General features: G+C 47.0%; 1 protein-coding gene across 1 annotated transcript; it reads right to left on the reverse strand.

The window, feature by feature from the left end:
• Positions 1-23,785: 23,785 nt before the first annotated feature.
• LOC128827946 (maestro heat-like repeat-containing protein family member 2B) lies at positions 23,786-59,732 on the reverse strand. Its single transcript, XM_054012157.1, has 31 exons — positions 59,685-59,732; positions 58,527-58,610; positions 57,753-57,897; positions 57,243-57,283; positions 56,778-56,919; positions 55,098-55,150; positions 53,409-53,516; positions 52,930-53,049; positions 52,552-52,674; positions 50,700-50,852; positions 49,868-49,894; positions 49,420-49,542; positions 48,928-49,007; positions 48,304-48,439; positions 48,040-48,135; positions 47,052-47,156; positions 42,509-42,632; positions 40,961-41,070; positions 40,136-40,288; positions 38,816-38,970; positions 36,869-37,031; positions 36,227-36,420; positions 31,423-31,560; positions 31,103-31,214; positions 29,264-29,410; positions 27,911-28,093; positions 26,855-27,010; positions 26,221-26,355; positions 25,881-25,983; positions 24,714-24,779; positions 23,786-23,883 (listed from the first exon to the last, which is right to left on the reverse strand). The coding sequence occupies exons 1-31, from the start codon at positions 59,730-59,732 to the stop codon at positions 23,786-23,788; spliced, it is 3,621 nt and encodes a 1,206-aa protein (XP_053868132.1).
• Between the last annotated feature and the right edge of the window lie 11,853 nt (positions 59,733-71,585).

Below are 71,585 nucleotides of genomic sequence, written 5' to 3' on the forward strand. Positions count from 1 at the left end.
TCAGAGCCTGGGCACCCCAAGAAAGCTGCACACATACCCCTGTAACCTGCTTTCCCTCCTCCAGGGGCCTCTTTATCTTAGCCAAACCTCAAAATATGTTCAAACCGTGTTCAAATATGTTAAGGTCTGTTACAAAGAGGACCCTGATCAACTGTTCTCCATGTGCACTGGAAGTAGAAATCAGCTTAATCTGCAGCAAGGGAGATTTAGGTTAGATATTAGGAAAAACTTTCTAACTATAAAGATAGATAAGCTCTGGAATAGGCCTCAAAGGGAGGTTGTGGAATCCCCATCATTGGAGGTTTTTAAGAACCCATTAGACAAAGAGCTGTCAGGGATGGTTTAAGTATAGTGCCAGACGGGATGATCTTTCTAGGACCCTTCCAGCCCTACATTTCTAGGATGCTCTGAACTGTGGAGTTTAACTGGTGAGCCCCACAGCGAACTGACCCTGCAGCGTTCACCCAGCTCCAGTTCAATGTGAATTATTAACAAGATGAGCTGGTCCCTGATACGGAGAAGTCACAAGACCAGTGAGTACAGCAGGACATACCCTACCAGAGATACACAATGACAGTCGTTCCCTTGTAGTGCAGTGGGGGAATCCAGGGAATCCAGTGGTTCCTCTCAGATAAAGTCTTGCAGTACACAAATAGGGACTTGGAAAAGCAGAGATGCCTTCCCTTGCCCACTATTCCAGGCACCTATCCTAAGTCTGTAAGTAAACAGACGCAGTTCACAGATAGCCTTCTGACCCAGAAATAGACTAGACAGGAGGGAAGATAACTCACCAGAACACTGTCCATTCCACTTACAACTCAGAATTCATCAGCAACACTGAATTCCCAGAAAAACGAAGATGAGAATATGATTAAGAACCAGACCCCAGATCACTAACTGCAGGGATTAGATCTAGCTTTGTGGGTGTCACAGACTCACAGATCGTGCCCACTCGTGGCCCTGTGCGGTCCGTGGGGGTTAGGGGGGGCACCCCTTTCAGTGAGACAGCTTCTCGGGGGTCCACTCTCTCTCGGGGTTAGGCTCCTCCACCTCCTGGAGCCGCACCTCTCTGAGCCTTAGCACGTCTGTCTCTCGCCGTGGGCCCCCTCAGGGAGTCCACTCGCTCTGGACCCCCTGGGGCCTCCCTCCCCCTGAAGGGGATGATGCAACCCTGTTCTCTAGACCAGAGTGACTCTCAGCCAGCGTAAAACAGGAGGGTTTATTGAGCATTGAACACAGCACAGGAAACACTCAGGGCCTCAGGCCTGACCTCCTCAGCCCAGTACATCCCAGTCTCCTTGCATCCAGGTGGGCTCTGCCTGCCCCTCCTCTCCAGCCCCGAGCTCCCCTGCTTCCCAGCTGCATCTGAGATCACCGGCCCCAAGCCCCCCTCTGTCCATTGTCTTCTCTCCAGGTAAACAGGGTCGTCTGGGCCTCCTTTCCTCTCTGCCCTCCTCTGGCTGGAACTGGCTGGTTGGGTCATGGGGTCCTCTCTTCACGGCCCATTGTCCTCCCACTGGCTAGAACCGGCTGTGATTTCTGAGCTGAGTCTCTGGGTCATCAGGTCAGCGGTCGCTGGGGTGTCCATCCTCCAGGCCATCGGCTGGGGTCCCAAGTTCCCTCTCCGGTCTTCTGTAACAACAAACTCCCTCTCCCCTCACCTCGTTAAACCAGTAACACCCAGGGGCACTGAGTCCCACTCCCTCTGCATGCAAACCATTGGAAAAACCACAAAAATATAAGAAAATCCCCCATTTCGTCACAGTGGGGATCCTGGAAGAGTGGTTAGAAACCCCAGAGAGGCACTGAACTGAGGTCTTCTTCCATCTCTGCAGAGAAAGGGTAAGGGAGGAAGCCCCCACATCATGGTTACAGTGGACATGCAGGAAGCCCAAATTTCTCTGAAAGAAGAAATCAGGCCTCTGAGCAATTGAAACAGATTCTTCAAACAGTTTAGTAGGAAATGTGTGCACAGTAAATCCAAAATCTGGAGCTGGGTTATTTACATATGACCTTGTTTGGGAGATACTTGGCGAGCACCTGAAAAAGAAATGTGAAGAGTCATGAGTATTTGTCCAGTGCCCCTTAATACACATAAACAGAGTGGAGAATACTAGGGAATACCAATCTGATAACATGGACCGGGAATAAGCTGCTGGATACGGTATAGAAAGCAAACACCAACACAGGAAACACTACAAGATTAGGGGAACCCATATTACTTAATATAGTCGCTCTTGAATGAGCGGAATGTGTCAATTCAGCAGGGGTCTCTATTGATTTCCTTCCAATATTCAACTGTTACAGGAACATTATCTCCCCATTGAGAGCTATAAGCAATAACATCCCAGACTCCCTCTGCCTTTCGCCCTCCTCTGCTAACTGCTGCCTGGTGAATCCCCACAGGCCCTGAACCCTGGGGACAGTAAACTGGAGAACGAGGTGGTGATGGAGACTAGAAGCCTGACCATTCAGTGACCTTTTTCTATGAGGTGGAGGATCATAGTAGCTAACTTTGGAGGATGAGTTCTATCTGCTGAGCGCCTTCTCTGAAGGGCAGAGCATCCTTATCTCCCAATAACATCAGTGGGAGTTTGAGAACACTCAGCAACTCATAGGATTGGGCAATACAAATATAAAGGCCTTGGGTGGCTAAAGTTAAGCACTAAAATCTGCAGTTAGATGCCTAAATACTCATTATAGCCACCTGCAGAGGTGCTGATTAAATCTCTATCAGCATTGTGGTGTTTAAAATAGATATTTGAAAAACAAGGGGAATGATGTTTATAGGTATATTTGTCCTTTGGTTGACATCAGACAACTTTATGCCAGGTGACTGGATTTTCCAAACCTGGATACCTAAACTTTGACTCCTAACAATCACATGTAGGTGCAGAAATAGGGGTGGGGTCAGTTGTAAAATCACCTTTTTGCTGCCCTATGTTGCAGTGGAGCAGGACAAAGTAGCCATAAAGCTGCCCTAAGAGGTAGCTAGGAATTCCCCAGCATGTGCAAATCCCTAACACAGAGAACTAGCATATATAGTGTACTGCCAGTGTAGCTGGCTGAATGTCACCATCTCCTAGCTTCCCACCCAAGTATATGGGGTGTGAGCTGGAAACAGAAGATGGCACACCCAGTGTGCGTTGCGCTACAGCAATCTCCAGTGCAGCAATGGCTGTTTCAAGACAGCATAATTTAGAACAACCCAGAGTCTAGCTCTCACTTACTCTCACTCATGCTCGTCACCCCAATCGGGGTATGGGCCGCCAACCACAGATCTCCAGAGTCCTCTGTCCTGGGCCATTTGCTCTAGCTGGTTCCAGGTATAGCCCGTTTTTATGCTATCAGCCTGAAGGTTGCGTCGCCAGGTGTTTCTTGGATGGCCTCTTTTCCGCTTGCCTTGGGGGTTCCACCGCAATGCCTGTCTAGTGATGTTGGTTGGCTGTTTGCGTAGTGTGTCTCCTATCCAGTCCCACCTTCTCCTTCTAATTTCTTCATCTGCTGGAAGTTGACAGGTGCTCTCCAAGAGGTAGATGTTGCTGATGGTGTCTGGCCAGCGGATCTGGAGAATCCTTCTAAGGCAACTATTTATGAAGGTCTGGATCTTCCTGGTGGCTGTTTTAGTTGTCCTCCAGGTTTAAGCTCCATACAATAAAACTGATTTCACGTTGGAGTTGAACAGTCTAATCTTTGTTGCCAAAAAGACAGCTCTCTGGAGCTTCAGATGTTCTTGAGCTGTAAGAAAGCTGTTCTTGCCTTACTGATCCTTGCTTTGATGTCTGCATCCGTGCCACCCTGTTGGTCGATGATGCTGCCTAGGTAGGTGGAGGACTGCACTTCTTCCAGAGGACTTCCATTCAGTGTGACTGGGTCATTACTGATGGAGTTAATCTTGAGGATCTTGGTCTTGTCCTTGTGGATGTTGAGGCCAACCTGTGATGACGTGGCTGCCACTACATTGGTCTTCTCTTGCATCTGCTGTTTGCTATGCGCAAGGAGTGCAAGGTCGTCAGCAAAGTCCAGGTCATCAAGCTGGGTCCACATCGTCCACTGGATTCCATTCCTGCGCTCATAAGTGGATGTCTTCATAATCCAATCAATGACAAGGAGAAAGAGAAATGGTGACAACAAGCATCCTTGTCTAACTCCAGTTCGCACCTGGAAGCTGTTTGTAAGCTGCCCTCCATGGATCACTCTACAGTGTATGCCGTCATATAAGTTCTTAATCAAGTTGACCACCTTTGCTGGGATGCCATAGTGCCGAAGGAGCTTCCAGAGAGTCTCTCGATCCACGCTATCGAATGCTTTCTCATAGTCAACAAAGTTGATGTACAATGAGGAGTTCCACTCCATAGACTGCTCAACTATGATGCGGAGTCTAGAGCTCAGGTGTATTTCCGGATCTGGGCCGGTACTTGGCTGTTACTACAGTAATGACCCCTGAGCAAACAGTATAATGTACATGCTTATCACTGAGCTTGTCCAGAGGCTACAAGTCCATCAGAATGGCTAGATGTCCTGATGTGTGATAAAAACGCTTTGAGTGATAAAAATCAACCCAGGCTACTTTACAGGGCCTCATCCTTCTTTCACTTACAGCATCTGAGCAGTAGTACAACGGCTAATACTGCCCAGTATTATAGTTGCCTCACTCTTCTTCCAATTTTGAGTGAGTAGTATAAGGGCCCTACTGTCAATCAAATATTAACCCCACACCTTGACCCAATAAGCCCTGCTCTCCGGTCACTGGAAGTCCCACCCCATGGGGGGGTATTACTTCTGGGGTCAAGGCGGACACATGACCGGAAGCAAGGTGTGTCATGTGACCCCTCTAAGAACTCCTCCCACTGTTCTCTACCAATCAGGAGGGGTTTCAGCCACTGGGGACCACCCCGAGAGGAGATTTGACAATTGGGGGGAATTCTGGGGTGGGGTGACCAGTCCAGAAGTGGTTCATGTGACCCTTCTAAGAACTCCTCCCAACACTCTCTACCAATCGCGATGGGTTTCGGCTGCAGAGGATTGCCCCAAAAGGAGATCTGACCAAAATAGGGCAGGTTCTGGGATGAGGTGAACCACCCAGAAGAGGGTCATGTGACCCATCTAAGAACTCCTTCCAATGCCCTCTGCCAATCAGAATGCAGCACCATCACCCCATAAGTCCCGGCGCTGGGCAGAGGAGGCCATCTCTTACCAAGAAGACATGTTTTAGAAATTATGGCAAGGCTGAGAGGAAACATGGGAGTCCTTTACCACCCCCGTGAGAACTTTGGACTTTGTTTTAGCTCTGAGGACCTTTGGACTTGTGTGGAGAAAGCGCTACAGCAGCGACAATTCCGAAGAGGATGAGTGAGCAGCCGAGGGGATTCCTTTGGCCCAGCCATTGATGAATATGCCAGAAGCCGAACCCGAAGCCCAACCGCTCATGAGACACCCCGATGAGCATGGTGGCCTCTCGTCATCCATCACCCTGAAGGAGGAAGGTGATCATGGCTTTGGGGAGTCACCGGTGGACAAGGTGAATGGAAAAGATGTCACACAGGTAAATGAATGATTAAGAAGTGACGGTCAATGATGGGGTGTAATGGGGTTAGGAACCTGGGGTTGTGTAAATCTAAAACCAAGCAGTGGGAACTTACACTTGTTTCTTGTCTGAAAATCTCTCGACAGCTCGACGATGCCTTTCTAGAGGTCTGGAGGCCCTGGTCAGCATTGCATCAAGCAGCGAAGATGAACCCTGAAGATGATGGCTATGAGGAGTTTAGGAGGCAGCTTGGGCTATAACTCACTGAGCCAGTGCCACGTCGTGAGCGTGAAAAAGTTATGCGGACTATTGTACGCGTTGCTGTTTATGCCATTCTTAATCACTGTCTTAGGGAAAAGCTTTTTGAAGCTTGTGAGGGCTGTGTCATAGATGCGCCAGCCCAACGGCACCATGACCGTGTGACTTGGACTTCAATGAATGTAAACTGCAAACTCCGGGGCCTGTGTGCTGAGCTGTGTTTGGAAAGCTTATTGAACACTATTATTGCCATAGGTTATGCTATGCAATGTCTGTGCCTAACCCAAGAACAGTTAGCGCAAGGGGTGACCTTGATAAATGCTGTGCAATTCAGTGGAGACCCTGGCCACATTTTAAAGAAATGCCCAAACTGGAAGATGCCTGCTTACAGCGTTATATTGACCGTCTGGTCCGCACTAAAAGTGACAGAGTCCTGCTTAAGAAAAAGACTATTTGTAAGAAATCTAAAAGGATTAAGTTAGAGAATGGTGAGGGGACAAACAGGCAATATAAAACTTGGTAGCTGTAAATTTAAAAAAATCTATTGAAAAGGGCTTTGTGACTATCTGTGTTTCTGTTAGAAGGTCTCTGGCCCTTAAGTGAGCTAAAAGTTTTGATGGAACATCTTGGTTTGTTTTCAAGGAGCGGTATGTCTTTTCAATTTAAAAAAAATGGTTTGTGAGAACCTAGCTCTTGTGTCTTTGTGTAAAAGAGACCCATTTACAGCAAAAAGCTGAAATGTATGTTGTGGGAAGGGAAAAAATCCTAAAAATGTGTTCCTGAAGTTCTTTTCCACAACTCACCACCAGATGTCAGGGCAGAGCTCATCCTGACTCTGCTTACACCAGTCAAACAAACAGAGATGGTTCAGACATGTGTTTGAGTACAATAGAGTTGACTCATCTTGTTGAACTGAATAGTTTTAATCACACCCCTACTGAATAGCGAAGGTAATTATGATTACATACCCATGTTGCCATAGGGATAAATTTGATTGGGGTGCACCCATAGTAAGGGAGGTGGGTAGGCAAGTTCTGATTAATATGAAATGAAATAAAACCTCAGGAATTCGCAGATGCTATTGGACAGTTAAAATGTCCCAGGAGTTGGCAGAACTCTATTGGACAGTTTAAATATGACCCCAGGAGTTGTTTGAATGCTATGGGTCACTCTTTCTAGCAATTCAATGCCATTAAATGTTTAAAATAATATATTTACCAAAAACAAAAAAACAACCCACACACAAGCATCTAACCCAAAACTGAAATGTTTCAAGGGTTCACAAACCTTCACCATGCTTTAGAACAAGCATTTGCTCTAAAGACAATCAAACATTTAAAAGCTCTGGGTGCTTATTATGGTTGTGATACAACCATTTTATTTCAAACCCCCACCCCAAACTTTAAGCATGAAAGAAACATGTTTAAAAAAACAAGCCCCAAAGACATGTCTTGATATCTGCAAAGGGTCCCCACTTGGGAATGGGGCAGTTACACTAAGGATTGGGGATTTACTGTTTAATACTGTAAGAAGGCCCTACAGAAAAATGTATTTTAACTAAACGGAAAAAAATGTAGCCAAAAGCAGCTCAGTTGTGCAGACAGCTTAATTCCCCCACCCTAGATCACAAAAGGGAATGTTAGGGAGGGGGCCTAAAGTCCTTAAATATCTATTATTCCAGAGTTGTAGCAATCAAATCAACCTGTTAGCTACTATTTTGAAGTCTGTTTGAAAGAAAGGGTTAGGATGGTATAAAAACCTCAGGTATTTTGGAGACTGTCTTTTTCAACAGAAACTCTCTTGAACAGCTGCTGGACAGCAAGAGGAGGTATGCTCCCTGTTTTTAACTCTGAAAATATATATTATATAATATCAGTCCTTGGCCATGTTGTCTTAGTAAATAATGATGCCTATGTTTATTGCAGTGTGATCTGTTTAGCATGGAACCAGTAACTTTAAATTGCATTTCATCACCAGGCCAAGGTAAAAACCATTTTAACTGTAGTTTTGCTTAATAACTTCAGGTATTACACAGGTTGTATAGGGATTTGGGGGTAATACTAACAAACATTTTTGCTTGTTCTTTAATCCAAAGGCCCAAACACACATGGGCGGGGGGAAACAGAACAAGTATGTGCCTGCAACACTTTATCCTGTAGTAGAAGGTAACTTTCTGCAATTGGCTTTTAAATGCATGTGGATTTATTGAACAGTATTTTGTTGCAAACTGTGTTTTAAACTGTGTGTGTGTGTGCATGCGTGTGCGTGTGTAAAACATAGGTGGGTTTTTTTAAGTATATGGCTGCAAACTGATGGTAATGGTGTGTTTCAAACTAAGAGGGTGGTTTTTTTTCCTGTGTAAAATGGTTTTAAACTGGATTTTAAAAGTTGATTTTAAAAGCAGTTTGGTTTTTATTTTGCAAAATGAGGTGTATTAGAAAAAAATGTGGGTTTGTTGTTTTTTGTTTTAAAGTGGTAGAAATAAACTCAAAACTCTTGTTTGTTGTACAGCCTGAAATGGATTGTTTTGTTTTAAAGCTATGACTTTTTAAATAGAAAAACACCCAAATAAATATTTTCACAAACCTGCAGCACGCGCTATAGGAGTTGTGAACGTGCACAAAAAAGTATGATGGTTCATTCAGAAAACTGATGGACGCAGTATCCTCGGGAGTTCTATAAGAACGGTATTCTAAAAACATTTGGGAAAAATATGACGCTTCGTTCAGAATACTGGTGAACGCTGTATCTTCAGGGGGCCTAAAAGGAAGGAGGGCTGGAAACCACATCAAAAATGCAAAAGCTTTGGCGGGAGACTTTTTGAAAAATACTTCAATTTTTCCAAAGGGTGGCTCTGAGCAGGCGTGACTAGTCATGGAAAGGGGCCTGGGTAAAAGGGGCACCCTCAAGGCTACACATCAGCTCGGGTGTAAACAAAAGGGGGGACAGCGCTGGGTGGACAAACAAATGGCTGCCAAAAAGTTCCAGGCCAGGATCGCTGTAAAAATTTTAAAAAGGGCTAAAGAAGTAATGAGGGGGAAAAAACAAAAAGAGATGCCCCCTACTGGAGGCTCTCAAACTGGCTTGTCAGAAAATGGGGAGGTGGAATCAGACTCTCACGCAGAGTCTGGTTTAGAATATTCCCCAGAGGGCTCTCTAGATGGGTCCCCATCTACTCCCGATGACCCTCACGGAGGCACCTCGGAGTCTGACTCTCAAATAGCATCTGATGTAGAAAGAAGCCACTGATGGTCCCATAGAGGAACCCCCAAGTAACCCTGAAAATGCAGAGGTGTATATGGAGAGAGTGAGATGTTGGCAACATGAATTACCTAGATTTGGGGGGGGGGAGGGTCGGTATATTGTGCAGAATTTCATTTTGTCAATCTTGAGCGAATAAATTCAGCTCAGCAGGTTGTTGAAGCCATACACAGGGGAATACACTTAGTGCTCGATGACGTTAATGGTAGGGTAGGCCCTGATGATTATGTTCAGCTATGTTTAGAGAGCCGTAATTTAACTAACCCTTTGTTTTTGGTCTGAAGAACTAGAGATGAGCTTTCTGCTGAGGGTTTCTTAAATCAGACCTCAAAGCTGCTACAGAGCAATAGAGAGTTGCATGTTGATGGGACATTGCGCCTCATTGTGACTGTTGTAAAAACCAGGCATTCATAGAGTATCCTCAGTAGTCAAATCATCCATAAAAAGAGACAATGTTCAGTAGACCTGACTTACACGGGTACCAATCTGTGTTTTGCAGGTGGGCTCTTGGCCTTCATGTCCGACCATAAACCTAGGGATGTGGAATTGTTAGCCAGGGGCGAGAAAGCTGCATGAGAAACTGGGGTGGTCAGATCAAAAAAAATTATGCTCAGTGACGCAGCAATGTTTGAGCAGCATTTAGGAGTCAACATACAGGTGGTGCAGTATGCGGCGAAAGGTGGATGGGGCTTTTTTAAAACGGGGGCCCAGTGTGCCCCAAGACTTATTTCATCCTGTTGCATGATGAGCATTACTATGGGTTTCTGGAAGCGAAAAAGTTGTTTGGAGCGAAAAATTATTGTGAGTTTTGCCACACGGTGTACAGTCACGACCACTCTTGCAGGTATCGTTGCCACCTCTGCCTGAGCGTAACATGCTCAGACAGCGTGGGCATGCAGCTGAGGTGTCCTAGCTGTAGACTATATTGTCAGTCAAAAGAGTGTTTGGACAGACACATCGACTGTGCATCAAAAAAACTAGTCAAATGCCTGTCTAAAACTTTGTGTGATAAGTGTCAGTCTTACGTGGACAAGCGGCACAGGTATAAAGGGAGGCGCTGTAAGTAGTGTCAGGCTTTGATCGCTGGTGATGTAGAAGTCACCTCTGTTTTATGGACAGCCTTAGAAAGCCTGAATCCTCAGAAAAGTATATTTTTTATGATTTTGAATAGATGGAGGAGACTGGGTTGCACACTCCCAATTACATTTTCACTATGTCCCTAAAGCCGGAAAAGTCCTGGGAATTTAAGGAAATGAGTGTCTTTCTATGGTTGTTAAGACCTTTATTGGCAAAGAGTTCCAGGACTACAGATTCCTAGCGCACAATTCCAAAGGTTACGATGCGTACTTCATCGTTAGACAGTTACTGAAGGAAAAGATGTGCCTAGAACTGATCACTCAGGGTAGTAAACTAATGTGTGTGGAAATTAAGGCCCTGGGCATTCGTTTTATAGACTCTCTTCAAACTTCTTGCCCATGAAGCTTAGCAAGCTCCCGCAGGCGATGGGGTTTGAAGGGTGCAAAGGGTATTTTCCACATTTTTTTAAACACTTGAGAAAATCAAAATTAAGTGGGGCCTATGCCCGGTGTGGAGCACTATGGTGTAGAAAGCATGATGCCCAGGGAAAAAGAGTTTCTCGACTGATATTGGGACCACAGGTATGAGATGTTTGACTTGTAGCAAGAGCTCGCGTACAACTGTCAGCAGGATGTCAAAATTTTGAGACAGGCTTGTATCCTATACAGAAAAGAGATTATGAAAATGACGGAGAAGGGAGATATAGTAGAGACAGAACCTGGTACATTCACTGAGATAAAACTGTGTCTAGATCCATTCCGGTACATAACACTGGCATGTGTCTGCATGGCTATGTACAGGTTTATGTTTCTGGAGCCTAACATGGTAGCTCTTCTCCCTCCAGATAACTATCACAGGCAGAAAAAGAGATATTAGACCCCAGCTATTCAGTGGCTGTCGTATACCTCTCACAAAGAAAATATACAAATACGGCATGCTTTACAGGGTGGGGAACTACAGGTAGGCCCCTACCTTTTAGACGGTTATGTCAATGTTGACAGGGTACACAGCCTTTGAGTTCAACAGTTGTTTTTTTCCCCACGGTTGTGTCACTGTCATTGTGAAAAAGCACAAAACCCTATGACGGGGACAACTTTTGGGTTTCTTTATTACAAGATGCAGCTCAAGACCGACTGTCTGAAATGACTTGGTTTCGTAGTGAGGACTCTTTAGGAGCACGAGTGGCAGATGATGAAAGAAACAGACAGGAAGCTTGCAGGTTTCTTAAACTGAGCCCAGTTGCCCCAGCCTCTCGTGCCTAGGGATGCTCTTTTTGGGGGGAGGACAAACGCTATCCGCCTATATTACAAACCTAACCCCAGGGAAGAAATCCACTATTATGATTTTACCAGCCTGTACCCGTTCGTAAGCAAAACCGAAGAATACCCTATTGGACACCCCAATATAGTTTATGACAAATTGGGACCCCTTGCAAATTATTTTGGAATTGCAAAAGTTAAAGTGTACCCCCCCATGAGGCTTCTTTTTCCCATTGTTACCTGTCAGAGTAGGTGACAAGCTTATGTTCCCGCTATGCTGAACCTGTGTGGAAACCAAGCAGTGGGAGATGTGCACCCCCCATACTGACAAGGAGAGGGCCATCCTGGGGACTTGGTGCACGGTGGAATTGAACGCGACCATAGCGAAGGGGTATGCAGTGGCTAAAATATATGAAAACTGGCATTTTAATGAAAAATCTGATGAACTCTTTTCAGAGTACATAAAATTACACCTCCACCAGAAACAAGAGCCTTCAGGGTATCCCAGCTGGTGCACAGACAAAGAAAAACAAAATAAGTACATTAACGATTTCTACCAGAAAGAAGGCGTGCATTTATGCCAACATGAGATCAGGTTTAACGCCGCTAAACGCCAAATCGCTAAACTGTTTTAAAATTCTCTGTGGGGTAAATTCAACCAAAGAACAAACCTACCCAACATCAGCATCGTGAGAGACCCTGACCAACTCTTTCAGTACCTGTTTCCCCCCCAACTATGAGGTTTCATCCTGCGAGTTTATCGACAATGAAACAGCGTGCCTGTCTTGGAAACACACACAAGACCGGTACTCTGTCTCTGGAAATACCAGTGTTTTCATAGCCTGTTTCACCACTGCTTACGCCCGTTTTAGGGGACCTCACAAGCAAGGTCCTGCCAGATCAACACCAAGTTTGTGTTGGCAGGCCCAAAAACATACAGGTATAAGCTGTCGGGAAGAAAGGCCTGCATGAAAGTCAAAGGTATTACCCTGAACATAGCAAACTGTGAAAAGACCAACTTTGATAGTTTGAAAGATCTAGTCCTGGACTATTCCACGAGCCTGCAAGAAAACACCTCAAAAAAGATAGAGGTGCAGCAGCCCTCTATCGTAAAGAACAAAAAATCAGTGGCAAATAGAGACAAAAACGCTTAAGAAAACACAAAGTCATTTACAACAAGAGGGTCCTAGGAGAAGGGTTTAAAACCTTGCCCTACGGCTTTTAAAATAGATATGAGGTGGAAACACCTCTTTTCTGCAATTCTCGTGGGGCCTAGCAACTGTGGGAAAAGTTACTTTATAAAAAATGTATTGGATAATGCCAAACAAACATTGTCTGTTATGCCTGAGAATATTGGATAACATGGCTATTAAAATCATTGCAAGATACGCATGTCTGGGCTTGTTGAAACATGTTTTGAGCAAGGCTAGGCATGTCCAAGAATTTAAATTTAGTTTTTACAAAATTCATCACCATCCAGTTGTTTTGCACTAAAGTCATTAGAATACAATTTTAAAATCCGGTCAAAAGAGAAACCCTTGCTACAATGATGTCAGAAAAACACGCAGTGATAGCCGCAGGCGACAGAGCAGGGGTCTTGTAATTGTCTATTGTGAAACACAATGTCTGTGGCATTTTTGTTTAAAAATTTCATAATGCTTTTAGGAAACAACACACTGTTTGGGGGGTTCCCGTATGAGTCAAAAAACTCTCCATGGTTACGCTCCGCCAGATACAAGGTGAGCCAGTGTTCACCAGGTTGGTTGTGTGGATGCGTGTTGACCACCAAACCTAAGGGTTTCTGAGACAGCTTGCCGCCAGGGAGCCAATCGCAAAGGAACACATCTAAGAAATTCTTTTTCGTGTAAGGGGCCGTTGATAAGACACGTGAGAGCTGCACGGTGTCCATGTTCATATATAGACAAACAGAACGTTTCTCCACTGATTTATCTCTATGACGTTGTCAAAAACCCCATACACGATCATATTGACGGTGATGGTTAAAGCCTTTCCAAAACATATTTCTGTTCTCAGGTTCCCGGTTTTAATCAGGGAATACTGATCGGCGCATTCCTGGTCGGGAGACAGGTCAAAGGCAAATAAGGTGTAACCCTGTGCAAACTCCTCACGGTCGATTAACAGAGAACGACCTTTCATGTGTTTACCAGCTGTCTGTACCAGATTCATGTATTCTCTCATGCAGCGTCCTGCCTCCAAGTCTGGTTGCAGAGGCTTGGTTGGTATCTGTTCACCATCTACATACAAGGCCACAAAATTAATATCATAATGTTTAAAATGAAAGGGATTTGTAGCGTAACTTCCGCTAAAGGCATCATTATCCACAAACCCTAGGACAAGCATTTTGGGTTACTGTCCCCAAAACAGGTTCTCCTGGTTACTGACCCCGCTGCTCGCAAGGTTGCTAAACACTTTCATTCCCACAGGGTCCACGGGATATTTAGCATTAGGGGTAAGCAGGGCCTCTGCATGCCCCAGACGAACGCTCGGGGCCACCCGTACTTTTTTCACAAAAAGGGATGCCGATACAATACGCAATTTAAAGCCTTCGCCTGCACTACCCATTAAACAGAAGGCGTCTTTACTGTGCGTCAGTTTAATTTTCACATCCACTCCGTTCAAGAAAAGTTTTTCTTGAAAAAACAGGTCACTGCGTAGCTGACCCAGCAGCTCTACCATCCTGCTCTGGGCTGTCAGCTTTGCAAGCCTCACAAACCCTAGATTCCCGCCATCCAACTCTGTTTCTTCGTGTTGTCCAGTAGCGTCTTTGTAAAACAGGCCAGCGGAAAATTGCGTGTCAAGGGTGGCATCGCTGTAATTGATCACTGATTCTATAAAGACCTTGTAAGGGTAACAGTTGTTGCTTTGGCTTACAAGGCAGTCTCCCAGCGTGACATCCAACTGACTGAAAACAGAGGCCACTGGGTAATTTTCCAGGCCCACTTTGGCATCCATGGCGAGTTCAGTTCCGTCTCCTTTTACAATCTTGCAACATAGATACAGCAGCGTGTAGTTTAAATCCATATAATCAATGCCATTTCCTGTTATAAAAACATCAATGGGGGCAGACTCCGTAACAGCCGATAGAGGTGGCACCTCGATGTAGATGCTTTTCTCAATGCTGGTCTGGGTAGGGGCTATTTGAAACAAGTCTAGTTCGGATTTGGTGCATTCTTCAGACCCGCAGTGAACAAAAGCCATGTTGATTAAAATATCTCTCTTTTACCAGGCGGAGAGTGTTTTCTCTTTCGCCCAGGCTTCCTCTTGGACTTTCGCTTATGGCTGGCCCTGCGCATCAAAGCCCTTCTTTTAAAGGGTATTGAGGGACCTATGCGTTGCAGGTATGATACATTTCTCTTTCTCTTCCTCCTTTTAATGTACATCAGCCCCGATCCTTCCTGTGAAGCTGTATTCGAGCCGGTTTGTGTAAAGTGTAAGCATCCTGGTCTGAAAGCCAAGCTGTCTTCTAGTTAAAGTTTTACTATGCTTTTTGGCCACTTGAAAAAGAGGATTCATCGCGCCAAGCTCCCAACTTCCCTGGGGGTGTAATATATTTTCTTTAACAGAGCATAGGTGGAGACATGACTGTTCCCAGTACCATCTTTTACTAACACAAGTATGGAGGGGGACACATTCATATGGACACATTTAAATAAGTTTTATTAATTGCCTGGTTTAACACAACCTTTTACAGCCGCCTGTAAAAATGGATGCCATGACCCCTACAATGAGGGAGTCTGATCTGGTTCATTCTTCTATTTTGTCCTTTTCTGGATTTTCCTCTTGAGATCTGTATCTCAGACAGGAGCAAAAACAGCTGATGCAGGATATATTTACTTCCACAGGGCTACCGATGTGTAAGTTCTCAAAGGCCTCTAGAAAGGCATCGTCGAGCTGTTGAGAGATTTTCAGACAAAAAACAGTATAAGCACCCCACTGCTTGTTTTTAGATTTATGCAATGCCAGGTCGATTCCTAACCCCATTAGACCCCCATGATCAACCGTTGCTTCTTAATCATTCATTTACCTGAGCGACGTCTTTCCCGTTCACCTTGTCCGCTGGTGACTCCCCCAAGCCATGATCCTCTTCCAACTTTAGCGGGGTGGACAATGAGAGGCCGTCACACTCATTGGAGTGCCTCACGAAGGTTTGGGTTTTGGGGTCGGGTTCCAAGGTATCTATTAATGGTGGAGTCAAAGGGCCCTCCTTGGAACTGTCACTGCTGTAGCACTTTCTCCATACAAGTCCAAAGGTCCTCGGGGCTAAAACAAAGTCTGAAGTTCTCATGGGGGCGGTAGAGGAGTCCATGTTTCCTCTCAGCCTTTCCACAATTTCTGTAACATGTCTTCTTGGTAAGAGATGGCCTCCTCTGCCCGATACTGGGAATTATGGGGTGATGGTTCTGCACTCTGATTGGCAGAGGGCGTTGGGAGGAGTCCTTAGAGGGGTCACATGACCCTCTTCTGGGTGGTTCACCCCATCCAAGAACCTGGCCTATTTTGGCCAAATCTCCTCTTGGGGCGGTCCTCTGCAGCCAAAACCCATCGCAATTGGTAAAGGGTGGTGGGAGGAGTTCTTAGAGGGGTCACACGAACCACTTCCGGATGGGTCACCCCACCCCAGAATTCCCCCCAGTTGGTCAAATCTCTTGGGGTGGTCCCCAGTGGCTGAAACCCCTCCTGATTGGTAGAGGGCGGTGGCAGGAGTTCTTAGAAGGGTCACACAAACCACCCTGCCCTGGAACTCCCCTTGATTGGTCAAATCTTCTCTCGGGGCTTTCCTATCAGGGCGAAACCCATCCTGATTGGTAGAGGACGGTGGGAGGAGTTCTTAGAGGACAGGTCACCCCGCCCTGGAATTCCTCCCAGTTGGTCAAATCTCTTGGGGTGGTCCCCAGTGGCTGAAACCCCTCCTGATTGGTAGAGGGCGGTGGCAGGAGTTCTTAGAAGGGTCACACAAACCACCCTGCCCTGGAACTCCCCTTGATTGGTCAAATCTTCTCTCGGGGCTTTCCTATCAGGGCGAAACCCATCCTGATTGGTAGAGGACGGTGGGAGCAGTTCTTAGAGGACAGGTCACCCCGCCCTGGAATTCCTCCCAGTTGGTCAAATCTCCTCTCGGGGTGGTCCCCAGCAGCTGAAACCCCTCCTGATTGGTAGAGGGTAGTGGGAGGAGTTCTTAGAGGGGCCACATGAACCATTTCCAGACAGGTCACCCCGCCCTGGAACTCCCCCCAGTTGGTCAAATCTCCTCTCTGGGTGGTCCCTAGTGGCTGAAACCCCTCCTGATTGGTAGAGGGCGGTGGCAAGAGTTCTTAGAGGGATCACACAAACCACTTCCAGACAGGTCACCCGGCCCCGGAACTCCCCTTGATTGGTCAAATCTTCTCTCGGGGCTTTCCTATCAGGGCGAAACCCATCCTGATTGGTAGAGGGTAGTGGGAGGAGTTCTTAGAGGGGCCACATGAACCATTTCCAGACAGGTCACCCGGCCCCGGAACTCCCCTTGATTGGTCAAATCTTCTCTCGGGGCTTTCCTATCAGGGCGAAACCCCTCCTGATTGGTAGAGGGTAGTGGGAGGAGTTCTTAGAGGGGCCACATGACACATCTTGCTTCTGGTTATGTGTCCGCCTTGACCCCAGAAGTAATACTCCATGGGTGTGGGACTTCTGGTGACGGGTGGGAAAGGGGTGGGTTAACGTTTGATTGACAGTAGGGCTCTGTAGTAGTTCCGGGGTGGGGCTCGTCCCTTCCTGGGGCGCCTGGAAGCCAGGCCGCCCCGCTACAAAGCGAATAACAGTTCGGGCCCCGACCTTTGGGTAGGGGCTGAGCACACAATTAACAGTTCAGAGCTCAGGCCCTGGGTCAGGGCGGGGCAGCAAACCAATAGTCAGTCAGTGGCCCAGGCCTTGTCGCAGGGGCTGGGTCAGTTTGGGTTAGCCCAGGCCCTAGGTCAGGGCGGGGCAGCAAACCAATAGTCAGTCAGTGGCCCAGGCCTTGTAGCAGGGGCTGGGTCAGTTTGGGTTAGCCCAGGCCCTAGGTCAGGGCGGGGCAGCAAACCAATAGTCAGTCGGTGGCCCAGGCCTTGTCGCAGGGGCTGGGTCAGTTTGGGTTAGCCCAGGCCCTAGGTCAGGGCGGGGCAGCAAACCAATAGTCAGTCAGTGGCCCAGGCCTTGTCGCAGGGGCTGGGTCAGTTTGGGTTAGCCCAGGCCCTAGGTCAGGGCGGGGCAGCAAACCAATAGTCTGGACAAGGAGGAGGAGAGACTGCCACCCGGCACGGGGTGGCAGGGGGGAACACAGGCCCACCCACTCCACTGTGTTCCAGCCCGGGGCCCTATCCGCAGCAGTCCGCCTGCCGCGCAGTCAGTGGGGATCCTGACCGCAACACACTGACATGGGTTCGGGGTCTGCTATCCCCGGGCCACTTCCCATCTCCTCCTCCATGGGTACCTGCTCCTCCTGAGTTCCGTCTGCTGGGTCGCAGATCATGGGCTCCTCCGGGCCCCGAGCACCAGGTAGGTCTGTCGCTCCCTCTGGGCCCTCGGCGGGGGGAAGCTCAGGCCGCTCCTCGGGGTACCGGGCTCTCGGCAGGCTCGGCCAGTCCTCCTCAGGATACCGGGCTCTCGGCAGGCTCGGCCAGTCCTCCTCGGGATCTCAGGCTCTCGGCAGGCTCAGGTCCGCAGGAGCTCGGGCACCAGCGTCTGTCCTCTCCCGCTGCCGGCCAGCTACTGAGCGCTGTGGCCTGGCCTTTATACTTCCTGTCCCGCCCCTTGACTTCCGGGGGGCGGGGACAGGCCACGGTGGTTCCGCCCACTCTGGCAGCTGTTCTGGCTCCTCGCTTCCTGGGGCGCCTGGAAGCCAGGCCGCCCCACTACACGGCCCCCCCCTCAAGGCTGGCTCCCGGGTACCGGGGCCAGACCCTTCCATACCTCCTAGGCGAGAAAGGAAGTCGGCGTTCGCGTGGTCTCTCCCAGCCCGATGGCGAACGGTGAAGGCATAAGGTTGTAGCGCTAAGTACCACCGCTGCAGCCGCATATTATGGTCCTTCATGCGGGCCAACCACTGGAGAGCAGAGTGGTCGGTGACCAAGATGAAAGGGGCTCCCAGGAGATAGTACCGCAGAGTGTCACAAGCCCACTGCGCGGCTAGGGCTTCCTTTTCCACCACGGCATAGTTCTTTTCTCGGGGGAAGAGCTTCCGACTGATGTAAAGGACTGGGTGCTCTTCGCCGCCAACCTCTTGGGAGAGGACTGCCCCGAGACCCACCTCTGAAGCGTCGGTTTGCAGGACGAAGGCCTGCTTGAAATCGGGGCTATATAAGACTGGCTCTTGACAGAGGCTTGTTTTGAGGGCTTGAAAGGCTTCGTCACACTCACGGGTCCAGACCACTTGCCGGGGTCTTTCCTTCGTTAAGAGTCCCATCAAGGGGGCTGCGATCGCCGCAAAGTGGGGAATGAAGTGTCGATAATACCCCGCTAGCCTCAGAAACTGGCGTACTTGCCGTTTCGTGGTGGGCGGGGGGCAGGTCGCAATGGCCTGCACCTTGTCCACCAGTGGTTTCACCTGTCCGTGCCAGATAGCATACCCCAGATACTTAGTTTCTTGTCGGCCGATGCAACACTTCTTCGGGTTGGCCGTCAACCCGGCGGCCCGCAAGGACCTCAGGACGGCTGCGACCTGTTCTAGATGGTTTTCCCACTGCGGGCTGTAAATGACTACGTCGTCCAAATAGGCCGCCGCGTAGTCTTGGTGGGGTTGTAGGAGGCGGTCCTTCAGGCGCTGAAACGTGGCCGGGGCTCCGTGGAGGCCGAAGGGCATTCTAATAAACTGGTATAGGTCCATAGGGGTGGCAAACGCAGTTTTCTCCCTGGAAGTAGGATCCAGGGGGATTTGCCAATACCCCTTGCTGAGGTCCAGGGTCGTGATGTAACGAGCTCCTCCTAACCGAGCCAACAGCTCGTCTATCTGGGGCATGGGGTAGGCATCGAACTTGGAGATGGCATTCACACGCCTAAAGTCGATGCAGAACCGTTGGGAGCCGTCGGGCTTCGGTACCAACACGATGGGGCTTCGCCACTCGCTGTGCGATGGTTCAATCACGCCCAGGTCCAGCATCGCCCGTACCTCCTCATCCACGGCGCCTCTCCGGTGATAAGGCAAGGGTCTGGTCGTGCCGCGAATCACCACCCCCGGCTCCGTTTGGATCCTATGGTACACCAGGGAGGTGGCTCCTGGTTGGGCAGTGAAGGTGTGACGGAATGCTCGTAGGAGGCACCGGGTTTGCTTGAGTTGTTCCTCCGTCAGGGTCTCCCCAAGTTGGGGTTCCTCAGGGTCCCGGGTATGGGCTACCTGGGGCCCTAGCTCGGGCTCTGGTTGATAGGGGTTAATCAAAAGCCCTTCCCGTTCCCGCCAGGGCTTGAGCAGGTTGATGTGGTACTGCTGTATCCGCTTCTTCCGGTCGGGCTGGTCGATCTCATATGTAACCGGGCCCACTTTCCGGACCACCTCATATGGTCCTTGCCAGCAAGCCAGAACCTTCGACTCACTGGAGGGGAGAAGGAGTAATACCCGGTCTCCGGGTAAGAAGTCCCGTGCTTGGGCGTCCCGGTTGTAGGCCTGGGCTTGTGTCTCCTGGGCGGCTTTCAAATTCTCTTGGGCCCGGTCTCCAGCCTGCTTAAGACGCTCCTGGAGCTGGATCACGTACTTTAAGAGGCCCTGAGCCGGTGAGGGGGTTTGCTCCCAAGTTTCCCTCACTAGGTCCAATAGGCCTCGCGGTCGACGGCCGTAGAGCAGTTCGAACGGCGAGAATTTCATCGACGACTGGGGGACCTCTCGGACCGCTAAGAGCAAGGGTGGGAGTAGCTGGTCCCATCGGCGAAAGTCCTCCGGGGGGAACTTACGGAGCATGTCTTTTAGGGTCCGGTTAAACCTCTCGATCAGCCCGTCCGTCTGGGGATGATAGACTGACGTTCGCAGTTGCTTGACCCCCAGAAGCTCACACACCTGGCGGAGCAACCGCGAAGTAAAGTTTGTCCCTTGATCCGTGAGGATCTCACGGGGTAGGCCGACACGGGCAAAAATCTTCACTAGTTCATCAGCGATGGTGCGGGCTGTAATGTTCCGGAGGGGAATTGCCTCGGGGAACCGGGTAGCATAGTCTAACATCACCAAGATGTATTGAAACCCTGTACTGCTTTTGGGAAGGGGCCCCACCAGGTCCATGGCCACGCGCTCGAAGGGGGTCTCAATCAGGGGCATCGGGACCAACGGGGCCTTGGGAGTCCGGGCCGGGGAGGCCAACTGGCAGCGCGGGCAGGAATTACAGTAATTCTTCACCTCCTGGTACACCCCTGGCCAGAAGAAGCGTCCCAAAATCCGGGCCAGGGTTTTCTCGTGACCGAGATGCCCAGCCGCGGGGACGTCGTGGGCCAACTTCATGACGGACTGTCGATGACGCCGGGGAACGAGGAGTTGGGTTCGGGTCTCCCCCGTGTGGGGGTCCCGCTCGACCCGATACGGGCGGTCTTGCCGCAACTCAAAGTGTGGCCACTGGGCCGCTCGACCGGGGTCGAGGACAGTCCCATTCGCCATGGCCAATTGTTCATATACTCGCTGAAGTGTGGGGTCGGCCTGTTGGTCCCGGCAGAAGTCCGTGGTGGGCGAGGAATCTGTTGCCGCCCCTGGGGGAGCATCCTCTGGTTCTCCGGCCGAGCTGGTTGGCTCGGGGGTTTCCCTCTCCTCTCCTTCACTCTCGGGGGCCTCCCCTTCTAAGGCGGGCATGGCCCGCGGGTCGTCTCCTGTGTGCCGGCGGAGGATTGCTGGAAACTCCGGCCAGTCTCGGCCCAGGATCACGGGGTATGCCAGTCGTGGGGCCAGTCCCACCACCATTGATCGGGTGACCCCCTCAATCGTCAGCTGGGCCCGGGTACTCCGGTAGGGCCGTACGTCCCCATGGATGCACTGCAGGCGAATTTCACCCAAACGGGCGTCAGCCGGGGGACCGAAGCGTTGGCGGACTAGCGTCTGTCCGCAGCCCGAGTCGAGGAGGGCCACCGTCGGGTATCCTTCAAGGACCACCGGCACGGTGATCTTAGCCGCCTGGGAAGGACGGGCCCGAGCCTCTCCTGCACAGACCTGGCCAAAGGTACACTCCAGCCCTGGGCAATCCCGCTGGAGATGGCCGTACTCCCCGCAGGAGAAACAGGGCCCCAGGGTGGCCCGCCCCGTCCAGGGCCGGACGCTAGCAGGGGGTCCCGGCGGACTTCGGTGGTCTTTTTGCCCTACGGGGGTCGGGATCCGAGCGGGTCGCCTGGGTGCCACTGGGGCCCAAGTCCAACCCTCGGCTTCCCGGGAGGAAATCCGTGAATCCGCTCGAGCGGGTGTCCCTTTCTTCTCGGGGGTAGGGCGCTCCGCCCCGGGTGGGGCCCCTCGGAGTCCCGGGCCTATCGGCGTGTCAGCCGCGAGGAAGTTCTCCATTAGTGACACGGCGGCGGCCAGGGTCGCTGGTCGGTGGCGGAGGACCCAGGCCCGCCCCCGTGGTGGAAGAACATGGGTGAACTGCTCTAGCAGCACCTGTTCCATTACCTCCTCCGATGTTCGGTGCTCGGGTTGTAACCACCGCTTGCAGGTTTCCCGGAGTTCCTGGGCCACCTGCCGAGGTCGGGCCCCCGTGGGGTAGGTCAGACTCCTAAACCGCTGGCGGAAAGTCTCGGGGCTCACATCCAGGGCATCGAGAATGGCAGCCTTTACTTGGCTGTAGTCTTGGGCGGCTTCCACCGACAGGCCTCGGTAGACCATCTGTGCCGTTCCAGTCAGGTATGGGGCTAATATGGAAGCCCATAGCTCCGGGGCCCAACCGGCGACGACGGCCACCTGCTCGAAGGTGACGAGAAAGGCTTCGGGGTCATCGCCGGGTACCATTTTCGTCAGCCGGATCGGGGGGCTGGGCCGCGTAGTCCCGGCCGCACCTCCAGGCTGTGCCTCTCTGGGTCGGGCCAGCGCCGTTGCGAGTTGCTGGAGACACTCCCGCTGGAACTCCTGCTGCTGGGTGACCAGGTCTTGCACGAGCTGGTTCCGTTGAGTTCCAAGCTGCTCCATGAGCTGCTGCTGCTGTTGCAGCTGTGTGGCCTGCTGCTCCCTTTGCTGTTGCAGCTGGGCCGCCTGCTGCCGCTCCTGGGTTTCTGTCACCAGGGCCAAGAGCTGGGACAGATCCATTTCTCGGGAGGGGGATCTTTCTCCCCCGGCCCCTCTCTCCCCGGAGTCGAGGGTTCGCGCCCACATCCTGGGCGGAACTCCTGCCTGGCTTGCCACGTGTAGTAGTTCCGGGGTGGGGCTCGTCCCTTCCTGGGGCGCCTGGAAGCCAGGCCGCCCCGCTACAAAGCGAATAACAGTTCGGGCCCCGACCTTTGGGTAGGGGCTGAGCACACAATCGACAGTTCAGAGCTCAGGCCCTTATGCAGGGGCTGAGCACACAGTTAACAGTTCAGAGCTCAGGCCCTAGGTCAGGGCGGGGCAGCAAACCAATAGTCAGTCAGTGGCCCAGGCCTTGTCGCAGGGGCTGGGTCAGTTTGGGTTAGCCCAGGCCCTAGGTCAGGGCGGGGCAGCAAACCAATAGTCAGTCAGTGGCCCAGGCCTTGTCGCAGGGGCTGGGTCAGTTTGGGTTAGCCCAGGCCCTAGGTCAGGGCGGGGCAGCCAACAGATAGTCTGGACAAGGAGGAGGAGAGACTGCCACCCGGCGCGGGGTGGCAGGGGGGAACACAGGCCCACCCACTCCACTGTGTTCCAGCCCGGGGCCCTATCCGCAGCAGTCCGCCTGCCGCGCAGTCAGTGGGGATCCTGACCGCAACAAACTGACATGGGTTCGGGGTCTGCTATCCCCGGGCCACTTCCCATCTCCTCCTCCATGGGTACCTGCTCCTCCTGAGTTCCGTCTGCTGGGTCGCAGATCATGGGCTCCTCCGGGCCCCGAGCACCAGGTAGGTCTGTCGCTCCCTCTGGGCCCTCGGCGGGGGGAAGCTCAGGCCGCTCCTCGGGGTACCGGGCTCTCGGCAGGCTCGGCCAGTCCTCCTCAGGATACCGGGCTCTCGGCAGGCTCGGCCAGTCCTCCTCGGGATACCGGGCTCTCAGCAGGCTCAGGTCCGCAGGAGCTCGGGCACCAGCGTCTGTCCTCTCCCGCTGCCGGCCAGCTACTGAGCGCTGTGGCCTGGCCTTTATACTTCCTGTCCTGCCCCTTGACTTCCGGGGGGCGGGGACAGGCCGTGGTGGTTCTGCCCACTCTGGCGGCTGTTCTGGCTCCTCGCTTCCTGGGGCGCCTGGAAGCCAGGCCGCCCCGCTACAGGCCCTTATACTACTGGAGTGCCTTCTTCTATTTTTCTCCGTGCCGCTTCATTCCCCAATCACTCGGCCAGAACAGATGTGACTTATGATCTCAGTTGCCACCAGCTGGACAGTGGGACTTGGGTCTTTCTGTAGGACCTGGAGAGCTGAAATTACAGAGGACAACACATTAGTGAACAGACTGTCAAATCACAGCTAAGTGTGATCACAGAACCTTGAACTACCTGAGCAGAATGATCACATGGAAACATAGGAGACTGGGCTCAGTCGTTCTAATGGGATGGAAAATACATGAGAGATGAATATACCCCACTTTTCATAGTCACCTCTGCCTGAAATAGCTGGAGACTTATTACCTCTGAATACCACACTACAGCAGCTCTCCAATACAAACAAAGCTTTAGGTTCCTCCACTGGGTCCCTTCCATGCTCTCAACTGGGGGGAGACCCTGACTCTACCAGAAAGTCATCCACTCTGCTGTAAATGGAAGAAGGCCCATTGTTTCAATAGCTTCCACTTTTAAGTTTATTTTCCATCTCTATTCAGGAGACACTGCCTGAGCTCAAATAAACCTGGAATTTAACAGAGGCCAGGTCCAAGCAGGTTTATGCATGATACAGGGCACCTACTGGAAGAAAAATTGCTGGTGGGAAATTTGAGGTAGCAGAAAGTGGCTACAACTTCTTCTCACCTGAGGAGTCCACAGAAAGCCAATAAAGCCCAAAGAGTGGATAGCACTGGCTGTGGAGGTGGCGTTGCCAGGACAACCAGGAGATGCACTGACTCATATCACACCTTCTGCAGCTTCCTCCTTCAGGGAAAATTAAAGCGGACTTTCTACTGGGCAAGAGTGAATTTGTCCTTTGCTGTGTGGCTGATGCACTTTGCACCAGTGGTATTGGTTACTGCTGCTTGTCAGCCAAATTCCTTTAGAACTCACTAATGAACAGGACTTCAGCTGTATTTATTACTTACACATCAGCAGATATTCCAGGTCCAGCCATTTCATACGCTGCCTGTCTGTGTGTTCCAGGATGATGCCTAAATACACAATGTAAAATAAATAACAACAATAATAATAAAACCTTCCCTTGTTGAGTGCAAAGTGATACTAGCAGCCCCTAGACAGGTCTTTGGCATCTCCTACTGTGGGCCTAAAGGTGAGCTGTGGGCAAGAGGATGCTAGAGCAGTTTAGAGTCCACACTGAAGAGAATGAGAGAGACATTTTTTAAAAAGAATGTTTCCAGAAAACCCATTTGTTTGAAACAGTCTGTGTTCCTCTTGCCACTGCTGTCAGTTATTGGAGACATACTAAGATAGTGTCTTGGTCTAGTGGTCTGAGCAAAGGACTGGGGCCAGGAATAAGTGAGTTCTAAGCAGGGATCTCACAAGGTGACTGATAGCTGAGACGTAGGCCACAATGCCTGCCTGTCTCACATGGGTGTGCTAGGGTGAAGAGGGCACAGGGCCAAAGAGGAGGAACCTAATGCTTCCTTGACAAGGTGGTGTGGCCAGGAACCTGAAACAGCAGGTGCTATGGGGAGGTGGGCTGCATGCCTCCCAATGATGAAGTAGCAGTGAGGAGCACTGAACCACTCTGTGGGTAGGTCTGCACTTTGATCTAGGGGTATCACTCCCAGTTCAATGGGACAGGCCCACACTGGCTCTGACAGCGATAGCATGCTAACATTAGAATGTAGCTAAGGCAGCACGAGCAGTGGGAGGAGCTAGCCACCTTGAGAATAGACTTTGGGGTTTGGATGCGCTCATTCTTGGGGTGGTTAAACCTCCTGCTGCTCCTGCCATCGCAACTACTCTCTATTTCTAGCACGCAGGACTAGTGCGGGTACGTCTCATCAAGCTGGGAATTATACACCCAGCTCGAAGTGTAACCATGCCCTACGTGACAATGTCCCTGCCTCTACTACTAAATGACTGCACCGTGCTTTCCCTGCAATGATCCCAAAGCACTTGATAGCAACTAATCCACCACACTGGAGAGGTGGGGATATTAACATCTCCATCTATGGATGGGAAGCTGAGGCACAGAGAGATTAATGGCAGCTCAGAGCTGCACAGTGGGATTGTTTCTGTCTCCCTCAATGGAAATACCAAAAGGGACACTGGGCATCATCTCTCACCAGCTAAGTTGGCTGCAACTGCCCGGATCTCTTCCCAGCTGCTATAGAAGTACGTGATGGTGATTTGGTACAATTTCTCCAGCAGCTCTGCATTCTCTTTGGCCTAGAGGGAATCAGGGATACATGAGCTCTCTCTGGCTAGAAGTGCCCTTTGACTGCCAGCACATGCTTTTATGAATCACAGGTAAATAAGATAGAGAACAGGTGGCTGGGTAGAAGTGGGAACAATGGGAATCTGTGGCAGATTTACATTTCCCATCACCCTCAGTCACACATCCCCTCCCCACCTCTACACCACCACTCCAGTCAATAATCTCAGGCAGTTCAACAGCTCACTCACAAGGTGTCTGCAAATGTCCACCTGGAGCTCTTCAGGCTTCAGCTCAGCTGTGCCACCAAGGTGCTCACTGATTGCACTTTGGAGTCTCTTGAGTCCCAAAAACGGTAAACAGAGGTGAAACGTAGCTCTGCATTCCTGAAAAAGAGCGTCACGCCATTGAATTGTTCCCTACCGAGTGCTATGTTCATTCAACGGGAACTCATCTGCGTGACTGCTCATCTATTCCAGGATCAAAAAAAGGGATTCATCTGGATATTGGCAGAAAACATGCAGGAATGACTAATAGACGGGAGAACTTCAACTGAAACCTGGAGGTAGCATCAATGTCTTTTGGGAACAGATATACCGATGAAAGCTGCTGCACCAGGCATAGCTGTGGTCTCTCTGTTCTGGGGAGGCAGGGGTCTGGGGTGCAGAGACAGACAGGAACAGAGACCTGTCGGGGTCAGACCCATGACCTCTCCTGGATTCTGGTGAGGCAGCCATGGACCAACCTGGCTGGAACTGACTCAGCAGGAGGGCAATGAACTGAGGGGAGAATTTGGGCCTCCACAGCAGGCAGGAATAGCAGAGCTCCCCTGGCATTGGGAGGAAGATTCCTTTTGCTTAGTAAATAAGTCACTGTCAGTCTTACCATTGAAATCTCAGGGTTTGGGTCTTGCAGGTGCAGCAGAAGTGTGACCCAGCTCTTTTTAACCTGGTCGGCGAAATAGGTCTTCCATTTTCTCTTTGTCAGCCGGGCCAGGATGCCAAATAGGACAAAGGCCATTGAGCGAAGAGCATCATCCTCCTACAGCCAAGAAAGCCCCGCAAGTTAGTAACTAAGAGACAATCACATCATGCACTTTGCACAGCCATCTCTTCTACGCTAAAGTAGAGTGATTTCAACTACAGCTAGTCGGAAAAACGGTAATTAACCAATTTTTTGTTCAAATTTGCTGATTCATTAAAATATTTTAGAGACAGTTCAGTTTTGATGAAATTCCTCCAGAAGCCAGGTAGGGGTCCTTAGAAACTTGCCTGGTGTCTTTCCAGTGCACCCATCCAGCTCTGTGGCAGCCGATCTAGCAGGCTGCTTGGGATCGTGGGCTTCCAGGCCCCCAGCTTCTGGGACCCTGGCTTTCAAATTTGCAACTCCCTGGCACTTCTAGCTCCCAGAGTTTCCTGGGTTCCCAGCACCGGGATAGTCTGAGAGCAGACTGCCCTGGGCCAAGGCTTCCAATAGAGCTAGGTTGAGAATAGTAATTCTGTTTCACAAAGAGTTTTGAACTTTGGGGAGAGGGGTTCCCACAAATAGGATCAAAATCCAAATTTGAACTCTCTAAATTCTGTACAAAACGGAATTATCATTCCAACCCTCTCACATAAAAATGGTATAGAACAGGCCCAACACTCTCTATTGTACTCTGTAACCCCCATTTCATGCTTATCTAGCTATCTAATCTAGTATTCAGACTTTCTTTGAGGTTCTCAGTGGCAATAAAGAAGAATAGAAGGGTGAGACTGTGGGAGCAGGGAGGTCATCCCCATCCTCCTAATGTTCTCCTCCTCCGTAAAACACCTCTCTTCCCTGGGGCCTAAAATCTCTTCACTCCGACATGAGCAATGCCCAGGGAGTCCACATCACGCATTGTAAATGGAGCCTAATCAAGATTGGTTGAACTGGGGTTGGAGAGATCTGTTCACATACATCGTCAAAGTAAGTCCGGATCTGTTGGGTGAGGTCTTTGAAGGAAGAACCTATGTCCTTCTCTTTCAGGTCCTTCAGGACTTTGGCCAGTGCTTTCATGCTCTCGCCAATGACTTCCGAACTGAAAATGTCATGTAAGGCCCCGATCAGTAGGTCCAGAAGAAACTTCTTGTGCTTTTTCACCTGTACAAACATATGACATTAAAGAACACTTATCACTGATCACACTTCTAATAAGTTTTCTTTAGCAGTTATGAAGCTGTGGGAATTTCATCAACCCCGTCTCCCCCCAGAGACCTATAGCTATATTTCAGACCAGGTGCTAGCTACAATGAGCCCAACTTGGTGCCATAATACATCTGTGTAATCCTATTATTAGATTCCTAGTTACTTAGATTCCAAGGCCAAAAGGGACCATTGTGATTATCCGGTCTGACCTCCTGCATAACATAGAACTTCCCCGAAATAGTCTCTGTTTGAAGTAGAATGTATCTTTTAGAAAAACATCCAATCTTGATTTTAAAATTGCTAGTGACAGAGAATCCACCACAACCTTTGGTAAATTATTCCAATGGTTAATTAAAATTACCATTAAAAATGTATGCCTTATTTCCAGTCTGAATTAGCCTAGTTTCATTTTTCCCCATTGAATCTTGTTATACCTTTGTTTGCTAATGTGAAGAACCCATTATCAAAATTTATTCCCCATGTGAGTAGTTATAGACTGTTCTCAAGTCACTCCTTAACCTGCTCTTTGTAAAGCTAAATAGATTGAGCTCCTTGAGTCTATCACTAAAGGGATATTTTCCAATCCTTTGATAATTCTTGAGACTCTTCTCTAAATCTTCTCTAATTTATCCTTCTTGCATTGTGGACACCTGATCTGGACACAGTATTCCAGCAGTGCTCACATGAGTGCCATATTCAGAGGGAAAATAACTTCTTTACTCTTCTTCAAGTTTCCTCTGTTTATACCTCCAAGGATCATTTCAGCCCTTTTGGCCACAACTTCGTATTGGGAGCTTATGTTCAACTGATTATCTGCCATGACTCAAGTTTTTTTCGGCATCATTGCTTCCTGCGATAGAGTCTCTCATCCTGTAAGTATGGCCTGCATTTTTTGTTCCCAGATGTATACATTTACATATGGTCATATTAAAGTGCACATTGTTGACTTATGCCCAGCTTACCAAAGGATCCGGCTTGCTCTATGTTTACTGCAAAGAGGTTACTAGGGTATGTGAGAGAGCAGAATTTGGCCTAGTGCATTTTGTGCAGCCTCTGTAAACTCTGAACAACTCTCGCTCTTGGTTTCTCTAGTTATGCTGCATTCTATTCAGTAATCTCTCTTACCTTCTCAGGCGCCCCATAGACTAAATTTCCCAGGCCTCTCACAGCCATCTGGCGGACAATGCTGTTCCTATCCTGGGACCTTTCTTCCAAGATGCTCAAGACAGACTTAAGGAACTTCTTCTCCCTGAGCATGGGGTCACTCATTAGCTGAAATAAAATCAACATGTCCATTAGCCCCAATATGATCATTAAGATTGGGAATATAATTTGAGCAGACATGGAATACACTAAAAACAACAAGGAGTCCTCCTACAGCCACAGTCTTGTGGATACAGACTAATATGGCTCCCCCTCTGATACTTGGCACATAAGACACTGTAACTTTATTATTCCACACAAATGAGAAATGTTTTAAAACCTGGAGCTTTCCTTTTGGGCACTATAATAGGGATCCACTCACCTCTTGAGAGCCTCTTAGTGGCTGGGTCTGGTACCACAGTCCTTTTCTCACCCCTGGCGCACCCTGCCAGCCGACCTTAGTGAGTCTTCTGTGGCTCAGGCCTCTGGCTGCGTCCCAAAGTCCAAATGAACCCCTTCTGGGGTAGTCAAGAACAATCCCATTGCCCTCACTAGGGTCTCCAGCCCCAACTCTTGGTCCTTGAAATTCTGCCCTTTGTTCAAGCTCTCCATAAGCACTGTCCCCTCCGTGGGGCTTATGCCACTGTAGATGGTGGGGGAACTAGGGCCTGCCCATAACTCTGGGTTCCAAACCATGGACCCTGGAAACAGTAGCTAGGCACTGCTTGATTTCAGTTCATTTTTGCTTCTTCCTACCGGCCACTTTTAGCTTCACTCTCACCTCTGGGTTAAAGTTCTTAGGGACCCTCTTCCTGCAAATCCAGCTTAAGCAAATGCTGCCAGAATCAAACTCTGGCTATCCCCTGAATTTCTGTGGCCAGAGAGCAGCCCCCTTTCTTGCCCCTCCAGGTCTTGCCAGGAACTGAACTGCTAAGGCCCTGCAGCTCCTTTTAGCTGAGCCTGATTGGCTGCTTTTGTGAGGCCTCTCTAGACAGACCCAGATTTGTGGCTGTTTTCCTGGGGCAGGGTGTAGTAGGACCACGGGGCCTCTTTTAAGGAGCCTCAAAGCCCAGGTACAGCCCATCACAGGCACAGATCAATTGTTTTTCTTAGAGCCAGATGAGCCCCTAAGATAGTTGCTTAGCATAAGTGGGAAATATGATGCAGATGTTAGAGGAAGGCTGTGGAAAGGGCGGATGGTCCAGCTGTTATCACACTAGCCCAGGACTTAGGAGACCCAGGTTCAATTTCCTGCTCCCTCAAAGACCTTGGGCAAGTCACTTAGCCCTTCTGTGCATCAGCTCCCTGCCTGTAAAATAGGAATCATCGTGCTTCCCTACCTCCCAGGAGTATCGTGGGGATACAGACATTAAAGAGTTTTGAGGTACTCAGATACTACAGTAATGAGAACCTAAGATAGATGTGAATGTATTTGTATGTTGCTTGTTTTATAGTATTAGGACACTAGGTTCATTCAGAAGATCTGCTGAGCTAAACCAAAATCAGGAGCTGTTGGTTAGTATCAGCACTAGGACTTGGCAGAAGAGGTCCAGGAATTCAAACTCTGTCTGTATCTCTCTCAGCCAGCACCAGTGGTTGTGTAGCTAGCATAGGCAATGACAGCAATAAAAATATCAGAGGGAGAATGACTCAGAAAGGTGTAATGAAATTCCCTGTGAGGTTTCCATATAAAGGAGGACCCATTCTACTATCTAAAATGACAATTACTCCTATGAACTGAACTGTACAACTCCCGAAAGAAAGGCAAACATGAGACAACAGTCTAATGGTGAAACCGCTCTTCAGAACCCTGTGTCTTACCTGGGCAAGGAAAGCTGTGCTGGTGACTCGGAGGTTTTCTGTTGGGGAATTCACCCAGGGGAGGAGGCTCTGTAAGATCTCAGGTGTTATTAGTTCAGCTCTTAGCAGAACACTGGAAGACAAAATAAACCGCTTATGGGGTAGATTGCACACTTCAAACACTCAGCGGCTCTGAGCATACAGCACTGATATCTAAGAATGGGAGTTGTGTGTTTCCACCCAGGGCACCCCCCACAAAGCTATAAACTGGAGGTTCCCTCTCAGCCACTCTATTTGCTACTGATTCCCAAGACTAAAATCATGCCTCCTAGATCTCTTACCTCACCAGCAGACACACTCCCTCATGGTGAGTCTTGGGGTTTTCAAGCAGACTCTGTGTTCTCTGCTCCCTGAGCGCTCTCCCCAGTCTCTCATTCCCAGCTCTGAAAAGCACAGCCTCTAATGCTTGGATAGAAAGCCTGGGGAAAGAGAGGCACAGAACTGCAGCAATCAGTAGGAAGGTGCAGCCTGAAGAGAGTCAGGAAGCCCCGGTTACTTGTCAGGTCTGCTGTTCATCGACAGTTCATCCATTGGCAATATCCTGGACACCAGTGTCCCTGGAAGGACTTGTTGCCGGGAGGTAAGTTTCAGTCTCATACATCTCATATGACTAGTTTTGCTAGGGACAAAATTTTGCAGTCATTTTTTCCTTTCTGCAAGGAGTCTGGGCACTAGTAGAGTACAATGATATGGAAAAGATACATGATCAGGACCCAAACACTGGGGACATAGAGTGTGGTGATCACTAATGGACATTTTGGGGTCATATCTCCTGATATGATGTGACAGAGTGCTGAAGGTTTGCACTTGAGTCAGCCCTCTGGTCACTATTAGTACTAATTTGGTTCCTCACAGAAGGCCTAATTGGACAGAGGTGTACCTGATTACGAGGTCAGATTGGGGCTAGTGAGTCAAGGAACCAATCATTCCATTAACAGGGAAACTGTATAAAAGGACATGGGCAGGAGCTCTTTGAGGGGAACAGACAGAGAAAGAAACTTGGGTGACCAGATGTCCCGATATTTGGGGCTTTATCTTCTGCGGGTAGCTGTTACCCCCCACCGCCTGTCCTGATTTTTCACACTTGCTGGCTGGTCACGCTAGGAGAAACAGAAAGACAAAAAGCTAGGAGAGCCTGACAAAGTGAGGTCTCTGAATGGAAACACTTTAGCCCCCACTTTTGGAGAAGAGTTTAGAAAGTTGAGATACAATATAAAGGTGCTATGTATTGGAAGGGGGATTAAATAGACTATATGTTGGTGCTTACAAGCAAGAAAGTCTCAACGCGGTCTGTGTTTGTGGAAGATGTGGGGGTGCAACACCCCTCTCTGTCACAGCTGGGGGCTCATCAGGGATTTCCCTGTTATCTATGCAAATGGAGAGCCTGTTGGAGAAGCCGGTGTAGAGGTTTTGGCACTCCGGGTGATGGAAGGAACACTGAAATGGATGGTGAAGCAGCAAAGAGAAGTGTAGAACAGGGGTTCTCAACCTTTCTGTTTCTGAGCCTCCCCCCACCCTCAACATGCTACAAATACTCCATGGCCCAGTTCCAGGCCTCTGCCCTGCCAGGCATCAGAGTTTGGGGCTCCTGGCTCTGGTTTTTAACCTCATGGGGTGCAGAGGCTTGGGGCTTTAGTGCAGGTGCTGGGCCTCAGGGCTCCAGCGTGGCTGGGCTCAGAGCTTCAGCTTTCTGCCCTAAGCCCCAGCTAGTCTAATGCCAGCCCTGCTTAGCGGACTCCCTAAAACCGGCCTGATTGAGAACTGCTGGTGTAGAAGACCCTACAGACCTTCCAACAATCCCACCATGCAGAAAAACAGCCTTTGCTTGCCTGGTAGGTTTAACAGCAAAAGAGCCTTCAGGAATTTATACAGGAGCAAGCCCAGGTCTGGCAACAACTCCTCCAAAGTCTGGCCAGTCCTGTGACAGGAAATGGAAACCAGGCACAGGAGATCAGACTCTGTAAAATGGGACCTGCGAACAACCCTGATTTGTTTTTGGTTACTCTTAAAGGAGCAGCAGTGAGACGTCATAGGGACAGAACAATGTGGGGCCTTCATCTGACACCCTATTTAACCGGGGAAGCACATATATGGGTCTTAGGGATTAGCAGGCAAGAGATTATGACATGATTAAGGCAGCCATGCTGGACTAGGTGGGGCCTGTCCACAGAAAAGTACTGCCAGAAATGGAGAGTTGAAAGATGGATTGAGGGATTATGCCTCTGTGCATTTGGACAGAAATTAAAAGATTGGGCCACTTATTGGTAAGGCCAGATACTCAAACTGTGGGGGAGATCATGGACTGCATGATTCTGGAAGTTTCTTCAGAGTCTGCCTGAGCATACCCGAGCATGGGTTCTGTGGCGCCAGCCAGTTAATCTGGACCCCACAGTTAAAGTTACAGAGGAATTTGCAGAGGCAGACATTCCCAGAGTGAGTCAGTGGTTTAAGGGACTAGATTTGAGAAGGACCAGAATGCCTCCAGCTGGGAAGGGCAGCAAGAAGAAGAGGGAGGCGCCTCAAGGAACTGTAGTGGGAGCTTGTCCTACAGTGTGCTACCGCCATAGACGTGAAGGACATCTAAAAAGAGACTGTCCTAAAATGGACTGTGGGTTTGCACAGTTTTGTGGCTGGGATAAGACTCCCAGGCAGGGAAGAAAAAAGAAGGTACCTACCATATCGGTATGGGTAGGGAGGAGCCACCAAAGGGACTAATGGACATAGCTTCATCCTGTTTGTTAATCGGGCAGGAGTTAGTGAAACCCCACTGGAGACTTCCCAGAGGTAGGATCAAAACTGAATATGTACATGGGGACAATAAATTCTGCCCAATGGCAGAGGTGACTCTGGAAATCAAGGGGAAGTTTAGGCAGAAACATGTAGGGGTAGTGGATGGATTGCCCCACTGCCTTCTACTGGGCATGGACTAGCATCCCTTTCTAACAGGGACACCAAGGCATGTATGGAGGCTCAGGAGGGTGGAAACAAAACCTGAAGGGCCAGGTAAAGAGGAAATATATGTAAAGGGGCTGGAGGAACCTAGACATGAAAGTACAAGCCACAGAGAAGGTGAGGATGCAGAAGTCCCCTGAGAGACAAGAGGGAGGAGAAAGAAAACAAAGGTCAAGAGTAAAGGTGACTTAAGATCATCCATTGGGGTCAAACAGTCATCAGAGCCCTTACCACCAGGATCTCAGGAGCGGGCATCCCGAGAACACTTTGGAGGGACTCAGCACAGTCTGTGTTCATGGAAGAGGCCGGGGCACAGCATACCACCCCTCACATATAGGTACCTAAAATGGGCCTGCACATGGGCCAACAGCATGAGCAGAACACTTGTGTCTGCAGCGCCAGCAATCACATAGCTAGGTACCCATCCATGTGAACAAATTCAAGTTTTGTGGACAAAGCTTAGGCACCCTGACTCACTGTGGCCACTACATAAGACCAGCCTTACTGGGTCAGTCCAATGGTCCATCTAGTCCAGTATACTGTCTTCCAACAGTGGTCAATGCCAGCTTCTTCAGAAGGAATGAACAGAACAGGGCAATCATGAAGTGATCCAATCCCTGTTGTCCAGTCTCAGTTTCTGGTGGTCAGAGGCCTAGGGACACCCAGAGCTTGGGGTTGTATCCCTGACCATCTTGCCTAATAGCCATTGATGGACCTGTCCTCCATGAACTTATCTAATTCTTTTTTAACCCAGTTATACTTTTGGCCTTCACAACATCCCTTGGCAATGAGTTCCACAGGTTGACTGTGTGTTGTGTGAAGTAGTACTTATGTTTATTTTATAGCCACCGCCCATCCGTGAACAGAGTTTGCATCCTGGTTTCCTGGGAAAATTCAGAGACATTATAAAACCCTGAAGTCTGTAATTTGAGCACCTTGTTGGCATAGAATAAAGAAACACAACAATAATAGAAACTAATAATGTTGTGAGATTGGTGGGAAATGTATATTAATGGGCTATCAGAGCTGAAGTCAACTGATGACTCAGGAATCTCTTAGTGTTAACTGGCGAGGGGCACAGAGTGGGTGCCGAGTGGTCTGGTATGTACATTCTAGTTCACTAAAAGATTGCCATATGAGTCTCAAATAAAAGCCCATGTCACCAATATCATTGTGAAACACATGTGCAGATGCGGTGTAAAGAGTCATGTATATGCATTGAAAATTACATTTTTATGATCTGTGTTTAGGGACTAGTCACCAGGAAAGGTGAAAAAAATGGTTTTCTTTCAGGGAAGAAATGTTTATCCATCTGTTTCTTTATCTCTAAATTAAGCATGTAGGGTTCACATTCAGTTCAGAAGGACTGTGAGAGCTTCAAAGAAAGAAAAGTAACAGGAAGTAGACAGGGGGTGGGGACCCAATTTTGGGGTACACATCAAAGGTGTGCTCTAGTATATTTGGGGGACAAAGAAGACACCCTGGCATCTTTCACTTAGGAAGTAGATGGACAGTGATAGGGACAGCGGGGTTGCTATCAGGCGTGATTGAGAACTTTGGGTGAGAAACATCTTTAGACAGGAGGTGAACCTGTTGGTTAAGTTTAGTCTCTAGGAGCATGTTATGATTTCATTTTACATGTAACCATTTTTTGCTCGCATTCTTACTCGCTATCACTGGAATCTCTGTTCTTTGATCATCTCTGTTCTTGTTTGCATTATAAATATATCTAAGTGCTGTGTGTTTTGCCCTATAGTATAAGTAATAAAGTATAGAGTTTAAAGTATAAGTAATAAACTGGTGTGTACTGTTCCATTGGGAACAGCAGGCCTGGTAATTCTGTGGGTGTTCAGTGGATAAAGGTCTGGACACTATATGGAACGGTCAGAAGACTCAGGTGTTGGTGTGTGCCTATCACTAACCTGTACAATGAGTCTGAGGAGGCCTGGATGGCAGTGTTTGTTTTGCCAGAGCCTGGTCGTTTCAGGGAAGTGACCCACAGCAGGCACAGACAAGACTTCCTCACTTTAAGGGCAGGCAATGGTAAGGTGCCTCGTAACTCTGGGAACTCCTGGGGAGTGTCACACAACTCTATTGGAATTCTCTTTGTTTCTCTCCCTTCCTTCTAATTACCGGCAAGGGTCGCCCTCAGTATGTTGTAGGTCTTTTTGGAATTCCCTCTGGCTGCTTATCCTTGGCAAAGGCGTCTCTTGTCCTAGGGTTCGGCTGACCTGCTGCAGGAGAACAGGAAACAACTCTGGGAGCAGCTCCTGCACAGCTTTGCTCGACTGCAGTGCTGACACCACCTCAGAGATGGCACATGTTGCCTGAAAGGAGAGAATGGTAAAAACTGAGATCTCTTCCCAACACCATCACACCCTCTCTCCCCTTCTGAGATCTGCTGTACGAAATTCTCACTTCCGCCAGTAACTTGAATGACTGCGAGCAACTCGCTTAACTCGTGGCTCAGTTTCCCACATCTGTACAAATGTGGATGACCTACCAAGGCATGTTGTGAGTCCTAAGGAATATTTGCAAAGCACTGTGAGAAACCTGGTTCAAAGACTTTCTAATTGCCAGATGTTATTAAGTAAATCAGCCACGTACTCTAAAACTGCCGTATTTGTTCCACAGACAGCAGAGCTGGACTCAGGGAAATAGTACATCAGAGGAGAAGTGCCCACACAGCAATATTATACCACACTTCTAGCTTTGCATCAGCAGGATTGTCACAGGGCAGAGGAAAGCCTGAAAGACATGTCTGTCTTTACTTACTGAGAGAGGTTCAGCGGCTGCCAAATCCCTGTCGATTTCAGTCTCTGAGGTGATGCGGCCTTCTTGTCTTGTTGGAGTCTTTATCTTGTCTATCAGGATCTTTAGGACTTGAGTGGCAAGCAAGGGGTCTCCCCCCAGAGATCTCCACAGCTCAGTGATGTCACTGCAATTTAACAGAAGTTACATGTGACCCCTGGACACTTCTGTGGCGCAGACTGAATACGTCATATTTAAGTAAAGACCAAATTTTCTCCTTGCCAATGATGAGAAAGTTAGGAGTACTGTCCTCCTTTAACGCTCCTCGTGTTTAAATATTGAGTTTCCAGTTACAGAACTAGGTTAAGTGACCTAGTCTTACTGCAGCCTCACCATTAACTTCAGAAGGACAGGACAGAGAGCGCCAACCTCAGTTCCTGCTTTCCCATTTTCCAGTAAATATGGAATCATGAACATGTGGCTACAAAGATCTAGGGTTTGGAAGGCAAATTGATGAAGGAAAAGCCATATTCCTACTAACTGGTGTGATATAGCACGGCCAGAGGACAGCAGGAGAGTGATAGATGGGAGATATGTAAGCCCCAGGATGATGAGAGCCTTAGTCCCTGTAGAGGGAAGATAGGGTGCTACAGATTAATTAGAGCACCTGAAACCAATTAAGCCAATTAGAGCACCTAAAGCCAGTCACCTGATAACCCGCCCCCCTCTGCTTCAATCTGATAGCTGGAGGAGTTGAAGCAGAGTTGTTTGGTGTTGGAACAGAGAGCAGTTTGGAGGAAGCAGTTTGGAGAAGTGCTGTGGCGGGCCAGAAGACCAAGACCCTAGCTAAAGGGAAACCCGGCTTGTGCAGAGCAGAGGGACTCTAGAGACACAAGTGGTTGGGAGAAACTTGACCCAAGCGGAGAGAGGGCAGGAAGCCCCACAAGCTGAAGGTCCGGAGAGGGAAGTAGCCCAGGGGAAGGAATCGCTAGTTCAAGTGGTTCACTGCTATCCCTAGAGCCCCTGGGCTGGGACCTGGAGTAGAGGGTGAGCCCAGGTCCCTCCCTCTCCACTCCCCTTTTCTGGGACACTAATGGGACAGTTGATACCCCAGTTCAGGGGTGAGAAGCGGTGCCCTGCACCCCCACAAGAGGAGAAAGTGCGGGACGCAACATAATAGTGCCGGCAATTTGCCACACTGGACATACAACTATGAGACCAAATATTCGTGGCCATCCTATGTCCCCTTCACAAAGGGTGTCCCTACCCTCTGTTTGCCAGAAGCTGGGACTGGGCAACAGGGGACGGATCAATTGACATTTACCTGTTCTGTTCATTCCCTCTGGGGCACCCGGCATTGGCCACTGTCGGAAGACAGAATACTGGGCTAGATGGACCTTTGGTCTGACCCAGTATGGCCGTTCTTATGGTCATAATTCCAGCACTGATAACGGATAACTCAGTTAGGGATCTTTAAATGAAATGATGGATCTGCTTCCAGTCCAGTTTTAAGTACCCAGGACAGCAACTCTATTCTAGCAGCCACACCCTCACTGATACCAAGCAGAAGTCTGATGATAATATTGGCTCTATTCTTTGTAATCAGCCAGGGATTTGGACTTGAAGCTGTCATGCCACCAGGAAACCAACAGCCACTGCTAATTTCCAGAGTGAGGTCAATTCAGGTGTCTAGAGAGGTAGATGTTTCCAACAATACACTCCAGTTATACCAGTAAAAATAGGTCTTTAGGATATCAAAGCAGCTATTAATTAATGGAAACAGAATGACACTTAGTTTCTCTCCACACCCCATCTTAACATGCTCTTGGACCTTCCTGCAGAAAGACCCAGGCTATTAACCTTTAGGAATTATCCCAAACTGTTTGCTGCTTAAATAAAGCCCTACATCTCCCAGTAAAGCTGTGGGATCCATGTTTCACCAAGATGAATGCAATAGGTAGCGGTATATACCTGTCCATCGGCAGAGGTTCGCCGAGGAGGCTGGAGATCACGGTCTCTAGGTCACGGTGAGCTAAAATGGACACCGCCTCCACCAGGAACTGCCTCAAGCTGCCCTCCTGGATAGTAGGCATGTGGCTATATATTATAACCAGGATATCTGGCACCTGGAAGGAACAAAACCAGAAAGAAATGTCCCTTTTTCTTTCTCTCCATTCATTCTACAGAATCAAAATCTTTATTTAGCTATTTAGCCAGTTGCTGCTTTTTTAGAAATTCTTCACTTCAAGAAACAAATGTTCAAATATGTCTGCATAAATTTAACCCACAAAAATTGCCCACACTTGGCTGTAAAAACTAACACTGACACACACATATACATACCAGGTAATGTAATGTGGTGGTGCCCAGCTATGCATTAAATAAACCAGTTCGCATGCACAAAAGAAGGCTTTGCTTGCCCACATTTTGCAGGTGTGATTTAAGCAGCCAAATCCGACCATTTGCCTTGAAGAATGCCTAGTTCATAAACAACCACAAGCACAAAATATGCAAGTGCTTTAAACACAGCGTGCAAATGCCTGGGACTATGAACAGGTGATGACCTCTCATATTCACTCCTGGCCCTTCACATCTTCAAAACACTGTGCAAACATGGCAGTTCTGCTGCGAGGGTTCCCTGTCCTGAGACCTTTCACCAGCCTTGTTAGAAGATTTGTGGAGTGCTCCTTTCATCTAGCCCTAACGCACTGGGCTCCAGAATAAGGCATATAAATAGTGGATCCCAAAGACACTATAGTTTTCTCCCTCCCTCCCCTCTTCTATTCTTAAAGGGTACGTCTACACAGCAAAAAAAAATCTCACAGCAGTGTAAAAGTGTAGCTGTTCCTGGTTGGGCTGGAGCCCAGGCTCTGAAACCTGGCAAGAGGGTGGGTCTCAGATCCCAGGCTCCAGACTGACTGGGAATGACCACAGTGCTATTTTTATCCAGGTAGCCCTTAGCCATAGGCCTCCTAATAACTGGATGCCTCCAAGTGCCAGTCATTCTGTCTTGTTGTATTTTCCCCAGAGTCTGTTTTTTCAAGCCTTTCTTGGCTGAATACTGTGGCAACAAGCTAGACAAATAAATAACCAACCATCTTCCTTTTCCCTTGGATTATCTCTGTCTACTGTGATTGATTCTGCCATTGCCTATCTTAGGGTAGGAACAGAGATGGAATCGACTCTATGTCCGAGGGGGAGAAACAGCAAGATTTTTGTTCATTACACATAAGGGCAAAGATCTAAAAGCCTAGAGTTTAGGCAGAAAACCTCTCCAGTTTCCCGTTTTACCTTGTCCAGCATGGCATCTCCACACTCCTTCAGGATGATTTTCATCCACAGTCCAGCTGCCCTGGCACAGGTGGGGTTGGCAGACAGCATACCACCCAATGTGGCCTTAATAAAGTCTGTGGCCTGTTCTGAGGGAAAGTACTCACTAACAACCTGGGAACAAATCAAAAACAGGAGAGACTGCAATGATGTCTGGCTTTTTAAAAATGGAGGCCTAATATCTCTATGGAAAGATATATGCATCAACAAATTGTTAATTAGCCTCATGTCTAGCGAGCCATTTGTGATTACAATTCTCTCTACAGTCTATATATGACATTTTTGTATTCTACACTAATGATATCAGGTTAGAGGCAAAGCCTCTGTTGCACAATTAGCACAACATTGTACTGGATATGCAGGAGGTTAGTTTCCAGTTTCTATTCTCTTATATACACTGCATCTTTTTACAACTTATAAAATGAAGTAAAGAGAGGCATGCCCACAAATATAGGCTAAGGCAAACCCACAAAGTGACAGAATGAAGACTGGGTGGTTTCTCAGCTTGATGTTCCACTAACACAGTGTTTTCTCGTGGATGGCTGGATAGGTACATGTGTGTGCAGCTGCGTGCGTATTTTCATGTGCATGCAACATTATGTGGAATCTGGTTTTTACATGACATTCATAGCACACATCTATGAAAAGCATCTTGCTGGTTACTAGCAATGAATGCCCCGCTCCCACAGCTCACTCCAAGTACGGAAAGGCATCATGAAAGCATAAATGTAAAATGAATGGTGCCCCGTCACTAGAACATCCGCACAAGCTTTTTGAGTCAGTTACCCTGGCCATTTTGGAAGATGCCTGAAACAGAGCCTCAGGGTCTGGAGCTGTTAGTGCTTCACGGAGACATCTCAGCTCCTCCGCCGCTGATCCCAGATTCGTGGACTGGCCTGGAGTGGAGAAAAGGAGAAAAAGTACTGTAACGATTAATGAAACTGAACCTCTATGGCATGGATAGTCATACAGAAGGATCCATGTGCTATGCTGTTATCAGCATAGTGTAAAATCTTGGCCCCATCAAAGTCAATGGCATAACTCCTGTTGACTGTAATGGAGTTGGGATTACACCCTAAATGTCTGAAAGTTAACAGTAGTGGTATGTTATTGTGAATGATACAGGATTGAACAAGCACTGTATTCAGCTTGGAGCAGCTTTCTGGGTGTGTCTGGTTTCAGTAGCCTCTCTGCTCTCAGTATTTAAATCTAATCTCATATTCAAGTACAAGTCATGCAGATAGATCTCAGGTTCCAATGTAGAGGTGAATCCCTCCACCAAACTCTCATTGTAAAAGACATGGGGCTGGAGAAAAACTTCGGCAGGAAACCCAGGCTCATCAGTCACTTCTAAACAATGCTGGGATTTCTATCTTGTACATGCAAAGATTGGAGTCCCTTCTTCTGTTTCTGAATCACCAACACTGTTTTTTAGGACTGATTAATAATAATTGGAAATAAGGTGACCAGATGTCCCGATTTTATAGGGATAGTCCCGATTTGGGGGGTCTTTTTCTTATATAGACTCCTATTTCCCCCCACCCCCTGTCCCGAGTTTTCACATTTGCTGTTTGGTCACCCTAATTGGAAATGGCCTTAAACAATAACCAAGCCCTATCCCTTTACATCTAACCATTAGGTGAAAAGAATATCCTACTCTTTCACAGAGGGGGAAAATGGCCTACACTTACTCCAGTAGCTTTGAATGCTCATGACAGAGGGCTGCTGGAAGAACATTTTGTTTAAAGAATTATTCCAGGAATCCCCTCCAATACAGCCAGTGGCAGGGTAAAGAGAATGAAAATGTTTAGTACCAAGGGCTTGTCTACATGGAGAGAGTCAAGAAAGCTAATCCAAATTTATTTTCAAAATGCATTAGTTAAACTTCATTAAACACCTGTGGGGACACACTTATTTAGAATTAAAGGGGCCTTATTTCAGGTTAGTTTCATTCATGTAATTCACTAAAATTAATAAGGGCCATTTTAATTCAGAATCAGAGCATCCACACATGTGTTTAATGCCACTTTAAATTTACACCTTTAGTTCATTTGGATTAACTTTCCTTATTGTCCCTGTGTAGACAAGCCCTAAGGAATTTAGCAGATATCTACCTGTATGCAGACCATTTATTATTTGTACAGTTCCCAAAAGTGTGCTAGGCTCTTTACACATCACAATCTTCTCTTCTAATGAGGTATTTACAAGATGCCCACCATTCTGTTATCTAAGTGCTAACAGACAGGACAGAAAGAACTAGACAGGCAGAAAAATGGACATTACAACAGTGAAAGAAGGTGAAGAGTTACTTATACCTGCTAATGGTCTCCTCACCTTGTATACAGAGAAGGCAGCTGATACAGTCAACCACCCACTGACGGGATGTGGCCAGTGAATCACAGCTGTATGGTGCTATTAGTCCAATCAGAGATCCAAACCGATTAAAAGTTTCCTGAGTCTAATTACAAAAGAATGAAGAATGAACGTTCTCCAGCTGTACTAGACTTCACTTGCCATCCTTACTGTTGCTACCAGTCAGCTCTGTGTTTTTGGGGAACCAGGGCACAGTATCTAGCCTGTGTGACTCATGAAGGACACCCCTCACCCCCGTCTCTGTTTGAACCAAAACCGATCAGAGAAAAGGCTTGCAGAGAACAATGAAGGGCATGGGGAGACACACCTAGACAAGGGTGACAAGATTAAGACATCTCCATTTTTGCATACAGAATGAAGAACAGAGACAACTCCCCTAGCCTCATCTGCATGAAAGATGGGACAGGGATTAGCATAAAGAATGAGGAAGGGGGAACCGCACTGAACTCTGGGACCAGAAAAGCAGGGACGCACTGCATCATGGGAATCCCTGCTCCAGATGCTAATGAACCTACGCCTGCACACACCCGACTCAGCAATTATCAGAGCAATTCTAGTAATAAATCTTTGATTGATATCCCATAATACCGAAGCAGCCTAGTTGCTTTGTGAGCTCCCTGGCAGAAAACAACACCCATAGCCAAGAGTGATCAGCTCCTATTGTCTAGTCCAGGGGTCGGCAACCTTTCAGAAGTGGTGTGCCGAGTCTTCATTTATTCACTCTCATTTAAGGTTTCACGTGCCAGTAATACATTTGAACGTTTTTAGAAGGTCTCTTTCTATAAGTCTATAATATATAACTAAACTATTGTTGTATGTAAAGTAAATAAGGTTTTTAAAATGTTTAAGAAGCTTCATTTAGAATTAAATTAAAATGTAGAGCCCCCTGGACCGGTGGCCAGGACCCGGGCAGTGTGAGTGCCATTGAAAATCAGCTCGCGTGCTGCCTTTGGCATGCGTGCCATAGGTTCCCTACCCCTGGCCTAGCCTAAAGAAAATCCTTGAGCCATCAGTTTACCCATAAACAAATCTAGTGTTCTCCCTTGAGCCATTGTATTTTCTCTACCAAACCCCCGATCTATGCCCAAATAAGGGTTCTGATGTATAGACCCAAACTCTGCATCAGTGCCATTGGGATTCTATCTCCTGACTGATCGTGCTGGGGGCTCTGCCTGTCTTCAGCACTCAGGACCCTGAGCTACCACCACCACCTGGGAACCCCGACCAGTTCAAGCCTCATGGAGTGGGGGAGATCCCTCTCTCTCTCTCTGTTTTCTTTTCTACCTCAAGTATTAACCTTTAAAATGTAACTGTTATGTTTGTTTAGCTCTCCTTGGGTAGTTATCACTATTATTCAATAAATAACTTTTATGGTTCAGCTGGTTGCTTCTCTCTCTCTCTCTCTGAATTTTACTCTTTTGTGTTTTTAGCTTCCACCATTTACTCGGCAGCAACACTTCTTGTACCTAAGCTAAAGATCCCTGTAGTGCCCAAAAATACTGTGGGGTTTGCTCATCAAGTGTGTTACTCCCAGTACAATTGTAATGTGAAAGTGTGATAGGGACGTGTTAAAGTTGGGGCACATAAGGGAGGGGCAGCTGAAAGTGCTGTTCAACCCAGCCTCTTGAGACCAGGGGCACATAAGGGTACCAGCTTGAAAGTGCTGCTTAACCCAGCCCACTGAATACAGGGACACATGAGGGGATCAGCCGGGGAGTGCTGATTGACTTCCTCTGGTAGCGTGTGTGTGTGCGCGCGCATCTTCATCTAGTTCTAGTTATTAGCCCTGGGGAACCTAGGTCCTGCAGGGTAGCTCCATTGGGAGGGGACTTGTAGAAGGAAGGAGTAGAACTCCATATGAACACACAAGTGACATAAGCCCCACATTAATAAAATTACAGAACCCTCCCACCCCCCCCCCCCAGAAGAGTAACCCTAATCAATGAGCCTACCCAAAGTGACGGGCACATCTGATAACATTGTGCCTCTGATTCCTGTACTGAACTGGGGAATGCACATTGGAAAACATAATCCCAATTGTACATACAAATGGATGGGGTCTAAATTAGCTGCTATCATTCAAGGAAGAGACCTCAGAGTCGTTGTGTACAGTTCTCTGAAAGCATCTGCTCAACATGCAGTCAAAAACCATAACAACATGTTAGGAACCATTAGGAAAGGGATCGATAATAAGAAGTAAATATCATTATGCCACTGTATAAATCTACAGTACCCCCACACCTTGAATACTGCGTGCAGTTTTGGTCATCTCATCTCAAAAAAGATATGTTAGAATTGGAAGAAATCCAGAGAAGAGCAACAAAAATGATTAGGCGTATGGGACAACTTCTCGTAAAAGGAGAGATTAAAAAGACAGGGACTTTTCAGCTTGGAAAAGAGACGACTAAGAGGGACTATGATAGAGAACTATAAAATCATGACTGGTGTAGAGAAAGTCAATAAGGAAGTGTTATTTAGCCCTTCACATAACACAGGAACAAGGGGTCACCCAATGAAATTAATAGGCAGCAGGTTTAAAACAAACAAAAGGAAGCATTTCTTCACACAATGCAGTCAACCTGTGGAACTCCTTGCCAGGGAGATGTTGTGAAGGCCAAAAGTATAACTGGGTTCAAAAAAGAATTAGAGGAGTTCACGGAGGATAGGTCCATCAATGGCTATTAGCTACCATGGTCAGGGATGCAACCCCATGATCTGGGTGTCCCTAAGCCTCTGACTGCCAGAAGCTGGGGCTGGGACTGTCCAACAGGGGATGGTTCACTTGACAATTGCCTTGTTCTGTTCATTCCCTCTGAGGCATCTGGCACCCACCACTGTCAGAAGACAGGATACTGGGCTAGATGAACCATTCTCCTGGGGGATCCAGGATAGCCACTCTTATGTTTTATGTTCTTAGCTGATTAAATAGAAATTCAGCTTTAGCATCCTGGGAGCATAAGAACCAAGAATGCATTTGTGACACTGGCAGACCAGTCAACCTGTGTATGACCCATAATAACTTAACAAGAGGCGCTTCTACTGTATCAAGACAGTTCACTTGCATGTGAATTTCTAAGAGATGTATTAGTCTAGCAATCATCAACTCATTCAAAAATGAACCATAGAGGCTAAGTGTATTTGTCTGTGTTTATCTATACCCGGTTAGAAGTTTCACAATGTAACCAAATTAGCTTGTAGATGCTAATTCCCTTTCATGTCTTAATTGCCTTAATTATGTATGCAAGGTGTTCAGTTAACCTTAAAATCCAAGATGTAAGACACCCCAGGAAACCAATCATTTCTACATTATCTTCAGCTTAACAATCTGTGTTATAATGGAAGAACAGCTAATTACCTTATGTGAATGAATGTAACTAGTTTACTGTGTATGCACAGGAAATAGAAGATTATCTTCAAAGCAAAGTACAACAGGTGATCTGCATTGGGGGAAGGTCCTGCTGTGACAATTTCTGTGAGGTAGGCTTGTCAGCCTGCTATAATAGCTATAAAAGAGAAGGCTTGGGCCTGATCCTATCATCTGTAGTCTGCTTAAACTTTGAACAGGGAATGTATGTCATAGGACAGAGATTTTCCAAATAACATTTGGAATAACCCAGAAAGTGCATGGAAAAACTAACAGACTTTACATCTAAGCTGCCTTTGGATTCTGATCTGTTGGGATGATTCCAGAGAGACTTTTACAAACCAGCAGTTTATTCCATCACTGTTGTGATCCTGAACTATGAACACTGAAAGTCACTTGTATGGATATTGATCATTTAACTATTTGTAACTCTCTTCTTTCTTTTAACAATAAATCTTAGATTTAGTTATTAAGGATTGGCTGACAACATGATATTTGGGAAAGACCTGAGATTCATATTGACCTGGGGAGAAGTATCTGGTCCTTTATGATCAGTGAACCTCACATATGGTGAGCCAGGTTTTCAGTAACCTCTCACTATATTAGACATAGAATATCAGGGTTGGAAGGGACCTGAGGAGGTCATCTAGTCTAACCCTGTGCTCAAAGCAGGACCAATCCCCGGAGAGATTTTTACCCCACTTCCCTAAATGGCCTCCTTAAGAATTCAACTCTCAACGCTGGGTTTAGCAGGCCACTGCTCAAACCACTGAGCTATCCCTCCCCCTGCTTCCAAGACATGGATGTTTAGATGGGAGCCACGGTCTGGACTGCCAAAAGGGGACTGCGTTTGGCATCTTGTTAACTAGGGTGGGAGCTCTTCTGTTGTTGACTTGGTGAATCTAATTCTAGAATAAGCCATCAGTTTGGGGGATTGTCTGCCCTCTACTTCTTGCAGTCTGCCCGGAGTGTGGTCACAGCATTGTTGTGTAAACCTCTCTCTTCTGGAAGCAGGGGGATCTTAGTCACCTTGAGATCCCAGCTGCTGCCCTGGAAGAGTTTTTCATGCATTTGCGTGGAATGTCAGATCTGATATAAGCAGGGAAGTCAGCTCAAGGAAGAGTAAGAGGCTATACTCACTGTGCTATTAACTGTCTCTTGATAGGCAGTCAGCAGCTGGGTGCTGGCCTGCAAGGCCCTTTCTCTCTCCCACTCCTTGTCTGAACTGAGCCATGGCCTTAGTAGCTGTTGGTAGAGCAGGGGAATGGACAGAGTTAGTACCAGAAAATCCCCCCAAAAGTTCCTCTTCAACAGGTTTAATTGTCACTAAAATCCCTCTCCAAAGCATCTGACCTCGGTGTAGCAAAGGAATTACATGTCTAATGGAAGAGCCCCTTAGATATACAAGTCCCAGGGACCAGATTCACCTCTGGTGATTGAAGCCAAAGGAGTTACATGAGAGATGAATCTGGGGCCGTGTATGTGATGTCTGCTGTAGACTGTCTGATGGGAGCTGTCTAGCACTTTGCATGCTGTTTGATGTCTGCTGCTGTGGTCTGTTTCCTGGGCAACTTCTCCCACGTCGAGTGGCAAAATGACAGAGAGGAGCATTTCTTTTTATTAATTTGAATAAGAGCAGAGAAGTCCCCCCAGCCCAGCTCCTTTTATAACTTCACTTTTATACGGAAGGTGCATCAAACTCCCCACCCCTCAGCTCTTCAAGATATTCTGTTCATGTCTGAGGAACAAGAAGTCTCCTCTGAATGAGTTTCCATACACAGGGCTTAACTCAACAGTAATGAATTCCTCTTAGAAGAAGTGATCAGTTTCAACTGGTTCTCTTGGATTTGGCTACTGCAGTGGTGATTATCTTGCCGGTCCAAGTAGTGTCAACTCCATTGTAAGAACTCGATCCCAATCCAGCCCTGGTATAAAATGGCATAGCTTCCGTGGATTTCAATGGGGTAAATGCCCACTTATCACAAGGAAGAATGTAGTGCTTTCTCCCTAAAATTAACTCCATTGTGGAAAATTCCTCCACAACTGAAGCTTGACCCCCCTAAATCTCTGACTCTTCCCTGCTGTAACACAAGAAACAATCTCCACCGCGGTTCAATGGTCTACTCACATCAAACATTTCCTGGAACCAGTCTGCGGTTGGTTCTTCCTCCAGCAAAGTCTTCATTAGCTTGCCAAGGGCTTCCACGGACCTCATGTACAGTGACTGAAACCAGAAGAGAAGGAGTGAGGCTCAGCGCAGATCATCTGTGTGTGTGGGCTGGGGAAAGCCAACCATAACCTTGCCAGGGAGGCCATGTGTGACTGCCATCGCCCAGTGCCTGCTGGGCAGAAATACAGTGGATGGTGCCAGAGGAGAATTGTTGTCACGTACCTGTATATGCAGAGCATCCTTTGCTGTCTCGCCTTCCTCTATCATCTTCTCCAAGGGAGGAAGGGGAAATAAACTTTTGAAACACTGATCTATGAGCTCACGGTTTTCCTCCAAGGTCAAAGATGGTTTGAGTTTGCTGGCAGAAGAAAGATAGGGAGAAAAGTCATGCATTAGACTCAGTACCACCTCCAAGTAAAAGAGTGGGTCCAATGGCTAGAGATTGCCCCAGTCTAGAACCCCAAATACAAACAACCCTTCACTTTGCAGCTGAGCACCTCCTTGCACCTCTATTAACTATTGGCTCGTCTAGAAGTAAAGCTAAAGCTTCAAGTCCCCTTTTTAGAGAAACCCACAAGCTTCCTTCCCCCTGCCAGCTAGCCAGACACCTCCCTCCCCATCTGAACTCTCCTCCATTGTACTGCATGCCCCACAACCTCCAGTCTTGTGTCTTTCAAGCACAAACCTCCAAATGGACACATTCAAACCCTCAAGAATGAAAGTTCTGCTGGTGAGCAGCATGTGAGCCAAACCCTGCAGGCATCAGACTGCTCCCAACCTGACACTCCTGAATTAACAAATAAGAAGTCATCACAGTGCCAGGAAATGTGGCAGAAAATAGCCTACCTCAGATGTCCAATGGCAAGAATTGCCTTGTAGCGAACTGGAGATGCCAGGGAATCCAGTGGTTCCTTTTTAATGAAGTCCTGAAATGCATTAATAGGGACATAAAAAATGGGAAATGGATTTGAAAGGCAGAGAGGTCTTCCTCTCACACCCTGAAATAGGGCCATATGCCAGACCTGTGACAAACAGACACTGTACTCAGCAGGCTCTCTGCCTCTGAAATGGACCGTAGGGCCATCTGCAGGCTATACGGAGGACAGAAAGATAATTCACCAGACACAAGCCATTCCTTCCAGTTACAGCCCACAATATGTCAGCATCTCTGCCGAGCTCAGAGTGGACCCAGCATTCGGGTGACATGCAGGTAGCTCATGAGACTGCAGTAGTACAGTCACAGCCAATGGATAAAATAACATCTCCCTGGAAAACCAGTCTTATTGCATTACAACAAACTCCTTTGTACTTCAGTCCTCAAAGCTCCTAATCACTCACCAGCATGTAGCCAAGGAGCTCCTGTTTGTAAGAGAATTCGAACTCCTGGGAATCTCTGGTCTCCAAGATGGCACAGCTAATCTCCGTGACATTCTGGATGAGAGTTAATTTTAGGTACATATCCTACATAATCCAGAAGGAGAAACAAGGGAATGTGGATGAGAAACTGAGAGAAGAACCAGAGTCCAGAAGATAAAGATCAGGAATTAAATCTAGCCTCAGGAGAGAAGAGAGGTGTCCGCAGACCCCAGAAGGCAGAGGACCCCAGCTCTGCACCCACCTCAGAAGAAAAGAAAACCCAGGTTCATCAAATAAATCCAGGTCCACTTACACCAGAGCAACCAGGACTCCTGCTTGATGTAGCAAGGAAATCAAGCTCTGTGCAATTTAAACAAGCAACTTGTGTATAGAAAATGCAAGACCTGAGAGCGGATTAATTAGAATTTACCTTGTTCGTAACAGTGATGCCCAGCACCTGAAAAACGAAATGCAAAACAGCTCTTAGCAACGTATGTCCAACATAACACACATCCTCAAAATGTCCTGGCTGGTGAATATGGAGCAGAGAGAAATCACTATTGTTAAATCTTCCAAAAGGCAGGAAATGTATCCAGAGGGGGTGTTTTGTAGAGGTCAATATCAGGGGCCATCCTATGTAATATTTGCATTTGTGAATTACTAGAAGATATCAGTTTGGTTCAACTATTTTTGACAATCCCTAAGTGAGAGTCTCAGTCAGATAGGGCAGAATTGAATGGCAAAGTGACGTGGAGAGGTTGCTCTGAGATGAGAGTCAGTGCCAGCAGTCAGACACCTAGGGAACAGAAATAAGGAGCACACAGACAAACAAGAAGACAGATAAGAGGTAAGGGAAGTAGTGTGTCCAAGAAACAGAGTGACAGCAAATCAACTAAATACAAGCTAGCACTAGTCTCTCTTGGGTAGCGAAAGATAGAGCTAGATACACATACATATTAGGGGAGTTAGAGTGTTATTCTGAATAGCCTGAGTGTGACTGCATCTGAATTACTGTGTAGCTGTGGTCTACAGAATTTCAGAAGAATATAAAGAAACTAGAGAAAATACAAAGAAGAGCAACAAAAATGCTACAACATGTGACAGCTCACACTCCGTCCATTACAGTTTTAAATTTGAGTTATGTGACAAATTATTGCTCAAAGGAGAGTTTTAGAAAATACAAGCCCTCTCTCTATAAACTCAGAGGCAATGCTATCACTTCAGGGTAATGCCCCTAACACTTATCACACAAAAGCTCTTACCTGACAACTGGCTCTGTAGTGGTGAAGGATGTTCCCTGTGATGTCTGCCTCCACTCGGGAGAGAAGCTGGTCTTTTGGAGCATGAACAGCCACGTTGCTGTATGTCAGCATCAGGGTGCTGCGAGTCTTGCCTCTTTTTCCACGGTGGTAGTCCTAGACAATCGGAAACGTCACTAGAGACAAGTTCTTGTGATTCATTTTGCCTTGGAATTCTGATCTGCTGCTGACCGAGGAATTGCTCACAGCAGCAATGGCAGTTTGCACTTGCAAAGCTCTTTTCAGCCAAAGATCTCAAACCACTTGCAAACAGTATTTAAGCAATATAATAACTGTGTGAGGTAGGGAGTTATTAGTATCTCCATCATTCCCACAGGTCACTCTGACACAGAGAACCTAAAATGCTGAACCTACAGCAGTGAAGTACACGGGAGCTTAGTCGTTGACACTGGTGGGTACAAGATCAGGCGCTAAATGTCTTGCCTAAGGCTGCACAGTGAGTAAATGCAGAGCCAGCAATGGAAGCCCAGAGGCCTAGTCTCCTGCTCTATCCTCTAGATCAGTGGTTTTCAACCAGGAGTAGTTGTGTACCCCTGAGGGTCTGCAGAGGTCTTCCGGGGGTATATCAACTCATCTAGATATTTGCCAGTTTTAGAAGCATAGAATATCAGGGTTGGAAGGGACCTCAGGACGTCATCTAGTCCAACCCCCTGCTCAAAGCAGGACCAATTCCCAACTAAATCATCCCAGCCAGGGCTTTATCAAGCCTGACCTTAAAAACCGCTAAGGAAGGAGATTCCACCACCTCTTAGGGAACCCATTCCAGTGCTTCACCACCCTCCTAGTGAAAAAGTTTTTCCTAATATCCAACCTAAACCTCCCCCACTGCAACTTGAGACCATTACTCCTTGTTCTGTCATCTGGTACCACTGAGAACAGTCTAGATCCATCCTCTTTGGAACCTCCTTTCAGATAGTTGAAAGCAGCTATCAAATCCCCCGTCATTCTTCTCTTCTGCAGACTAAACAATCCCAGTTCCCTCAGCCTCTCCTAATAAGTCATGTGCTCCAGCCCCCTAATCATTTTTGTTGCCCTCTGCTGGACTCTTTCCAATTTTTCACATCCTTCTTGTAATGTGGGGCCCAAAACAGGACACAGTTTTCCAGATGAGGCCTCACCAATGTCAAATAGAGGGGAACGATCACGTCCCTCGATCTGCTGGAAATGCCCCTACTTATACAGCCCAAAATGCCATTAGCCTTCTTGGCAACAAGAGCACACTGTTGACTCATATCCAGCTTCTCGTCCACTGTAACCCCTAGGTCCTTTTCTGCAGAACTGCTTCCTAGCCATTCGGTCCCTAGTCTGAAACAGTGAATGGGATTCTTTCGTCCTAAGTGCAGGACTCTGCACTTGTCCTTGTTGAACCTCATCAGGTTTCTTTTGGCCCAATCCTCTAATTGTCTAGGTCCCTCTGTATCCTATCCCTACCCTCCAGTGTATCTACCATCATTTTACAACAGACTGCCTGCAGTTAAGCAGAGAGGAGCACAATCTGGAGCTGGGGTTCTCTCAAATGATTTTTATCATCTGATGTCTCATGGCTTGAGCGCTCCTCCCATGCACAATGTGTGGGAACTACATCAGTCGCTTGCATGGAAAAGACATCAGACGATAAAAATCATTTTAGAGAACCCCAGCTCCCGATTGTGCTCCTCTCTGCTTAACTGCAGGCATCACGTAGAACGCATACATTGGGGGACAATGCTAGCTGACCAGAGCAGACACTACCGCAGAGTTGCTGCCCCTGCTTTAGAGGGAGAGGAAGTTTGAGAGAAGCCCCTGGCTCCTTTACCTTCAGGTGGCTGATGAACCCAGAAATCTTAACCTTGCTCATTGCAGCCCCAAACTCCTGAAGTGCGTTCAAGGTGAGGTCCAAGTGGCTCTCAGCAGACAATGCAAGGATGGAAATGACTCCCTGTGACCCAAGAAAAATACTGGTTAGGATCGAACCAGGTGCCTGATAGACCCCACGACTCCATTCCTTTCACCTGAAGTGGTGTAAAGTTCCAGTGAGGCCTGAGACACATGGGGAGCGGGGGCTGAGTGAAATAGCCATGAAGAGGATGTGACGCAACATGGCATCTGTCCCCCGAGGCCAACTCAGAGCTGAGCCCCACAGGCAGCATTCAGGGATTACTTGGTAAAGTGGGGAGAGGGACAGAGTCCTCACCTCTCTCTCAGGGGCTTCCGTATAATCTGTTGTCGTCAGAAATGTATTAATCTGTGATTTAACATGGACCAGGTCCTGACACACTGCTAAGGACGTTCCTAGTGCCTTATACAGGAAACTCTGAAAGAAAGAGACCAGCACTGAGACATCAGTAACACAACGTGCCTGTCAGTACAGACCCAGCTCAGCAACACTCAGGAAGGAACAAGATAGCCAAGTCCAAGCATCCAGACTGCAGAAACATCCCATCATCTAGCCCAGCCAGAGAACCAACAATGCAGTACAGACAAACAGCCTGTCCAAGCAAATATTGGAAGGGCGGGGGAGGGGGGAACAAGAGAGCAGGGAACAACTAAAAACAAATGTTATATGCAGAATAAGATATAAAGTAATGAAGCCTTGAGAGAAGCCTTATGCAGCCCCCCAGTCAGAATTTCAAGGGAAATGAATGAGAAACTAAGCCTTAACAGATAACAAACCTTCTCTTTGGAGGGGCTGGCATAGCCGGCCATCTGCTGGCTCAACTCAAGGCTTATCTGGCTACTCCAGGCACTGTCACCTATCATCTCCAGAGATGTCCTTAGGAACTGAGTGTTAAACAAGAGTTAAAGCAGATGGTTAATTGCAAGAATTTGGGGGTTGTTGTGGGGTTTGTTTGCTTCTTTGTTTGGTGTTTTTTTCTTCCTTGTTCTCTGTTGTAAAATTTCCAATATTCAGGTGTCATGGGAAGATTATTTCCCTATTGACAACTATAAACATCAACAACCCAGACTTCCTCTGCCTGTTGTTCTTTAACCTTTGCTTGATGATTCCTCTCAGTCCCCAAACCCAGATGGACAGTGAATTGGAGAATGAGATGGAGCCAAGAAATCTGACCATTCAGGAGTGATTTTATAGCGGATGGAAAATGGGTCTAATAAATTTTGAACAAAGGGCCCTGGACTATGAAGGACCAAGCACCTTCTCTGAAGTGTTATGGACCCTTTATGCCACCTCCTGAGGGTTCCCAGGATTGTGAGGTACCTCACTACCACCTGCCCTTAGCATGAGGAAGCCTCCTCTGTGCCTGCCACATGTCAGCTCCTGACTCTGCCACTGGGTACCCAAAGGACCTGGGGTCACACCCTCAACTCCCATTGAAGTCAGCGAGAGGTTAGTAACTCTCAGCACTTTGCTGTTCAGGCCCGAATTTTGAGCAGCAGCCAGAAAATATCAGAAACCTCACAAGAGAACCTAATCTTCTTTGATTTTTTTAGCTCAAAGAATTTCAAATGAGGCTGGATCTGGAATGGGAAATTCTAGAGTGTAATCCAACCCCAAATGGAACTCCAAACCTTCTGGGGCTTATTTGTCACTAGGTCCTTTCCTTTCATTTTCAGCACTCGCCATAAAAATGTTCCTTGTCTGGATTTACAGGAGGCTGTAAAGAGCTCTTTCTGACCAGAAAGGCTTCTCCATGAGATACAGTCACCAAACCTTGTCTTGTCTCTTTTCCTTTTTGGGTTTCTCAGAGCAAATTTTCTTTTGAGTGGCATATAGAAAAAAAGAATCCTTTAAATGTCCCCCAGTGATGCTTTAGCACCATTAGCATGCTGGTTTTCTGGTTAAGTTTTGTGTTGTTCCCAGTGGTAATACAGAGTTATTTATAACTAGAGCTGGTTGAACAATAGTAAGTCCATTTCACAAAACAAGTGGGATTTTTCACCACACAAATGAAAAGTGAAAGAAACAAAAATATTTTGCTTTTCAAAATCAAAAATGACCATTATTCAATTCTTTGTTTTCCCCCTTTCCTTCCCTTTATCCCTTGTCCCATGCCTTTTTCCCCTCTTCCACTTTGTGACTGAAAAAGCCAGATGGGGGAGGAGACAAACAGGAAAGCAACTGGGGAAAAAAAACCCAAAATCAACTTCAGTTTAAAAAAACTAAACATTTTCTATTTGGGTTGGGGTTGCTTTGTTTTGTGTAAAAAAAAAAAAAAAAACTGAAAAATTTGAAAATGTCCCATGAAAATAAAAAAGGCCATTTTTCACTGAACAAAAGTTGCAAATGAAATGGTTTGACCAGCTCTGCTTATAATGAATAATTTATCATTATTCTTTCCCCAGCTGATACATTTGGAGAGGGGAGGAAGGGCTGTGACAATACAGCTGAAAGCCATCTTGTACCTGAAGCAGCATGTGCTCCCACCGTTCATGGTCCAGGGAATTCTCTGTGTTTCCTATAAAGCAGGAGGCAAAACAATAATGTCACTTAGGTTATCAAGAAGAGTCGTCCCAGGTATCTCCTTTGCAATCTGTCCTTCTAAAACCCCTGGTCTGCCAAGCTGTAACATACCTGGGCTTTCAAGACTAAATGGGACCTACGCCAACATTCTTTGTTGGACCAACAGAAAGTATCATGTTATGTACCCTGCTGGCATTTTTATTCAGGGTCAGTCAACCCACCAGGAGTGAGATGCTGAGCACTCCCAATTCCTGTTGACTTTCATGGGAGCTGAGGATGCTGAGCACCTCACAAAACTGTTCAGCACACCAGAAGACTGAGTTTAATGTGAATACAAACTTTTCCTGCATAATAAGAGATTCTGGACTTGATCCTAACTTGATGTAAATCGGTGTAGCTTCACTGAAGTCAATGGAATTATACTGATTTACATCAGCTGAGAATCTGGCCCTGATTCTGAATGCCCAGCTCTAACCTACCCTTCTTTAATGTCGGCACAATGTAGTACTGGGGACTCTGTACAGCAACAACAACTAGGGAAGATACAGCTCATTTCTTAAATCTGTTTTTTGAATATCAAACCCACTTGAACATTTTGGGGTCCGATGTTCATCAGAAAGATATCGGGTTTGTGCTCCACGTAAGGTCTGTCATACTCCACAGAGACTATACTGGCACAGCTATGTCATTAGACATAACCCCATAGTGTAGACACAACCTACACCAGGGGTCGGCAACCTTTCAGAAGTGGTGTGCCGAGTCTTCATTTATTCACTCTGATTTAAGGTTTCGCATGCCAGTAATACATTTTAACATTTTAAGAAGGTCTCTTTCTATAAGTCTATTATATAAAACTATTGTTGTATGTAAAGTAAATAAGGTTTTTAAAATGTTTAAGAAGCTTCATTTAAAATTAAATTAAAATGCAGAGTCCCCTGGACCGGTGGCCAGGACCCAGGCAGTGTGAGTACCACTGAAAATCAACTCGCGTGCCACCTTTGGCACACGTGCCATAGGTTGCCTACCCTTGGCCTACACTGATTGAAGGGTTTTTTCCATGGAGGTCAATAGATTCATACCACTGTAAAATTGGTGAAAGACATTTTTAGGCCCACAATACCTAGATTCTACAAAGGGCAGCCACTTGGCCAACCTAGCTTTTACGGCTCGGGTTTCCTTACAGAAAGAAAACTCTGGGTTTTTTAATTGAATCACCCTTGAAAGTAAACATGGGGTTTAATTTTCAGAAAAATTCAGTTTCCAAAATCAGACTATATATGTAACCCCAAAATATTTCACTAACCTCCAGCTTCATGTGTATTCACCTTCCCAACTAATAACCTAGCAAAGGTGTGGGGGGAACTGCTGTAAAATTTCCATTCAGCTGAAACCTTCCTGGCCTGATTCTGCCCTGATTGAATTGGCCTCAGTGGTTCAACTCTGGATTTACCCCAGTGGTTCCCAGTTATCCAGGTGAAGGAAAAGTGAGGGCCCAGAACCCCAACTTCAATTCCCCACTGTTCTCATGTACTGCAACAGGAATGGCACAACGCATGTCAATAGGAAGCTGCATTTTGTGGCTTCCCTTCCATGGACCGCACTCCTCCTAACTAGCACTTTACCTTCAATGTACTGCAGCAGAGGTGGGATCTTTACTACCCACATCTCACCCACTGCTGCATGGATAGTTTCATGCAGGGCCTTCAGTAATTGCAAGGTCGCATATCCATGTCCTTCTCTTTCATAAGGGGATGAGGCTACTACCTGTCAATGAGAGAGAAAGAACAGGCTAAGTTTTGTCAGCACAACACCAGTTTGTTCCTGAAGGAGGGAAGAGTTCCGACTCTCTCATTGTGGAGACCGTACAATAGAGTTTTTGCTTCTACTGCAGTGTCTTCCTGAAGAAGCAAGCATTCTAGCTAGTACGAGGATGCAGAACAGTGTGTCTCAGGAGAGGGTGGAGAGAGAGAGAGACCCAATCATACACATTCCTCAGCCTGTCTATAAGCATCTCTATAAAACCGATTTTTATAGTTAACTGTCCCACTTCACATTTCGCAGAAAACCTATTTTCATGGTCTACTCACCAGGAGTCGCGCCAGCAGCCCCTGGGGTGTAGGGAGTTTCACTAGGGAAAGAAACAGAATAGCATTAATTATGCCAGGCTTTGCAGAGAGTCCTGCTGATGTTATTCACCTATCCATTTCCAACGTGCCCACCAATGTTGAATACAGCTGATAATAATTTGCATTTCCGTAGTACTTTCAGTCTGAGCATCTCAAAATGCTTTACAAACAGGAATGAATTCCGCCTCACAGCACCTCTATGAGGTTGGCATTAATTACTCCTTCATTTCAAAAGTGGGGAAGCTGAGAGAGAAAGATCAAGTGATTTCCCCAAGGTCACATCAGAATTTTGGTGGCAAGGCGGGAACAGAACCCACGTTTCCTAGCTCCCTCCCATGGCCATGTTGTAATCACAAGACCATCCCTCATTCATTTTAGCCTCCTGATTGCAGACGAGAGAACTGGAGCAGACTGAATCTGTTCATTTCATAGGGCCTGGAGAGAATAAATGAAAGAGTTTCTGTTATAAACCTGGTCCACTGTAGTCGAGGCAAGCAGCTTCTTCTCCTTCCTGCTGCTTTTTCTCAGCCAGTTCCCTAAGGCATCTGCAGAGAGGCTTCAAAGTACCCGTGTACTGAGCTGGCACCACATACTCCAGAAGCCTTGGCCATAACACCTGCAGAGAAGAGCGAGACTGTTCAGTACAGAGCTATTTCCATTCCCCCACCTCCAGTATCCTGCTGTCTGAATCCCTCCCTGTCATGTAGCTTCTCCTTTTATTCATCACTGACCCTTCCCTAACCTATCACCTCATCTCTCTCTCCCCAACATCTCACTCTACCTGTCCGGTGCCCCCGCACTCTGCCTTTTAAATACACTGCCTAGTTTGGTGAATCCTCTTTCCCTGCATTAGAGCATTATGGAGCTATTTAGATAGCACCATAAACTCACCCAGAACTTTACAGACCTATAGAAGGCACAGTTCCAGCCCCAGTATCTGTTCAAATCCAGGATCACCAAATCAGAAGTATTCATGGGGGATCTAAGGGGAAGTTGCACTCAGACAGTGGAAAGAATTAAGAGAAGATCTCTGCAACATGATTCCTTCCAGTTAAGTTGCTTTACATCTTTTCTCTAATGTGAACCACTTACTCCATGATGAAGGGGTCACACTATCCCTGACATGAATTTGATATGCTGTTCCTCCATTATGCTGACTGTGCAAAAAGCTTCCTTGTGGAGAGGTACAAGGAACATAAGGAAGAACGTCCTTATTTCAAGAAGCTGTAGCAACAGGTCACTTACTTGGGTCATTCCACTGACTGAGGTGTCCAGACATTGCAGGATGTCAATGCACAGGGTTTGGATAGTGCTTTCTTCTTGAATAGCCTGGGTGAGAAGTGTTGTACCCTGCTGTGAGATAGCTAATAAGTTCTATAGAGCTAGTAGTAAGACACTGGCTATAGAATCAGTGTCCTTCTCTTACAAAGCCATCTTGAACATTGACCTATGCCTGCTTTTATATTGCACTGGAAGTGCACAAACGTCTGAAGGAAAGAGAATAATAGAAACTCCTAACTGGTGGGTCAGATTCCAGGCTTAGGAAAACCCTAAAGTGAAGGGAATGATTCACTGAACACAAAAGAGTTTCCCCAACAGCGTTAAATGTTTTAAAATTTGAAAAACTGTTTCATCTTTTTATCTCTGAGGAAAAACATTCAGCCTCTGCCCAGTGGAAATAAATATGCAGAACCAGGGGATCCACTCTGTTTGTTCTGATGCCCCAACCAGCTTGGTCATTCTGTGTGTAGTGAGTGTGATTCTATCAACAACTTACTGTAAAGTTGAACTGTTTATGTTAATACATATCATGGATCCAGTCATGGAGCACAAAGTGTCTGGAGCCCCTGGCTGTGTCCATGGATAGAAATACGGATTGAAGAGATTTTTAAACTAGTACATGTAGAGTAGAGTATGTAGTGCGGGAAATAGGCAGCAAGCTTTTCCAGGCTCCTGACAGTCTGGGATGCAGCCTGCAGAACCTCGGTGTTTTGCTGATAGTTTATGTATGCTTCAACAGCCACAGAATTGGGCATCATTATGTTCTCTGGAGAGTCTATTGAAAACAAAAAGATGTGCTTCCTTGTACAAGAACATTTCACTGAAAAATGGTGTTTTCAGAAGTTTCAATGTCTCATCAGAGGTTTGAGTAACCTCGATAACTCTGTTAGATGTAAATACCCAGTGTGAGATTCTGATCTCTGTTACACTCGTATAAATCCAGAGTAACGCCACTAAAGTCAGTGGAGTTACCTTGACTTTACACCAATAGAACTCATCAGATTCTGGCTCTAATCATTCAGTCCAGCTGTCCTTGAGTCAAAACTCCCACGGAAGGCAAGGGGAGCAATCAGCATGCAAGAATGGTAGGACCGAGTCCTACGTGTTAAGAACTCTCCTTACCAGTTTGCTGGTGGACACACTGAACTCGTGGAAAACATATGCTACCATATCCCATTCTACACAATTCTCCACACTTCCTGAACTGAGCAGCCTCCTGATGAAATGAAGAACTGCCTTCCTCACCTGCAAGGGTAGAGATTACACACAAGAGTTATTATTATCCCTTCTGCCTGAAATAGGAGATAGGATATGAGAGTCCTTATGCTTTTAAGTTTATCTCCTTAGATTATAAACGTGGATACATTTAACACAGGCAGGAGAATGACATGCCTTCTCTAGTCTGCAGTCTCTCCTCTGGATCTGAATGAAAGCTCCACCCAGATATCCATTCATCCCATATCATTGAAAAAAAATTGAAATATTTCACTGCTCCACACACAATCTTACCTTAGCATTCTGATCACTGAGAGTGGATTTCACTGCCTTCACAATCAGAAACTTTTTAACTCTTGTCTCGGGCACTGAAAGATAAGGAGAGGTGTACAGTACTTTTTTGTTCCACTCACTCACTTTCCACATTGGAATTAATCCTGGATTTCAAAGGGCCCTATTTAAGAATAGTACCGAGCTTCTCTCATCTACAGAATCAGTGGCAAAAACATAGGACCAGACTCTGGTCTCAGTTACACCAGTGTAAATCTAAAGTAATTCCACTTCTATAATGAGTGCCATCATACTACCACGATGGAAATCTTATAAAAGCGTTCAATGACCTCAGTCTATCTAAGTTAATCTGTGTTTACACCAGTATAACAGAACTCAGAATCTATAGTGTATAATACTGACGAATATCGAGTCAGGAGTCCTATTTTATTTGTATCTGATTATTGTTAACATGCATTAGCCCCAAGTTAACTTCTGTATTTGAAGTTGAAAAATATCTTGGGCTACATTCAGCACTTAGTTGAACCTGTTGATTTCTGGGTGGCCATAGGGGGATAACTTAGGGCAGCATTTGGTCCCTTAGTGGAGATCCAAACCACTGGTGACTGTGTGTTATAGAGACTCTGTGCCCCATTTGCAGAGGCGATGAGTCTGTTACAGCCCTGCCGTGCCTACAAAGCCTTGGTTCTTTAGCTCAATCTATAGTAGCTCATGCTTTTAGCTCTGGATCAGGGCCGGCTTTAGGCCGATTCCCCCAATTCTCCTGAATCGGGCCCCATGCCTAAGAGGGCCTCGCACCCCACGCCTAACAGGGCCCCGTGCCCAGTGGCCTTTTTAATTTTTACTCACCCAGCGGCGCTCCGGGTCTTTGGCAGCACTTCGGCGGCGGGTACTTCACTCCCTCCGGCGGCACGTGAAGGACCCGCCGCCAAACTGCTGCCAAAGACCCAGAGCGAGTTAAGGACCCGCCGCCGAAGACTCGGAGAGCCGCCCAGTGAGTACAAGCCCCAGAAATCAGACCCCGCACTTCCTAAAGCCGGCCCTGCTCTGGAGGTCCCCAACTCAACCCTCAGCATGTCAGCCAAGAGGGCAGCTGGCACAGTTGCTCCTGTGTTACTTACAGTCGGCACCAACAATAGCACTGAGCAGATTCAAAGAGGCCACACGAACAGCCTCATTCTCAATCTCCAGCTGCGAGTGCAGAAATGCTATCAGATCATCAGGAGAAGAACGGGCTGCAAGGGAACAAATTACGTCCTCACTGACAACAGAACTCTTATTCTTACCATACCTGACAAAGGAAGTTACAAGGAAACCACTGTGCAACTCAGAGTCTCTTCCCCTTACCTAGCAGAACTACACAATCCAACAGCTCTGTGTGATTTTCTGTGCTGAGCGGCTTAGCTTGAGAACAGATCTGTGGGAAGAAGGGAAATGGTCAAAGAAAAACTAATCAGAAGCAATTGAAAAGAAAATGTTCAATTAATTTCTAAGCTTCCACTTCCTACTTGTCCAAATAGAGGTCTAAACCCCAGGTAGATGGTACTGAATGCACAGCAAGAATCAAACACAATGACCAAAACATTAGATCAGAGCTGATTGAATCAAGACACAGCCACAGTTTTTACTATACAACTCTGACTCCCCTGATAATCAGCTTATGGTGAAATTGCTTTACAAACTGAGCTGGATATTAGCTAAGAGAATGAGACCGCTACCTGCTTACTCCTGAGCCTGCAGAAATCAGTAAGGCATGAGGAGGTGCCCCGGCTCTGCACTATCATTCGATAGATTTTTATTGTTAATATGCTTCAGATCTGCTGTGCCTAAGCTCAAGGGATCCAAGCAAAACCACCCCTCACCTGGTTGTGCAGAGCACTGCAGATGGCTTGAAACTTCTCTTTAGGTAGAGGGATCTTATATTCAAAAGAGACCTCCAAGAGCTGGCTCAGACTCTGCAACAGAGGGTGAAAGTCAGATGGTGGCACACACAGGAGCAATATGTAGTGACTGAAGCAGCTTCAGGGGATTCCAAGGCTGGAACGGATTATTGCCATCATCTAGTCTGACCTCCGGTACAACACAGGCCATAGACCTTGCCCAGAATAATTCCCAGAGCAGAGCTTTTAGAAAAACATCCCAATCTCGATTTAAAAACTGTCAGTGAGGGAGAATCCACCTCGGCCCTTGGTAAATGGTTCTAATGGTTAATTATCTCACGATTAAAAATGTACGCCATATTTCCAGTCTGAATGTGTCTAGCTTCAGTTTCTAGCCATTGGATCAAGTTACACCTTTCTCTGCTAAACTGAAGAGCCCATTATAAAACATGAATCCCTCATGTATGATATTATAGACTGTCATTAAGTCACCCTGTCACAGGACAGGTCCACCCATCAGGTTGGTACCAGGTTGTGGAGGAATTGAAGTAGATCTGGGGCGGCCCAACTGGCCTAGTCTCCCTAGCCACCGCAACAGTCCTGGCTCCTAGGGCAGCATAGCCTAATGGTCAGGATCAGTGCAGCAGCCCTTCGGTGAGGGTCCACGGCCCAACAACACGAGTCACTAGGGCTGCCCTTCTGGGTGTGGCAGTGCGGCCTAGTGGCCAGAGTCAATGGAACCGCCCTTGGCAGCAGGGCAATGCGGCCTAGTGGCCAGAGTCAATAGAACCACCTTTTGCGGCAGGGAAGTGTTGCCTAGTGGTCAGCCCTTCTCCACTGGCTCCTACCTATTCCACAGGTCCCAGCCCAGGGCCCTGTCTTGCCGCAGGGGTATCTGCCTCCAACTCAGCGGGGATCCTTCCCAAACATGCCGAGTCAAAGCCCGGTACCTCAACTGGATCAATGCTTAGTCCACCTAGGCTACTTCCCACCCATTCTTCAGCAGCTGGTAGTCTCAGGGATTCTGTGGTCTCTCCTCCATCTCTGGCACTGGGTGGCTGGGGGTTGGTTGCAGCCACAGCCTGGCTGGCCTCTGAATCCTGGAGCACTGGCAGTCTCTCTGCAGGAGTCTGCAATGCACCTCTGCTCCCTTCCGCAGTCATCTCAGCCTGAGCTGAGCGGCTCTTTTATATCCTGGTTCCAGCTGAAGCATGCCCAGCAGAGATGGGGGGGCATGGCCTCCTCCGCCCACAAAGTATGATTAACCCCTGCTGAACCAATGCGGGGTAGGTAAACCCCATCACGCATCCTTTTACTGTCTGTTTGTTAAACTAAATAGATTTAGTTCCTTGATTCTACCACTGGAAAGCATGTTTTCTAATCCTTTAATCACTGTGGCTTTTCTGTCAATATCCTCTCCAATTTATCAACACCCTTTTTGAATTGTGGGCACTAGAACTGGACACAGTATTCCCACAGTAGTCACACAAGTGCCAGATTTAGAGGTAAAATAACCACTGTACTCCTACTTGAGATTCCCCTTTTTATGCATCCCAACTTTAGCTTTATCTGGCCACAGCATGAGTTTGTGTTCAGCTGATTATTCATCATGACCCCCAAAATCTTTTTCAGAGTCACTGCTTCCCAGGACAGCATCCCCCAGCATGTTATGTATGGCCTAAATTCTTTGTGCCTAGATGGAGACATTTACATTCAGCCGTATTTAAATGCACGTTTGTTTGTTTGCGCCCAGTTTACCAAGTGATCTAGATCACTCTGAATCAGTGAGCTGTCCTCTCCATTCTTTACCACTCCCCAATTTTTATCTCATCTGCCATCTTTATCAGTGATGATTTTATATCCTCTGCCAGCTGATTGATAAAAAAGGTGAAAATCTAATTCCTTCCTGCAGCTAAACACTTTTCTCCTTTGCTGCTTGAAGCTTCCAGAATGTCTCTGATGCCATCTACATATTTTACTATGTTTAAGCAGTTGTGTAGTGCTCTGATGCTATCAAACAAGTCCATGATGCGTTGGTTCCCTCCAAATCATGGGTATTTCAACCCCAAAAGTGACCACATACTCTGTACCAGCTTCAGCCAACAGAGATGGTGAGTAAATATCACTACCAAGTAGTTATAGCTGTCTCATGACTTCATTTACAACTGTGTAGACCCACTGAAGACAGAATATGGCCCATTACTTCTTGCTCATGTGGTACTGAGTTGGATGAAATAGAGAGACGAGGGGAGTGAGACAATATCTTTAATTAGATTATCTCACCCACCTTCTCGCTCTAATATCTTGGGACCAACATGGCTACAACAGCACTGCATAGAACGGTAGATGAAATAGACAGGCAATGCTTTTATATCGATCTAGTTATATAAGCCAAAGCAATCACCCTCAAGCCTCCTTAGTATTCATTTTCAACCACTGATAGTTGGTTTGGTATTGACCAGAGACAACATATGGCAGCCCCTGCTGTGAGGAGTTTATGATCTAAAAGAGAGACACAGAGTTGACAGGATGTACTGGGAAATCACAAGGAGGGAGTATCTTGTTGGGGAGTGGGGCAGGTGTTCTGTTTTTTATCTCCTTATCATCCTCCCCAAGAAACAGAGGATGCTTTTCATAAGAGGCATTTACCTACAAATCTTGTTGCCTGGGTCACCATGTGCATAAACCCAGAACTTGTGTGAATATTTATTATCTAACAAGTCACTGTCTAAACCAGGAAACCCCACTGGCAGCAAATTCCTCATGCAGTTCATACATGCACACGCATAGACAGTTACCTTAATGAGGGGTACCTCACCTTGGTGACGTGAAAAACATCAATGTCCTCCTTATATTGCTCAAGGAGCCATGAGATCAGTTCAAATATCCGATCGTGATGCTCCTCTTTGTGTAGCAGGAGGCTCATCATGGGACCAAGGGCTTTGATGATGGCCTGCTTGAGCTGCATAGATGAGATACAGAATTGATGTTCAATATCATCCAATGGGCACACCTTTTCTACTTCTAATGAGTGCAACTTCCCTTGTTCCACGGTAGGAACGGCCCTATCTCAATATTTCCTGGTAAAGAACCGGGATTCGTAGGGTTGGTTTCAGGATTATATTCTAATGCACTTCACAACTATACCAGGTAAAATATTCCCCAGATTAGTAGGCATTCTCAGTCAACTCAAAACTGCTGTAATTCCACTGGAGCTGAATGGACTTATACCAGGAATTAATTTAGCCCACTATCCCGTGTTCATCTGCACATTAGGTGCAGAAAACTAGAAGCTATGTACACGGTGTACAGACAGAATTTCCATGATGTGGTGACATTATAAATATATGGGGTTTAGATGTTTTACATGACACTCTGTTCCATCCAAAAGGACCTACCATTAAATGCCATCATCACAGAAAGTGACAGATACATAGAATTTAACATTACAATTTCTGCTAAAGGTTTAGAAAGCCGGCAAATCTCACCTCCAGATCCTCACATTGCAGCCAGTTGCTGGTCACATGACAATAGAATGGAAGAATTGTATCGAAGAATCGCAATGCACCCATGCTGGGGAATGTGCTCTTATCCCAGTTAGTCAAATATAGATTTATTGCCCTTGACCATTTTTCCAGAACTGCATGGAAGGAGAGAAGACAGGCAATGTGAAAAAGACATATTAGTAACGAGGAGAAGTTGCTTTATCAGTGAACTCACCCAGGCTAAAGTTTACTACAATTCCATGGCAGCTACTGCTTAGTTCAGGACTAGACGCTGAAATCCCATATCAATTTTGAGCTATTTCTCTTCCCCCCCATTCCATGTCTTGTTTCTGAAAAGGCTTTTAAATTTGCACATCTCTCAATCTTTTTTCAATTACCATCATTTGAAGACAATTTTTTTCTCCCTTCCTTGTTACCTCTTCATTAGAGCTGGTTGAAAAAGCAGTTTAAATTAAATTAAAAATCTTTACTGATGTTTTTTTTTTCTTCAAAATTGCAAAGTATAAAAATCATTGATATTTTTCAAAAATCAAAAAAATTCAGCCACCTCTTTAGCTGCTCCAAAACACTGGACGCACACGTCCTGATCAAAATTCTCATTGACATTTTTCAGGTTTGTTTTTCATCAAATTTGGAAAGAAAAATTATGGAAAATATAATTAAAAATCAAAATATTTCAACCAGCTCTCCTCTGAATGACTCGCGTCCTCTGCAGTTATTGTTTATTTAACCCTTACACTGTATGATTTCATCTTGAGTTACAGTTTGTCTGAAAGATGTTCAGTGCCCCTAACATCCATTGGCTTTACTGGGCTTTGAAGGTATTGGCGAGCACTTTGCCCTAAAAGTAGGTGTATCTAGTGTCCTTGCTAAGAAGAATTAGGGCCCAATCCTGTTCTCTATGAATTTTAAAGAATCCTTATTGAGGTTGCAGGAACAAACCATCCCGATGTGTAGAAAGAATAGTAAATATGGCAGGCGACCAGCTTGGCTAAACAGTGTAATCCTTGCTGATCTTAAACGCAAAAAAGAGGCTTATAAGGAGTGGAAGATTGGACAAATGACCAGGGAGGAGTATAAAAATATTGCTCAGGCGTGCAGGAGTGAAATCAGGAAGGCCAAATCACTCTTGGAGTTGCAGTTAGCAAGAGATGTTAAGAGTAACAAGAAGGGTTTCTTCAGGTATGTTAGCAACAAGAAGAAAATCAAGGAAAGTGTGGGCCCCTTACTGAATGAGGGAGGCAACCTAGTGACCGAGGATGTGGAAAAAGCTAATGTACTCAATGATTTTTTTGCCTCTGTCTTCACGCACAAGGTCAGCTCCCAGATTGCTGCACTGGGCAATACAGCATGGGGAGAAGGTGGCCAACCCTCTGTGGAGAAAGAAGTGGTTCGGGACTATTTAGAAAAACTGGACGTGCACAAGTCCATGGGGCCGGATGCGCTGCATCCGAGGGTGCTAAAGGAGTTGGCGGGTGAGATTGCAGAGCCATTAGCCATTATTTTTGAAAACTCATGGCGATCGGGGGAGGTCCCAGATGACTGGAAAAAGGCTAATGTAGTGCCCATCTTTAAAAAAGGGAAGAAGGAGGATCCGGGGAACTACAGGCCAGTCAGCCTCACCTCAGTCCCTGGAAAAATCATGGAGCAGGTCCTCAAGGAATCAATTATGAAACATTTAGAGGAGAGGAAAGTGATCAGGAACAGTCAGCATGGATTCACGAAGGGGAAGTCGTGCCTGACTAACCTAATTGCCTTCTATGATGAGATAACTGGCTCTGTGGATGAGGGGAAAGCAGTGGATGTGTTATTTCTTGACTTTAGCAAAGCTTTTGATACTGTCTCCCACAGTATTCTTGCCACCAAGTTAAAGAAGTATGGGCTGGATGAATGGACTGTAAGGTGGATAGAAAGCTGGCTAGATTGTCGGGCTCAACGGGTAGTGATCAATGGCTCCATGTCTAGTTGGCAGCCGGTTTCAAGTGGAGTGCCCCAAGGGTCGGTCCTGGGGCCGGTTTTGTTTAATATCTTTATTAATGATCTGGAGGATGGTGTGGACTGCACTCTCAGCAAGTTTGCAGATGACACTAAAGTAGGAGGCGTGGTAGATACACTAGAGGGTAGGGATCGGATACAGAGGGACCTAGACAAATTAGAGGATTGGGCAGAAAAAAACCTGATGAGGTTCAACAAGGACAAGTGCAGAGTCCTGCACTTAGGACGGAAGAATCCCATGCACTGCTACAGACTAGGGACCGAATGGCTAGGTAGCAGTTCTGCTGAAAAGGACCTAGGGGTCACAGTGGACGAGAAGCTGGATATGAGTCAACAGTGTGCTCTTGTTGCCAAGAAGGCTAACGGCATTTTGGGCTGTATAAGTAGGGGCATTGCCAGCAGATCGAGGAACGTGATCGTTCCCCTTTATTCGACATTGGTGAGGCCTCATCTGGAATACTGTGTCCAGTTTTGGTCCCCACACTACAAGAAGGATGTGGAAAAATTGGAAAGAGTCCAGCGGAGGGCAACAAAAATGATTAGGGGTCTGGAGCACATGACTTATGAGGAGAGGCTGAGAGAACTGGGATTGTTTAGTCTCCAGAAGAGAAGAATGAGGGGGGATTTGATAGCAGCCTTCAACTACCTGAAGGGGGGTTCCAAAGAGGATGGAGCTCAGCTGTTCTCAGTGGTGGCAGATGACAGAACAAGGAGCAATGGTCTCAAGCTGCAGTGGGGGAGGTCCAGGTTGGATATCAGGAAAAACTATTTCACTAGGAGGGTGGTGAAACACTGGAATGCGTTACCTAGGGAGGTGGTGGAGTCTCCTTCCTTGGAGGTTTTTAAGGCCCGGCTTGACAAAGCCCTGGCTGGGATGATTTAGCTGGGAATTGGTCCTGCTTTGAGCAGGGGGTTGGACTAGATGACCTCTTGAAGTCCCTTCCAACTCTGATATTCTATGATTCTATGATTCTATGAAGTTGATGGCAAAATTCCCATTTACCTCAAAGGCATAGGATTAACCCCTTACTGAGCATCACCTGAAAAGCAAAGGAAGAGAGAAGTGGAGAGGAAGAGAAGATAGAGAAAGAGGGTGAAAGGAGATGATGATAAAGAAACTAAGGGGAGAGAATGGGTGGAGGAGTGGGGAACAGGGGATTTTTAAATGTTCAGTAATGAAATCTGCTCCCTTCACCTCCTTCCCCAGGAGCCTCCTGGCAGATGGGCAGCTTCAGCCTTTGTGTGTGTTTATTTTAAATTATATCCATGAGTCATAAAGGGCCTGAACTTACAAATGCTCAGCGCCTCCTGCAAAGTACGGAGCACTCTCAACTTCATTGAGTGCCACGGGAGCCAAAGAACGCAGCACCTAGTGCAATCCAGGGCAGGGAGCACAGTTCAGGGCCTGTTTGCAAACTTGGCCAGTCACTTCAATCTGTACCAAGACCCCCTCAATATCCATTTTGGGCACCTCCAGTAAGTGCTGCACTTACCACCACAAAACGCTTGTGTCAGCCTGCTGTCCTTGACTAACCCCAACATGGAGAACATGTGCTTCAGGGTCATTCCCACATAAGGGATACACTCAAGTGCTGCAGAAAAAGGCCAGAAGAGAAGGAAGAAAGATAATCAGCTGCTCTCCGCCTTCTTACAACACACTTAGAAACACCGTGGGGCAGGATGCTATGGACTCCTAGGCCATTTTGTGCTGCGTAAGCAGAGCAGAATGGCTTTAAAGCAGCCATTGAAAGCCAGTGGGGGATTCACCCTGAAGAGGGGAATCCTCCACCAGTGTACAGCTGTGCCCGAAGGCCAACTCACTCCCAGAGTAAGGGGAGAGAGCACTGGGACAGGATGGGAAGTGGGGTGGAGAAGAGCTCCACTAGACCTGACCTTCCCCCATCCGATCCTTAAGGAACTTCAGTCAGGGACATAAGTTAGAGCTTGCACCTCCGTCTGCATAGCTCATGATCTGGAAGCCAAGAACTAGCAACAGCAGTTAATCTTGTGTCTCTCCCACACACACCCGCATGCACACACTCAAACAGAGCTCTGTTTAGCTGTAACATTTTTAGGTAGAGGGAGTAATCCCCTGTCCTTAAATGAAAGACAATAACTTTGAAACAAAAGATGGAAGTTACCATACCATAGGCTGATGACAGGTTGCCCAGTGTAATGAAAACAAACTCTTCAGGCAGCCCCAGTAGTTTCAGACGACACTGCAGCTCGTACATCACCTCATAGAAATAGCAGCGTGCCAGGGTCACTAAGGTGTTGCTAGCTGCCACTTTTAGTTCATTTGTTGCTTCCTAAAAAAAAAAAAAAAGAGAGAGAGAGAGAGACTGAGGTGAGTGACACCGGTTGCACTAGCCAGAGTTGTTTATATGAGTCAAGTCCTTATTTCTGTGCATAAGTTGTGAATGAACCCTCCCAACTTTCTGTGGCTAGAGTCATTAGTCATAAATATTCATCGAGTCATTTGGCTAAACAATTTTCAGCCTTTGAGTTCCTTGCAAGCTGCTTAGTTAGACTATTTACTATTAGCTACTTGTGGTGGATGTCATATGATATTTTTCCCTGCTCTTCCCTGAGGGGGTAGTGAGACACAGACTGGGCAGCTTCAAGATATTCAGAGAACTTTCCTGGAATAAACTGTCCCCCAAAGGAGGCTGACTTCCTTTGGAACAAGAGAGGGATTTTTCCATGGGTTTTCCTGCTGGCAAACTATATTCTAAATCCAATGCTGCTTCTTTTGGAGATAGCTCAGATTCTGTCTGTCTTGCGCCTTCCACATAACATCAGGATCAATAAAGAAATCCCTAGTAGACTTGGGGAAAGACCTGCTCATTCAGAAACCATAGGCCTGTCTCTGTGTCCGATATCATGTGTCTCGGGTCCTGATCCTGCAAAGCACTTAAGCACATGTGTAACTTTCGCATGTGAGTTCTCCCATCCTATGCATGTGCACAAGTGCTGTCTAGGACCTGGGCTTTGGTCTGGAGGAAGATGTGGGCCTCTAACAGGAGAATAGATTTTTGTTTCAGTATATAGTTTACCCCCCCCAAAAAAGAGAGGTTTAATTAGTTAAAGCTTTGGCTCCTTTGATTAGTATCTCGGGAGAACTAACTTACCTGAGTCTCTCTCATGTGGTTGGAGGCCAGGGTTATTATTTTGTTCAGTAGCCTTCTCTCTAGGCCCCCGGTGTCCTGCTGTAATACTTTCTCCAGGACACAGTAAATGTCAACTCTGTCTCGCTGCGAACGAAACATAAAAGAGAATAAACAATTGGAAAAAGATTTTCTTGATGACCACACAGTCATTTGGCTAATAAGCCCCTGCCCTAAAGAGTTTACAATCCACACATGAAATGACTAGCCCAAGTCTTATCATAACAGAGCAGGTCCGTGGCCAGGAAGAGAATCCATGTCTCCTGAGTCATTATCCAGAGTTCTAGCCACTAGGCCACACCGACTCCTCAGCCTGCATGCTCACACAAGTAATCCATTGGTTTAATTGGTGTAAAACATGCCATGCCCTCCACAATCCCCGCATTCAGCAGCACTTCAGAAGCAGCCGAGCAATTTACATATTTTAATCTTCCTGGAGAGAAAAGAGCCAGAATAAGCGCCCTTCACTGCCCCCTTAGCTAGTTTGATTTATTTAAAACAAACAATACAAATGAGCACCTTGCCCTTGCTCTATCCACTCCAGACAGAATTTGTAAATGTGTAATTACAAAATACCCAACTCCCGCAGTAAGTCCTCAACAGCTCCTAGGGGAAATTAGCTCAGCAGTTAGATCTACATTGACAGTCGCACACTCGAAGGTGTCTTTTATGAGGCCCATCAGTGTAGAAATTCACAGATGATACTAAATATGGAGGAGTTGTAGTATTTCCCGGCTCTTTGAGCTCTGGTCAAGTGAAAAATTCTCTAAGTTATATCAGCTGGGACAGAGAAAAACTAAAGAGGGACACAGAGAAATTAAAAACCTGAGCAGAGAACAAGATTCATTTCAGAAAACTGCCAACTAGCACATCTGGAAAGGAGGTAGAAGTAACTGACATAATGGGAGGGAGAAAAGTGGGAAGCAACAAGTGCCCTGGGGGTGACAGTGAAAAACAAAGTCAACATGT

Source organism: Malaclemys terrapin, chromosome 23 (assembly GCF_027887155.1).
Source record: "Malaclemys terrapin pileata isolate rMalTer1 chromosome 23, rMalTer1.hap1, whole genome shotgun sequence".
Taxonomy (NCBI): Eukaryota; Metazoa; Chordata; order Testudines; family Emydidae; genus Malaclemys; species Malaclemys terrapin.

Excerpts from the sequence above, each read along its gene's own strand:
- LOC128827946 (XM_054012157.1), bottom strand. The coding sequence starts at position 59,732 with ATGGTAGCATATGTTTTCCACGAGTTCAGTGTGTCCACCAGCAAACTG. Across the intron at positions 55,151-56,777 it reads TCTGCTGCAGTACATTGAAG|GAAACACAGAGAATTCCCTG; the intron begins GTAAAGTGCTAG and ends CCTGCTTTATAG. Across the intron at positions 49,895-50,699 it reads ACTACAGAGCCAGTTGTCAG|GTGCTGGGCATCACTGTTAC; the intron begins GTAAGAGCTTTT and ends TTCGTTTTTCAG.